Source organism: Cotesia typhae, unplaced genomic scaffold (assembly GCF_013202065.1).
Source record: "Cotesia typhae breed Kobodo isofemale line unplaced genomic scaffold, CoteBio_Ctyphae contig_59, whole genome shotgun sequence".
NCBI lineage: Eukaryota > Metazoa > Arthropoda > Insecta > Hymenoptera > Braconidae > Cotesia > Cotesia typhae.
In genome coordinates this window covers 1,672,053-1,744,141 of record NW_027423761.1, presented here as the reverse complement: position 1 = coordinate 1,744,141, position 72,089 = coordinate 1,672,053, and the positions used below count along the sequence as shown (strand labels likewise).

Below are 72,089 nucleotides of genomic sequence, written 5' to 3'. Positions count from 1 at the left end.
ACTGGTACTTAGTAATAATTGCAAAAAAATTACTAGTTATGCAATTAACATCACATGGAATATTTTGACAGGAACAAACTTTGATAAATTCGCTGATAACACCAATATAATTTCGATTGTTATGGTTGTACACAACAATCGATGAATTTGTTTTTCTTTTACGTTTGTACAATTCAGAATCGTAAACTAACTTATTTTTAAACAATCGTGCAAATTTATAGATGTTATTAAAAGCTGGCAGGTTGATGTCACTGTTTTAAAAAATAATTTGGAGTGAATCGGTAATATTGTAAGGCGTTATTTTACCTAATATAGAACACTGATCTGAGAAATACACAAGCTTTCGTTTTCTTAAATGAAACAATTCTAACTTTTTACAAAATTCTTTTACATTATTATTTTCTTGCCTTGCTTCTGACTTTAATTCTATAAAATTAGTAAAAAGTGACAGTGATGAACAAATTTGGAGTTGTGCATACCGAGTACCTTACACCAAACGTCCAAATGACCCATTTAAATTTTCATATGCAAAACAAGAAGTTCCAGGTAAAGGACCAAATTTTCTAACAGCATCCGGAAGATAATATAAACAGTGCAAATTGCAAGTCATGTGAGTTAAACCATATAAGTCATTAAATTGCGAAGTATACATTTTGATTGAAGTAAATGCGACCAATATCATTTTTTGGCTGATAGATGTGGAGCTTAAGTAGCTGATAGCAGTCACTAAGAGTTTGTGGTGCTCTAAATATTCATCTGATATTATTGAACTCAAAATAGGAATCGAATAATATAGCAGCCATTGTTTCCACTCGGATGCTTTCCAGTATTTGTAATCATAAACTGATCGCGTTAATCGAGATACAAATGCAGGAGGGGAAATAGATCGAATCTTTTCATCGACCCATCTTAAATGTTTGTGGAGAGAAAAGACATTTTCACTGTAACAACTGTCAAAAAGTAAACTAAATACTTTTTTAACAACACCTAAATACACGCAGTGCATGGAATCAACAACAGTCGTCTTAAAAACATCATGAACGATTATAGTTAAAACTGAAGGACCTTTGATTCCACTTACGGCTTTTTTAGTTTTAACTGCTTTTTTATTGTCAGCAATAAATTGCTTGGTTGTTCTAACGACCAACTTTTTTTTAAATGGATAAATACGTCTTTTATTGAAATACTTACTCTGAATTTTACAATGACAACAACCAAATACTGACATATGTCCTTTCATATTTAAAAAAGCAGATTTTGCTGGTAAATCACAATTCCCACAAATAATCATGCCTCGAACTTTTACTCGAGAATTTATATCAGTTACTTTACACCAAATACCTTGAAAGATTTTTTTTAAATCGTTCCAGACACTTTTTAAAAATAAATTTGGCTGTGGCTTTACTCCAAATCAAATTTCTGCCAACAGTAAATTTTCTTTTTTGGTTCGATCTTTGAATGGAAGTTCATTTATTGTTAAATAAAATGGCCATAAGCTAAATTTTGAAGACTTAAAGAGAGATATACTGTCTGTATTCCAGGTAAACGAGATATTCGAAGGGATCGATAAAAATCCATTATTTTTAAAAAGCGACTGGTAAACACTCCCGTCCCAGATATCTTCTAGATTTTTTTCATTAATTTTTTGCCTGTTAAATCGGCCTTGTAAAGAATTGTAGAAACCAGGTCGCTTAAAAAGATTCAATAACTGTGTCACTAAAGGAATTCTAATAAAACAACTTGCTTCCTCTTTTTTATTACAGTTGGGACATAGACTATTTTGATCATTTAGTTTAGAAAAGCATGCCGAGCAGAAAAAATGACGAGTAATTGGGGTCTGAATATTTTTAAAAAATTGTTGAAAATAATAGACTGATTTTATGCAACAATTAGGCTGTGCACAATGTAACTTTAAGAGCCATAGTAAATCAGCTAATACAGCTTTTGTTATTTTATGGCGAATTATATATGACAAAATGCATAAGACGCTCTCGCCTAAAGTTAAGGGAGACTTTGGATAAAGAGGAGAATTCAGATTCTCATTAAAAAAATTAGAATCATCGGTTGAAAAATCAGATTCGTTGCTATCAGAACCACTAGCATTCGATTGGCTTTCATTTCATCCCTCGAAATTATTTTTATCTGAACTAACGGATTCAGTATCTTCGTTATTATCCGGACCAATAGATTCCGTTTCTCCATTATTATCCGGACTAATAGATTCAGTTTCATCAGTGTAATCGGAACAATCCATGAAGTTATCATCTTGTTCATCATTGTTGTAATCATCACAACAACCATTGATAGTTTCACAGCAATCACTATCATCATCTGTACTCTTAAGATAGTCGAATCCAGGACAGACACTACTTGTATCACTACCGTCTGAAATATGTGATTTTTTATAAATAAAAGAGCATTTACAAATTAGAAAATAAATAAAATTGAATTGATTAATAATTCAATAACTCAAGCATTGAAAAAAAATATTTTCAAATTAAGATTTCCTGCTTCAAAACGTATTAATTTTTTATTCAATGTTTCAAATCGTATTTTAAAAATCTTTGAGAAATTTTAAAGGATCTTAAAGAATTTTAAAAGATTGTAACGAATCATATTTTAAAAAGTTTTGAGTAATTATAAAGAATTTTGAAGAATTTTAAGAGATTTTAAAAAATTATGAAAGATAACTGTGAAAAATTTTGGTGTAAAGTTGGACCGGCGACTTTTACCCCACCGTGTAAGTGTGAAATTTCGATGTAAAATTTCCTTCGTTGGGAGATTTCTGATGATGAAAAAGTTTTTTTGTGACTGTACAAGAGACTGTACTTCTATCCATCAGAACATTTTACACCGAAATTTCACACTTAAATATAAATTAATCTTATTATAAGCCTACGAGAAATCTTACATCTAATCTATCATCGTTTTCGAATCAGAAACTCGCGATATATTTATTTATTAGTGTCAAATAAAATCATCACCTGTTTCTCGAGAAACATTGGATCCCCTGTTGGAACAATCTTCGAATTCGTCATCAGACTTGAATAATATTTTGCGAATTCGATACTGCGTCGATCTTGAAAGTTTTTCATAGGGTTTACCATTGAACATTTTTCTAAATAATTGATTATTATTTTATTTTATTATATTTAGTTCCTGAAAAGTTGAACAATTTCAAATCTTCTTTTTGTAAAATAATTTATATTTTTTCCTCCAATAAATCGCTTAATTGAAATTTAGCTTGTTTATATTATGCTAATGTCATTTATTTTCATAAATTAGTCATATTTTTATAACTTTTAATCTGCAAACTTCAAATATCGAGATGTCATGAAAAATGTCAGACAAAATATTTTCTCTTGTATTTTGGGATGACTTAAACTCCCACTCTGTAATTAAAACGAGCTCTATTAAACGAGTGATCAGAACGGGAAAACTTACAGCCAAAAAAAAAATGATAAAAATGAAGCGATAAAAATTTTACTCCAAGACGGTAAATCTATTTTATTATTTTATCTATTTTATCTTTTTTTTTCTTATTAAAATATCAAAAATTGTTTTTTTAGATGATAAAGAATATTTGTAAATGGTCGATGTTAATCAAAATGGAAAGATTTTGCTAAATAAAAGAAAGAAAAATTGTAAGAAAGGAGAAAAAATCAAAACATCTTGAGCTGTTGGCCAAAAGGTAAATTATGAAGATATTATGCAGACCAAGTCTATTTTTGATGAAGATCCAGATGAACCATCATCACCATCTTCGAAATTGAGGAGAGTAACTAGGAAAATAATTTCGAGTGATGACAGTGAACTTGAAGAAGAAAGAACCAAAAATTATTCCAAGAAAGTATCTTCGTCTACCATCAATCCAAGAGCTAGCAACCGTATGCTTATTTCAATTAATTCTGAAGATGAAGACAATGAACCTGAGACAAAGAAGAAAGTGATAAGCTTCAAAAGATACGACCAAACTAATTTGAAGCAAAATGGTATATTTATTTAGAAATTTTTACCATGCAGAATAAAATAAAAAATTAATTATAATTTTTTTCAGATGATGAAGAATCTCGAGAATTAATTAATGTCAATAACTATGAAAGAGCTGTAAGCAAAGTAAGAACAAGAAACGAAGAAACAAACAAAGGAACCAAAGCAGGCAGCGTCGAAAATTCACCAATGCGTAACAAAAGGAATCCCCGATCGACATCTCCTGTTGGATTTTATTATGGGAAAATGTCTTCTTCAATGCTCAAACAAAGAACTAGCGATCTCGTATTTACATCAAGCGATGAAGAAAGTGAACCTGTTGTAAAGAAAAATCTTATCAAAGATGGTAAGTGAAATTTTTTTATTTTAATCGTGTAAAACAAAATAATAAATTCATAGTGTGATTTTATCTTATTTTCAGCTCATGGAACTCGTTCAAAAACAGCCAATATCAATGATGTTACATTCAAAGTCAAATCAAAAGCTGGAAATTCATTCCTTACTTGTGATGATTTTGAAGAGGGTAGTGACTCTGTTTTTAATCCAGTGAGAAGTATGAAAAAATCTCTGGTGGATAATTTTGAAGAGATTATCATTATTGACGGACAAAAGGAATTAAACACAGAATTGACCAAGAAAAATTACCTCGAAGAAGATGATAGAGGTAAAAAGCAGAAAAATCGACAGCAAAGCTTCTCGGCTCATTCTTCCGATCCTTTTAAAGGTCAAGAGAGCTCAAGCTTAAAGGCTGTAACTGACTTAAATCTAAAAATCAATCGAAGAGCAAGGGTTTGTGATTCTTACCTAACAATAATTGATTTAACCTAAGAATAATTATAAATTCATAAATATCTCCAAGAGTTTTTATACCGTAGTTTTTCATCTAATTTAGATAATTAATATTATCTATTTTTTTCGAATTATTTAAGTAATTAATTGTGATTTATTCTTACAGACTCCTCTGAAACATCAAAAATTGATGAAGTTGACAATGATCAATTCTCTGCAGAGAGTAAAATTAAATTTTTTTTATTTCTATTTTGTTATCTATTATAATTCATAAATCACAGAATTAATAATTGGTGTTTGTTTTCGACTTACAGATTTAAAACTATTCAAGCAATTTTTAAAACTTCGGAAAGCCAGTGTTCAATCATCGATGCAAGTAGCTTCAAGTACAAATAAACAAGAAAAAGTTACTGATAACAAGGATGAGGTAATAAAAAATATATAAAATTTTGCAGCCGTCTGTCTAATTTTTAACTTATTAATAAACTTGTACTAAAAACTGTTTTGTGGAGTAGAGGGAGTTAATCAAGGGATCAGAGATTATGGTTGACCGATATAAATTGAGATTATTAACAAAAAAAACTATCAGAAAAAAGCAGGGCAAATGGCACGCGAATTAATGAGATTGATCATCGGAGAGGAAAACCTAGCTGAGATGGTTCCCCAAAAAGAGAAAGAAGGCAGAAAGTTGATTCCCCAAAAGATATCAAACGCCATTTTGAGTGATTACATTACTGATTTTTGGAAATTACTACACACATTATTGATCTGTGTTTAATTAATTGTCAAAAATTTCTATTAATAGTTACTAATTTTATTTCAACTTGATTAATATTAATATAGAATAATTAATTTTATCGTAGAAGTAATTTTCCTTCTCTAATGATTTCAGGCTACGTTAATGCACATGTTCTCAGTGGTCATCTCAGTGGTCATCAACTTGAAATTGATGAATTTCAGAGCATTATCAGATCGTTGTGTTGCTCCGTTCATAATAAATACAAAAAAAAAACTCACTGCTAAATAGGCATAACTTAATAGACATTAATACATAACAACATGTTCATATTACTTTAGGTTTAGAATGATTTTTTACAAAATTAGATTAAATTTATTTTCAATCTAGAATTATTAAATTCTATAATAAATTTTTGTATTCTCATAAGTGATGATAAATAAACTGAAGCTTTTACATGAGCGAAGAATTATAATACAGATTTTGTATGTCGTAATTAATACATATTAACCAATACTTGATTACAGATTGAGATTACTTTAAGTTTCAAATGATTTTCTCCGAATTTAGATTAAATTTATATTTAATTTTGAATTATTATTATACTCTAAAATGAAGTTTTTGATATAAAAGCTGATAGTAAATAAACTGTAACTTTAAATAAATAGATGTACTTACTTTATTTACAGAAGTGAATACAAGAGTAAATACGCGAGTAATTTAACTTAATCATCAAATTATTGGTATTAAATAATTAATTAAAAATACATCAATTATTTACAAGGAAATTTAATATTAATTTATTCGTAATTTTGTTATAATTTATAAACTGATGCGATTTTGTGTAAATTGCATTTAAATTTCAGCTAAAAACGGTGATTTTAAGTTTTTTATCATATAATTATAATGTACAGCAACACTTGACACATGTTAAAATTATGTTAAGCTAGAATAATTTTATGTTGAGTTGTTATTAAATTTATAATTGATGTTTAATTCTAAAATTAATTTTCGTATAATAAAAAAAGAATTTCAACTTAAATAAATTTGTATACTTACTTTATTTTTCGGAGTAAATACAGAAGTAAGCATGTAAGTATTCAATAAATTCAATATTATTAAACATTAAGCTTAAAATATATTAACCATCCAAGAGCATATTTGATATAAATCGATTATAAATTGTTTATAATATATAAAAATAGTGATATGATTTTGTATTAAGTTTATTCGAATTTCAAAATAATTGTTTTTCAGAAATTTTTTTAACTACTCATTATTTCCCCATAAAGATTGACTCAATTAAAATTTTATTTATTTTGAAATTCACAAGTGTTAATTCACAATCAATTTAAAAAACATTGATACTTAACTTAAATTATATACACATATAGAAAATGATTTTAAAAAATGATTTTTCTGCAAACTATCTCATAAGTAATTACAAAGTCGAATTGACTAAAAAATAAATTCATAATTGTGTCAAATAATGAATTTACTTATCAAAGTCAAAATTAAATTCATTGTAAATTATAATTTTTTTGCACTAGAATAGTCTAGAACTCGTCTAGAAGTATCGTACTTCGGAAGAGTAGGGATATTACCATTTTGATTTTTCATCGTAGAGTGGGGAGATAAGGGGTCTTGTCGGGTCTCATTCATTTGTATGGTCACTTGTATCTGACGATACTCGAGAAGTGTGCTCACAAGTTTTTGTGATTGTTAATTTTTAGTGCATTTTTACGCTAAGCCAACAATAATGGTCGCATGTAATTGCAATTCAGAAGATCTTTTCTGTTTAATAAAGTCCGGAAAGTTACCGATTCTTCATTATGCCATCGAAGCTGCTGATGAGAAATTCATCGACGTTTTGCTGGAAAACAAGGTGGACCTGGACCTCAACATACCATCTCTGGGAACAGCACTTCATTTGGCTGTTGTCAAGCAAGACTTGGACCTGATGAAGAAGTTGATTAACTCCGGAGCTGATGTCAACGCTGTGAAAAAGGACATCATGTCAAGTTATTACAAGTGGTCAACTTTGCATTTAGCAATTTTTTCGGGGAACGCTCGCATCGTGGAATTTTTATTAAAAAATAATGCCACCATCGAGCAAGGAAGTGAGGAAATTTATTCTTCATTGCGATTGGCCATAAGGGCCAACAACATCGAAATCCTCCAGCTCCTAGAGACTTTCGGAGCGGAGGTAAGTGTTATTAAAGATGGGAGATATACGACGGAATTTAATCTGGCCGTAGAAGAAGACAATCTCCAAGTTATCAAGTTTTTTTTAAGAAAGTGTACGAATATTAACGGCCTCGTCGATTTTCTCAGAAAAAATTTACTTCATAAAGCTGTCAAAAATTATAGTGATAAAGTTTTAAAATATCTTTTAAATAGTGGCATGGATTTTAATTTAGTCGATAAAGAAAATTGTACCCCATTAAATTTAGCGATAAAGTTAATCGAAGAAAATCCATATTTAAGTGGTCATTATCGTAAAATAGTTAATTTAATTGAAAACCATGTAATTAAGATGCGTGCTGCAAATTTTTATGTGAGTGAAGCTATTTTAAAATTAATTAGTGTTAAGGATTTAGTTGCACTCCATGAACAGTCTATTAAGGAAGTTCATTTATTGAAAGAGACTAAAATTGCTGACACTAATTTAAGTTATTTTAATATTTTAAATAAAAGTATTCATAAGTTAGCTATAGGTTTAAAATATTTTAAGAATTCTTTCAGCGAAAAAGAATTAATAATAAAATTTCCTATCTATGGTGAAATGATTTTCGAACGTTTAATGAAAGGATTGGAACGCCGAACTTTGTTGAGTGATTCGCAGGAAGAAATATATGAAATTTTTGGTAGTTCTTTACCGTGTCTTATTATTAGAGAAATTTTACATTTTTTAAGTAATGACGACCTCAAATTGTTAATAAAATAACTATGATATGTAATCTATAATATTTAACTGTGTGATATTTGCTATTTGTAAAATTTTAATTTCAAGTCTTGTAAAATAAAATAAAATTTTTTCATTTTCTTAAATCTAAATACTTTTATTTTAATACTAATATCGAACGAAGTCATAACCAATATCCTTTTACCTTATCCTGTAAAAAACCTTTCATAGATTTATTTCAAATTTTTTTTTTTATGCCAAGGCTATAATAGCCGAATGACAAATACAAAATTATATTATATTTAATAATATACAGTACAAATAACGATAAACAATATATACTTAATAACTAATTTTAATATTGATTGATTTATTTTTAATTTATTATTTGTAAATTTAGATTTTGATTTAACTGAGAAGATAATTTAAAATAACATCCTAGATCACTTACAAAATTCAAATAACAATTTGTTGTTATGTTCTACTTTGTTGTTAACAATTAATATTTTTTGGTTGATCTATCTATCTATCTATATAAATAAAAATAAAATGCCGCATGTATTTTCCACGCATCACTTGAGAACGGCTGGACCGATTGAGCTACATTTTTTTTGTTGTTTTCAGAATTTTTTGGAGAAGGTTTGTATGTAAAAAAATTTTTTAAAAATCCTCCCTCAAAGGGGATTGCGGGGGCGTTAACAATGAATAATTCCCGTTTGTGAACTATAGCTCCTATAGCTCCCAAATTGGGGAAAAAATCTTCCGTAAGAGATATATAAATAATCTATGAATGAATTTTACGATAGCTCGCTCCACAGGGGCGTTGCGGGGGTGGATATTAACAATGAAAATTTTTAACTTTCAAATTGTTGATCCTACAGACGGCAAATTTAGGTGGAGTCTTCTATATGTGATGCGGAAATGATCTAAGAGCGGATTTTACAACAATCCACCCCCTATAAGGATTGCGGGGGGTGGGTGTTAGAATATTAAATTTCCATTTCCACACTGTAACTTCTACTACAGACTTGAAATTTGGTAGGAATCTTTTATTTGACGATGAATAATGCAAAATTTATTACTTATGATTTTATTAATTTTAGTTATTGCTCTAGATTAATTATTATTGTATTGAACTTATTGTTCGAATTTAAAAATTAATTGATCATTATAATAAAATAAAAAATTATAACAAAAACTTTAATCATTTTGACTGAAGCTCAGCGAAGCGGACCGAGTCGCTAGTTTCATATAATTTTCAAATAATATTAAATCTTAAATGACGAACAACTATCATATATCTTACAATGACTTATTTGATATTAGCATACAATAACTGAAATGTCTAAATTAAACAAGTAATCAAATAATCTATTCTTAAATGCTTCAAGACTAATTGCATTTATTATTTCACTTGGTAATTCTTCCCAGAGACGAATTGCAGTAACAACAAATGATGTTTCATAGTAAATCGTACAGAAATTTGGCATTGTAAAGTTAATGTTGTTTTTCATTATTACTAGTCTTTCTGATCGTCTTACATCCATATCTTCAATGAACAATTCATGCAGATAACTGGGCTTACCAACAAGTAATAATTTATAAAAATAACAGCTTAGAAAATAGATACGACGACTCTTGATGCTAAGCCAACCTAGTCCACATTATAACTGTCTTGTATCAATTTTTGGGATTTTTTCTTTGATAATAGTATTCCGAAAAAGAGAAAGTAAAAAAAAATAGTCATTAGGACTTTTCTTGGGCCCATCATAAAATTTTTGCAATAAATGTTTAAAGCTGTTAATCCCAAAGGAGCCATATCTCAACTTTTATAACTTATTGTATTTGTCAAAAATAGTCCCAAGATAATATTAACTGTTGTTAATGAGATTCTAGAACCAGGCGAGAGTCTATACAGAGTTTATCAGTAAGATAGGGGGTAGTCTCTGCCATTAAGCCTGACTAGGGTCTATTAGATGTCCATCTGGCTCTTGTCTCTCACTTACAATAGTTAATTACAAAAGGTTTCTTACAAATTTAAACTTAAAAGTAAATACATTACTTAAATTTAATTTATGACTTATATTTTCCTAGTCCTTTGATCCTTAGAATTTAGTAAAGTTCTTTTGTCATCCTTTTACCAAAATACTTTATTTAACATTCATGAAGCATAGCAAATTATATTCATAAAAACTTATCTCCGGTTACTTACGATGGTCAATTAGAATTCCCTTTAAGTCCCCAGTTCTACTGTTAATAATGCTTACAAATTTTAATTGTTAGATTTGAATAATTACTTTGTAAACTTTTTCAAAAAGATCATTTAAAAATAAAAGTTTTAAAAAAATTAATGTCCGAATAAATTGAAATTAAAAAAAAAAAAGCCAGGTTTTTTAAAAATTCATAACTTTCAGTCAAATCAAAAGGGGTCAGGGTCATAAGTGGTCGATTAGTCGTAGAATACTCCATATGTATATAATTTTAAGTAATTTTTTTGTTCACTTGTTTTACTTGTTTTTAGTTAGGCGCATGTCAAATGCAAGAAAAATTTAGTTACATATAGAGATGGTAGCACCTGCCTTAGCAACGAAACTAACAACACAAAAGTTATTGCATTATGTCTACATAGTGTAGTAATCCTTCGTAAGTATCAAGGTGCTGAAGTTGTGTTTTTACATTTCATAAAAATGGTAAGAAAATTCAGTGATAAAATTTATTTTTAACGTTTTGTAAGATATCATTATGATTATCAAATATTATGAGAAAAAAATATGTAAACTGTTTATAAAAAGTGATTGATCCTCGAAAAATTTGCCCTTGACCAATTGATACTAAACTGATATTAAAATATTAAAATATTCTTTATTTGATAAGCTGGAGTTTTAAATAATTTAAACAAAATTAATGTATTGTTAATATTGTTTAATTTTAAATTGGTTAAGGAATAACTCGTTAAGAAATTTTAAGCAACTAATTTTATTAATTAAAAATTGAACTGATTTCAGGGACTGTTATCAATTTTACGAAAATTGCGTTCAACCCACGATAAAGAACTAAGACTTTTATTGCTTGGTCTCGACAACGCTGGAAAAACAACCATTTTAAAATCATTGGCTAGCGAAGATATCACTCAAGTATCTAATTTTCTGTTACGTATTTAAACGGAAATAGAGCATGTATGTAAACATTACTTTATTATTCATTAAAGGTTACGCCGACGCAAGGTTTCAATATAAAAAGTGTCCAAAGTGAAGGTTTCAAACTTAATGTATGGGACATTGGCGGCGCGCGAAAAATAAGACCTTATTGGCGAAATTATTTCGAAAACACCGATATTCTTGTAAGTACAACTGTAAATTAAGCACTACATTGAGAGAAAAAATTTATTTTGAAAAAAATGGACATCGTTGTGACAAGAAATTAATTTCAAACAATTTTATTTCTTAGCTCGAGAATTAAAAATTTTTTTTACAGTGACTTTTTTGATGAAAAAAATTTTTTTGACTTGTAAAAAAAAACATTCCTATACAGACAACTCGATATTTGATCCAAATTTTTTTATTCCAATTTAATTTATTATTTAAATTATTTTAAATTCAATTAAATTATTTACAATTTTCGAAAAATTAATTTCTTATTACAACATTGCTCATTTTTTTTAAAATAAATTTTCTCTCTCATTGTATATACTAGCTGTTACCCGCCCGCTTCGCTGGGCATTTTATAGAATTGTATTTTTAGATCTAAACTTGGAATTTAATTAGAGTATTGTTTTGACTTTTACAAATTCCAAATTTCATCGAGTTAGCATATACATTTTATCCATGTAATTATTCCAGCTAATATTCATTGTAACATTCAATGTGCAATCATTATAATGTTTGCGTGGCTTTTTTTCAAAAATTAATAATAATTGACACGAAGAAAAAAATTTGAAATGAGAATTTGGAGTCTATAGAAGCTATAGCTTGGAAATTAAAAATTTGTAATGTTAACACCCACCTTCGCAAACCCCTGTGAGATAAGTTATCATAAAATTTGCCCATAGACTTTTTCTACATCTCTTACAGAAGATTCCTACCAAATTTGGAGTCAATAGGAGTTATAGTTTAAAAATTGGAATTTTTCATTATTAACGCCCCCGCAATCCTCTTTAGGGTAGAATATCGTAAAATTCGTTCATAAATTATTTTTTCATCACTTACAGAAAATTCCTACAAAATTTGGAGTCTGTAGGAGTTATAGCTTGAAAATTAAAAATTTTGATTGTTAATACCCACCCCCGCAACCCTCTGTAAGGTGAGATATCGTAAAATTCGTTTATAGATTATTTCTACATCTCTTACAGAAGATTCCTACCAAATTTGGAGTCGATAGGAGCTATAGTTTAAAAACGGGAATTTTTCATTGTTAACGCCTCCGCAACCCCCCTTGTAAGTGGAATTTTGTAAAATCCGTTCTTAGCTGACCTCTACTTGGCGAAAGGAATATTCCTGCCAAATTTCAAATCTCTAGGTCTTATAGTTCCAGAGATATCGTGATGAGTGACTATATCTATAGAAAGTCTCCTATATACATATAGATAGTACAATATAAATAAAAAATTCAATTATTAATTTTTTTTTCTCTAGATTTACGTAGTAGACAGTGCAGATATTAAAAGACTTGACGAAACAGGCCAAGAACTTTCGGAGCTTTTGATGGAAGAAAAATTACGCGGAGTTCCATTATTAGTTTATGCAAACAAACAAGATTTGGGACAGGCAGTCACTGCTGCCGAGATTGCTGAAGGATTAGGGCTTCATAATATCAAAGACCGTGATTGGCAAATACAATCTTGTATTGCAACAGAAAGCAAGGGTGTAAAGGTATGAAATTATTTTTTATAGTTTATTCATTTTGTCAGAAGATTTTAGTCTCAATAATATATACAAACTTGATGATGACTTTATTTGAATTAATATTTTTAAACAGAATCAATACTCGTGTGGAAAAAAAAATTAATTACAGCTCGTTCTTTTAGGAATGTATCGATTTACAAAAAATGTATCGATTCTTTTTAATAATAAATATTGTTGTAGAGACGGTCTCTACATTAATTAATACGTATTGTGCAGTACAATCTAGTATAAGCGAATTTTTTTTTTTTTTTTACGTCCAAAAATACTTTATACTTAGATACAGTTTAAGTATTGCTGATTGTAACTTCGACTGTGTTCTAAACTAACATAATTTGTACACAGTAAAAAATTTTGTATCATTGCGTCAAAACATTTTTGTTAAGTATTTAACACTTTTTTAGAACTTTTTAAAAATATTTTTAAGACAATTTTAAACGTTTTTCAAATGATTTTAAGACAGACAATTTATTTTTGCACGGTTAAAGATTTATCGTAAAATTAATGGATGAAAATTTTTAGGACAATTTTGGGACATTTTTGGAACAAATTTAGGACATTTTTGGAACAATTTTGGGACATTTCATCCATTAATCTTACGATAAATCTATAACCGTGCAAAAATAAATTGTCTTTCTTAAAATCATTTGAAAAACGTTTAAAATTGTCTTAAAAATATTTTTAAAAAGTTCTAAAATTATTTTTGAAATGTCCCAAAAATGTCCCAAATTGTGTCACGTTTGGATGTCCTAAGCTTGGGACAATTTTTTTTTACACGGGTGATAGGTAAAATATTTAATTTTGTATATTTTAACAGACTATTTTCTTCTAACAACTAAAATTTAAATTTTTCTTCGAAAAATTATAGGAAATTTTTTTTGTTTTCTATAATTTCTCTCAGCACTAATTTAAAAAGTATTACAAATTAACATGAACAATACTCTATTTATCTATTTTCATTATCGAATGTAATAATTTTTTGTATAATGTTATAAAAGATTATTTTAATAACAGATAATAAAAAGTGCTATCTAGAGTATATTTATTTAAAAATAATAATCCTTCTAAGATTAATTATTTAAATAAATTTATTGCATGTTACATAAAAATTATTACAGGAAGGACTTGAATGGGCATGCAAAAGTATCAAAAAGAAGTAATATTTAAAATGATACTCTAATCAAACTATTATCGAAATGAATATGCAGCGCCGACAAAATTTTTGTACATTTGTTATATTCATTTTGACATTTACCTAATATTTACAAATAATTAATTAATGGTAAATAGGTTTGATAAAAATAATTATTTTTAAAAACAAGACAAAAGTTCACATTTCTTATTACTTGACTTATAATTACATATCTATATATGTGATAGTATTGCACTTAATGGTATGGAGCTAATTTAATGTTTCAATCATTGATAAACATTTATGAATGTAGACCTTCCAACAAATTTGTCATTATTATCAATACAATTGAAATCTTTGTGATTAATATTTTTGAAACGATGTAAAATAATTATATTTTCAACTTAAAATAACATTAAGTCAAAAACTTGTGAGATAAAATAAAAACGTTAAGTAAAATAATAAAATAATATCTTTATGTTATCACACTAATATTAAACATATCCAATATTTTATTTCTTCTCGACTATAACGGATTTATGAAAATATTAAAAGCCGTTGGTGTCTTAACAATGTATAAATCACTTGAAAATTCATCAACTTGTATTGAATAAGTCTTTAAGTTTTATGCTACGTGCTCATAATGCCACATGTTTATAATTCGCTATGGATCGCTTCTGTAGTAACTCGGATTTCTTCTTCATGGAAATCATTACAGTCAACTGGATACTTATCCTGCAACAGCCATTAAATAATTTAGTATTTTATTACTGTAATAAACTGCTAAACTTTTTACCAAGATACGTACGAAACATTGATCATTTTCTCTAATAGCGCCATAAAGTGTCCAGAAGCTAACGTTTGTTTTCGTGCTAATTGCCCACGCAGCTGGAAAACTGCTAAGTTTTATAATAGTCTCTCGGAGGACAGATTTATTATTGTCATCTGACTGCTTTTGATTGATAACGCATAAAATGTGAGTTGCGCATTTTGGTGATTTTAGTGCCCATTTGTACGCTCGGTAAGTCTGTAAAAATTTGTTTTATTGATAAGTTATTTTATGCTGTAAAAGACGTGATATTTTTATTAAATTATACACAGAAAAAAAAATTTACTTGAATCAAGTAAATCATTTTAAAGAATTTCATCTTCTTGATTTGAGTAGAAAAATTTTTATTGGTTTAAATAAATTTTACTTGATTCAAGAATTTTTCGTCTTGGTCCAAGACAATGAAACTCTTCAAAATTATTTTCTTGGTTTAAGAATTTTTCCCTTGATTCAAATTAATTTTTTTTTCTGTGTATAAATAAAAAAAAGAATGGAACAAAATTTTCAAATTGTAAAAATCTACACTGATAGAAAAACAATCTTGATTCAAGAAACTTTTTTTTTTTTTCAAATTTTAAACTCTTGAAACTAGATATAGATATATCTTTCAAGAATTTCTGTATTATCTTTCAATATTTCTTTCAAGAATTTTTGTCTGTTGGTTCAAGGTAAGCGATAACATTGATTCAAGATGTTACCGACTTGTGTTAAGAATGGCTTTTTTTTGAGTCATTAATTTACTTATTTCCAAGAAATAATTTTTTTTCGGTATAACAATTAAAGACTATTTAGTTTTTGAAACATACTTTGATGAATTATTTTAAGTTTTTTAAACGATAATGTTATTTTGGTTGAAAAACTAAGTGTATCGATTGAAGATAATATAGCTCTTAAGCCAAGAAAATCTAAATTAAGACAAGAAATTCTTAAAGCAAAATAATCATTTGTCTTCCAAAGTAAATTCTTAGATCAAGAAAATATCTCTATTTTAAGCAAAAAGTAAATTTTGCCATTGATGTTTAAAAGAAAGATAAATAATTAAGTAATTTCTTATCGAGTATTTTCTATTTTTTTTTTTTTTTATTGTTGACGTCAATTTTTCTTATGAAATGCGCGCGCAATTTGAGAAAAACTAGCTTGATTAAGTGGTGCCATAGTTTTCACGTGAGAAAAATAAGAAAAGTTCTTTTATTTTTGTACATATGTATTAGGGTGTGCCAAAATTCAATTTTCATGAAGAACCTTTTAAAATTAGAATTTTGAGTTCCGCTTTTGGCAGGAGCTGTGTTTGGGCATTTCCTAAGATATTTTGGGGTGAGACGATTTATTTGATTTTCATAGAATTTTTAACAGGAGTTTAGTTTGGGTACTTCCGCTGAAAATTCAAAATTTGGCCGGAAGTGCCCAACTAAAGCTCCTGTTAAAAATTCTATGAAAATCAAATAAATCGTCTCACCCCAAAATATCTTAAGAAATTCCTAAACACAGCTCCTGCTAAAAGCGGAACTCAGAATTCCAATTTTAAAAGGTTCTTCACGGAAATTGAATTTTGGCACAGCCTAGTGGACAATAACCGAAAAAAGAAATCAGAATTTTCGTCCTATTACAAACTCGGAGTCTAGTGGTGTGCACGACTAGTCATCACACTAATTGAGAAACATTCCAATTCAACTATTGTAAAATTTGTTATACGTCTATTGGAAAGATACAGAGCCAGCATTGGAAATTTTAATTTCTTCCTTTTTACAATAGTAACTAGAATTCAAATTTGCGCGCGCAAGCCCGCGCATGAATATAGGGTTTGCATATATTTTTATGCTTTGATATATTTGACCAGTTAAGTTACGAATAGTTTGCTTACATGATATATTTTCATATTTTTCATCTAAATTATAAAAGTGGATATCCTATTTTTTCATGAATAAATAATAAATTTTCTTTTAAAATATTTGACAATTAATAGTAATAAAAGTATAGTCCAGCTTTACAATAGTTAAATCGTAAATTTTTCCAGAAATTTTTTTCTGTGTACGCTACATTTTTATCAACAAAATTTATTAAAAACCCCTCGAATCATTTTATAACTGGCTGTTCATCATTTAGCTATTACTTACCTTAAGAATTGGAGCTACAATATCATTGTTAATAGTGTCACTGAGACGATTGCTAAGTTCATGAGCATTTACCCTGGACATGATAAATCCTTTTTCAGAAGCTAGCTTTATCAGATCTTGAACATACGCCACTGCAGGTCTTATATACTTAGCACTATCTATATTCATGTTTACGTATCTCTTCGCTCCAGCATTTATCATCCTAGTAAGGCTCTCAGCAGGCCTTGTTTGATCGAATACTGCTGACTTGGGAAATCCTTGGGATTTCAGGAAACTATTGACTACAAATTGAGCAGTTGTCATGTAACGAGTTTGAATATCAGGATCAGATATGTGTGAAAACCATTCAGCCACAAAGTTTGTTAGAGATCTTATCCACCGACGACGAGCGCTTGGATTTTCAAAACTTTCCAGAATCCGTTCATACATTATGTGCCCTTCCGAATCGCTCATAGAACCAACGATGTGAGCTAACCCACTATTTTTCCACAGTGTTTGTCCAAGTTCAGAATTTCTGAAAAAAAATTTGTTCTTAATTTTTCCGAATTAATTTATAGACGGAACAAATTTATAGAACCACACACAAAAAACAAATTTCTTGCGCCAAGAAAATTTTAAGGAAAATAAAAGTTATTTTGGGGCAAGAAAAAATTTTCTTTGGTCAAGAAATTTATCTTGTCTCAAGAGACTTTGACATTCAAGAAATTTTCAATCTTCCTTGATATTTTCTTGAGCCAAGAAAATTTACACTCCAGTCAAGAATTTCTTTTTCAGTGCAACAAATTAATCAAAACTAATGAAGATAATAAATGAACCCCTGCTGAAAAGCATGTAAAACATTGAAATCGCACAGATTCAAGTCAAGACTTTTTTAAGGTAGAACCCTCGCGACTTCCATAGTCAAAAGTTTATGTTAGAGTGTACGGTACATATATTTGAGAGTCATTATTGACAAGCCTAAAACTTTTTGCTGTTTATGTACTTATTTTAGCCAATCACGAACGAGAAACTGATCGTTTGAAAAGTCTAGCAACACTGCATGAGCGTTAAGATATTTTATAGTGGTTACACTGTAGTTTTTTGGACCAGCTGTAGACTAACCTCTGTTTTGATACATGCGTTTATTTATTTATTTACATACATTTATTTGGAAATATAATTACAATGTCTGAAAAATTTTTATCTGAAAAAAAATAATTGACAGTATTGTTTTGTTTTTTCAGAAAAATCAGTAATTAAATTTTTTGTGTTGATGTATTGACTGATTTTAAATTTTACTATTTTTTATTATTTCATCTGACTATTATTTTTATAACTTATCAAAGATTAATATATATTATTATATTAAAATTGTTAACTTTTTTGAATTTTTAATAAATATAGAAAAATACTTATTTTCATAAAATAATCATTGTAATTTTTTTTTTAAATAAATAAAATTAATAACTATAATATTACACCTGACGTACAATAAACTTTTCAAATTTTTCAGCGCATGCGCGTCTCATACTTTTTTCGCGGCTCACAAAACTTGCGTTGTTGCCATAGCTTTATTAACGTATCCCTTCCTCGGCTAAAGTCTGGTAAATTTTTCATTACTTATTAATAAATATCTGTGAAACTGTGTGGTAATAATTATCAATGAAATTATTTTAAAAAAATTGTTTAGTTGTTAGTTAACGTTACTGTAGTTTTTTAAAAAGATCCTAAGAAAAGTTTCTGAGATATAAAAATGTTTGTAGGTAAACTTTTGGATATCCCGTATACCGTAATGTATAAGAGCGTTCAAAACTCAAACTTTGAAATTAAATATCTCTGAAACTAGATGGTCAAAAATTTTCAAATTGCGCCAATCAATGCAGAATTATATGAACATTAATCTGCCAAAATTTTTAAAAAATTTTAATAAAATGACTCTGGCGAGGGTACCACCTTTAATGATTCTAAATTGAATTCAAAAAACTCATTTTATATTATAAATACTTCTGAGCTTAAATTTTTCTTGTTCTTTTAATTACATAGATGATTTTTTACCTGAAATGATCCCATAGAATATGTGCATTTTCGAGAATTGGTGGCATGTACCATGAATGAGCTGAGTGATCATATTTTTTCTGATGATCGTTAGATGATTCACCAGAGTTTAAGTTTTCCAATATCATCGGAAGTAATCCCATGATACCTTCAGCATTTCCGTTTTCACGTGAACCCATAAACATACTGGCCATGTTCAGCATCCCTTCGAAATCAAACCCATTTCCTTCTTCATTATCAGACCCCATTTTTTTCGCCTGTTGATTATTATTGCTAATACCGGCCGAAGAAGCAACCATCTGTAAAACTGGACCGAGCATTGATAAATCAAAACCTCCTTGATTTTTGCTGTTTTGGTTTCCTGATGAACCTGCCATCAAGTTCCCCAGACCGGTTAAAATTTGACCGAATCCAGCTAAGCCCTGCTACAATTAAGAAATAAATTAAAAATTATAATTTTGTATTTGTGATGAGTAAAAAAAATTTTTTTTTAGTCCGTACATTATTATTCTCATTCATAAATCTATTTGGCCCCGGTGATTCATTAGAAAAAAACGAATTGGCAACTTCGACGAATGCACTGGAAATGTCAACATCATCATTCTTCTCACCAACAACAATGCCCAGGAAAGCTATGATTATTATACTCTTTGGAAGATACATTTTTTTAACCTGAAACATAAATTATTAATTGTTTGATAATTTTTATAATAAAGTGGAACTAACAATTTAGTTTTTCAAATGATTTATCTCTATAAATATTTAAAATTTTGATTTCTAAGAATCGCAGTTTTCGAAAAAATTTCTCTTTTATAAATTAATGTTATTTCATTCGGCACTTATTGTTCATTTATTGCAATTAAAATATTTAGACGTTGTAAAAATACGTATGTTAAAGGCTCCAAATATTGACCAGTTTAGATAAAATGAACATGAATACATTATTTGTAAATTTATAGGAAGAGTTTATGAGCTGAAACGAGAATTATCCTAATTTTATAGTTTTAACTTAAAAAATGTAATACTTTTATTTACAAAATTTATATATATATATATATATATATATATATATATATATATATATATATATATATATATATATATATATATATATATATATATATATATATATAAGAGATTCGTATCTATATAGTCACTCATCACGATATCTCGGGAACCATCAGACCTAGAAACTTGAAATTTGGTAGGAATATTCCTTTCGCCAAGTAGAGGTCAGCTAAGAACGGATTTTACGGAATTCCACCCACAAGGGGGGTTGCGGGGGCGTTAATAATGAAAAATTCCCGTTTTTAAACTATAGCTCCTATCGACACCAAATTTGGTAGGAATCTTCTGTAGGAGATGTAGAAATAATCTATGAATGAATTTCACGATATTTCACCCCCCCATGGGGGCTGCGGGGGTGACTTTGAACAATGAAAATTTTTAATTTTCAAGCTAAAGGTCCTATCGACTCTAAATATGGTAGAAATCTTCTGTAAATGATGTAAAAATAATTTATGAACGAATTTTACGATATCTCACTCCCACAGGGGGTTGCGGGGGTGGCTTTTAACAATGAAAATTTTTAATTTTTAAGCTAAAGGTCCTATCGACTCCAAATTTGGTAGAAATCTCCTGTAAGAGATGTAGAAATAATCTATAAACGAATTTTACGATATCTCACCTCACAGAGGGTTGCGGGGGTGGATATTAACAATCAAAATTTTTAATTTTCAAGCTATAACCCCTACAGACTCCAAATTTTGTAGGAATTTTCTGTAAATGATGAAAAAATAATTTATGAATGAATTTTACGATATTCTACCCCAAAGAGGATTGCGGGGGCGTTAATAATGAAAAATTCCCGTTTTTAAAACTATAGCTCCTGTCGACTCCAAATTTGGTAGGAATCTTCTGTAAGAGATGTAGAAAAAGTCGATGGGCAAATTTTATGATAGCTCACCTCACAGGGGTTTGCGAAGGCGGGTGTTAACATTTAAATTTTTTAATTTCCAAGCTATAGCTCCTATAGGCTCCAAATTCTCATTTCAAATTTTTTTCTTCGTGTCAATTATTATTCATCTTTGAAAAAAGCCACGCAAACATTATAATGATTGCACATTGAAAGTTACAATGAATATTAGCTGGAATAATTACATGGATAAAAGGTATATGCTAATTCGATGAAATTTGGAATTTGTGAAAGTCAAAACAATACTCTAATTAAATTTCAAGTTTAAATCTAAAAATACAATTCTATAAAATGCCCAGTGAAGCGGGCAGGTAATAGCTAGTCTGTATATAAAATGATAACTTTTCATACAATTTTATAAAATTTTGTACCACTGGAAGTTTACAAAAAAAAAAAAAAAATTAAAATTTTTAGCTTCCTGCTAAGAAAATTAAAAATGTGTAGTTAATTGAGTAGTTTTAATATCACTATTTTCACTCATTATTGGTTCTCTTTACATTTATAATACGTTGGGTACGCTCAACATACGTTTTTAACGTCCATTACGTTCAAATGACGATTTTAACGTTCAATACGTTGAATCTACGATTTAAATTTCAACTCTGGCTGTCAGGTCAATATTTGGTTTCTTTACCTTACATTCTTTGCATTGCACATGTCATTTTGAAAATTATATTTGTATTTTTTGGGCTTAAAGATTCCACGTGCTACCTGTGTAAATATTCGGTGGACTATGGTTAAAACTGTCACATATATACCTATAGTCACAATTAAGGCCCTTGAAGCTCCAAATATTACAAACTGTATAGTATTTAAATGACCAATATTATTCCTTTTAATATTTAAAAAATTTTATAGAAAAAAAAGTTTTCTCAAATTTCTGGCCGACATTTTTTATTTATCAAAAATTGCGAATGAAAAAAGATCAAATATTTACTTTATTGAAATTAACAGACTTCTGATCATTTTTAAAATTTTTTTTAAATAAAATAAAAATATATTTATGTAATATTACAGTAAAAATTAAAAAATTATTAACGGATAGAAATTGCAAGAAATTATAAAAATAAATTTTTTTATTTTTTCTTTTATACTAATTTATTCGCTTAAAAAAAATTATCCGGTACTAAAAATATTGATCTGCAAAAATTTTTAAAAATTGTCTTTAAACATTGAAAAAATATTTTACAATATATTTCCGAAAAAATTTATTATTTTAACTTCAAAAATGTTTGGCTGTTGAAAATACGGGTCAATATTGCCATCATTTTAAGCAACAAGCCGGAAACGTTTCGGATTATGATTATTAGAATACCGTTGCTTCTTCAACGGGCCTCGTACTAAACTATATATTCCTTGAAATAAAAATGATGTATACTTCTTCATTTATTTAAGCATTTATATTTGCGTTCTGTTGAATAAAACTTTATCTTTAAAAACTGAAAAAAAAAATATTCGCGATGAACTAATAATTATTTTTCAGTAATAAATAATAAACATTCAAATTCAAACTATTAGACCAGATAAAAAACATTAAAATGACTCAATAAATATACTTGGTACATATAATTGTAGTTATATTACAGTATAATGTAGTGTCAAGATCAATGACATGTTTATATTCGCTTCTTGAAAGAAAATGCAAATATTAAATATTTAAATAAACAGTTTGATTTAAGATCAATAAAATATTTAAATACAATGCTGTTGACCCTAAAAATATGTGATTCTGAATACCGTAGCCCACATTAAATTGACATTCTTCGCCTTCAAGGTTTGATACAGAATAACGGTACACAATGGTCAATATCAATACATAAAAAAACGATCAGAATAACTTCAGATATTAAGAGAAGATTAGGTTTTTTTATTTAATAATTAACAAAGTTTTATTCTGAAAATATAAAAATTCCTTCTGTTACACAATTTAAAAAATAATTTCGTTCGATCTATTGCCATCGATAGCTTTAACTGTACAATTTTAATTTACTACTTATCAGCTATCAGTTTATTTTTGATAAGAAGTAGAAAATTATTTTGAAGGAATTTTTTGCTATTTCTAACACAAATAACACCGCGATTAAATATTTAAAGGAATAACAAAATTTTTCGGTTTAAAAACGTGCTAAGGTAAGTAAAAAATTTAATGAAATAAGAAGTTTAAATATTAGATTGTAAAAATAAAAATTCACTACGTACCTTTAATAAAATCACATTTATGCAAACAATTAATATAAAATTACTCTAGAGTTTCTAAAGTATCTAAAATTTAAAGCTTATAACACGCCAGAGTGGCCAGAGTTCATACACCTGACGTTGCTGTGGCTTGACTGGCGTTAAGTGTAGTCTGACAAACGGTACTTCCTTACCTGAACGGTTCGAAGGAATTATGTATTGTAGCAAACAATGCAGGAAAATTTTCTTAGTTATTATATAAGTTGACCTACTAATTATTATATGAGATAGTAAATAATTCTTTTTTAAATAAATAACTTAACTACAAACATATTCTATATTTTTCAAGCAGACTTAGTTGAAAAAATAATAATTTAAAAATCAGCAACAATTTATTGAAAAATCACAAAATAAATTACAAAAATTTTTATTTTTTATATAAACATAATTAAAAAAAATTAATTATTTATTAAATTTTTTTAATATAAACTTCTAATAAAAGAATCTATAAAGATAAATATATATTTAACTCGTTCCAAGAAAATTAAAAGGGACGAAGGTAAGGGAGGGAGAAGATATTTTTACAGGACTTCGGAAGTTTGCAGGTAAGTCGGAGAAATTATTCGAATAGCCCAAACTGTGAGTCGAACCAGTGCTGAATCATAAATTTCAACAATAAAAATTCAGTATTTATCTTGGGCATTTTATTAGTAATTAAAAGAAACGTTGAGAATTTTTTTGTCCAGTTGTCATTTTGATTATCAAGTTTTGATTATCAACATTTTTTGAAATAACTGAAGAGGGAGAAATCTACACTAAAAAAAAAAATTAGCTTGATTTGAAAGAAAAATTCTTGAATCAAGTAAAATTTTATTAAATCAAGAAAAATTTATTCGTTCAAGAATTTTTCTACTCAAATCAAGAAGATTAAGATCTTCAAAACTATATACTTGATTCAAGAACATTTTTTTTTCTGTGTAATAAATAATTGTAAGAAAATGTTACAAGTTAGCTTTTTTGTGAAATTTTTAAATTATTATCTGTTAAAATTATTACACTAAGAAAAAAAACTTATTATTGGGGAAAAATAGCACTTATGTTATGGGAATTTTTCTTCAACATTTTTCTTCAATTGAAAAAATCACATTTTTTGTTAAATATTTTTTTTTAATTTAAATTGAAATTTTTTCATGTGGAAAAAAACTATTTTAAAAAAACATTAACAAGTTTTTCATTTCAGACTTGAAGTTTTTGATGCCAAAAATTGTTTTTGTTGCAAGTTGTTTTTTTTTGTGTGTAAAAAACTTGATTTTCTGAAGAAAAAAAAACATTTTAATTTCTTTAGCTCTAAAATAAAAGTGTTGAAAATTTCTAAAAAATTTTAAATTTTTATTACATGAATGCTTTTTTTTAAAAATCATATTTTCTTTTAATGTATATTAAAATGATTAAAAAAAAATTTAGAAGACGGTCTTGGCAAAATATTCCCTGTTGGGCAAGGACATCATTAATCCTAAAAATATTTTTAATTAAAATTATTTTTATTATTCGGGAAAATAATAAACCATTCAATTATACTATAGTTAATTTATTTAAATTAAATAAAATTCAAAGCGAAAAAAAATATATAAACAACATGAACTAAATGATTTTAATAGACATAAAATTTATTTTAGCTGGCAAAATAAACACTCAAAATAATTTTTTTTAATGTCTGTAATATTTTATATTTTTTGAAGTTGAGGTGACATTTCATTGGACCCCCCCTCCCCCATTCTAAGCTCACGTAATTAATGGATGTCCTCATTTGAGATTTTCCACTTACTAAATTTTTGAACTCGAAAATCTACGCAGAAAGAAAATTTACTTGAATTAAATAAGTAATTTTAAAGAACTTTTATCGTCTTAATTTGAGTAAAAAAATTTTTAAACTAAAAAATTTTTCTTGGTTTAAGTAAATTTTATTTAATTCAAGAATTTATCATTTTGATCCAAGTCAATGTGAAAGTTTGCAAAATTATTTTCTTGGTTACAAGAAATTATGTTTTGTGAAAAAAACACTTTTTTCGAAATTTTTCGGCAACGATAAAAAAATCTTTTGCATAAAAAATTGATTCGACTTGAAATTAAAAAGTTATTTTGAAACAACACTTATCTTGATAAAATCGGAATGAAAATCTTAATATCGTAGAAGAAATGGGAGTTTTTTTTTATTATGTAAGAAATTCACTAAACTGATTAATTTTAAAACAACCAGAATTTTCTAATGAATTTCTTCGTATGATTTGATTTCAAATATGAAAAGACACAGTTTCATTTTCAAGGTCACATATACACGCATTCGGACAGGCAACTACATTTTGAGTGATTTTCTACGACCTTACAATGCAAAAATCTGAAGAAAAAATGAAACAATTCGATAAAATACTTAGATTAACGACTAAATGTTTAATGTAAATAATTTTAAGGTAATTTATCACTTTATTCATCCTCGATTTAAACCTCTAAGTCTTCTAGTCTATCGATATATATGTAATACATATTATGTATAAATAATTGTAATATAATGCTTGTCATACAACGGGAGATTCTATTTCTGTATGCTATTGTTTTCCATGTAGATTTCTGAATATCCAAATATTGACCGATAGAACCGAACGTATAATTACGTATGATTTCATTTCACAAATGTATATAAGATATGAATATTTTTTAAAGATACAAATTATAGTCTTCGGAACTAAACGTCTAATTTTGCAAATAATATACTTTATCATATTCTCGAATGCGTTGAGAATATATAATCTATTTCCTACCACAAAAATAAACCAATATCTAATTGGAGAACATAAATGTTCTCATTCGAAAATCGAATAAAATTAAATTAAAAAGCACAATATGTCTCGGGATACCTGGAACTCAGGAACAAGTTATGGACTGATGATATACAAATTAATTATGTGGCCTTTAGGTCTTTGGCCATTAAATCGGGGTAGTGTTTTTTCCGAAATTCGTCTTTTTTTAGCAGCGATAACGCAAGTAAGATTAAAAATTTTGTACATAAAATACCTTGGAAATTCTTTTTAAAAATTTTTCACAGGCTTCAACGTGTATTTGTCTTCATATAGAAATGTGGTTGAATTGTCAAGGTCTAGAAGACATTTTGGACATTTTTGTTCTCAGTGTTTTCTCTCTTCTAGCTTGCATAAAAGGATTAATCGTGCGTTTTCATCAAGAAAAGATGTACTGCAATGTATCATCAGCTATTGAAGACTGGTTCGCATTGCCACTGAGCAATAATCTAGAAAATCGTAAGATTATGATGAAGCACGCACGCATTAGTCGAATCGTATGTATTTCTTTGATGGCTCCTGCGTCCGGCGGCACACTCTCATGGATAATATTTGCATTGCCACTTCCGATGTTTATTCCTGAAAATTACACTGATGTTCTCAGGAATTATCCTTTACAAACAGCATGTACTTTTCAGTCCATAACGTTCACAGGATTTTACCATATTATTTTTGTTATTCAAATCTACCAATTGATCACTACGTGCTTGGGGAATTGTGGAAATGATGTCTTCTTTTTCGGACTAGCAATACACGTTTGTGGACAATTAGAGATACTTAAAAACGAATTCCGTCGATTGAAAACAACGCATAATAAAATAGAAGATCAGAAAATATTCCAAAATTTGGTTCAGAGACATTCTCATCTTATGAGCTTAATTTATAAGTTGGAAAGTTCATTTAACTTAGTTATTCTAGCTCAACTCATTATGAGTGGTATCTTGATCTGCATTATGGGTGAGTAATACAGAACATTTTTTTTTTCACCAAAAAATAAAATTATTTTCGATTAATCATATTTTTTGGTTCACGGAAAAAAGTAAACTGTAATATTCACTCGGATTCCGGTTAGTTTTTATAGTTTCAAACAGTAAAGCGGACATTGGAGTGGCAAAAATGTAAATATTACAGAACTTAATGGAGAAAGTATAAAAGCCACAATTTATAATTTAATATCCAAAATAAGTAATTAGTAGTTGTCACTATAGTAAATAAAGACTCTTTTATCTTTAAAAATTACAGTTTCAAACCGTAAAAATTGCCATTTCAATATATAGTCCATATTATGGGGTCTGTCTAGTAGCTCACGCCGAAAAAAACGCGATTTTCGTGATTATTTCTTGGGATACTGGATAAAGGTAATAATATAAAAGTTATTAGGCTTAGTAAATACACTCTTGAAATACATAAAAAAAATTTTTCCTTTTATTTTATACATGTATTATGACCAAAAACGTCAGCCAAACGCAACACCTCGAAAAGTAGGTAGGTCCGCCTTGTTGATAAAATCTCGGAGCTGTGTTGTCTGAAACAAAAAAATCAAAGTGCTTTAGGTTTGGTATGACAATGGCTATGTCCCCTATGAATTTTATTCAATTATTTTAAAAAATAAAAAAATGGTGAAGAAAAAACAAAAAATTTTCAAAAAACCGTTTTTTTTTCGCCGATTTTTGAAAAAAAAAATACATTAAAATTCAAAATTTTTGAAAAAAATTTATAGGGGACATAGCGATAGGTTTAAAGAATATGTGGTTCAAATTTCATAAGGATCGGTCGAGTAGTTTCGAATATTTCATCAACAAGGCGAGTAAAAACGTTGTTTCGAGAAAAACGCGTTTAAAGTTTTTTTTACATGAAATTCTTAAAAAAAAATTACTTACACCTAGTCAGCGATGCCTGGACCGTACAAAATTCCTTCAGATTGTTCGAAGAGTTGACTTTCTTCCAATCTTTTCTGTCTCAGCATTGTTCTGCCCTCTTTGGAATCTTCCGATGAACGGCGGTTGCCTACTTGGATACGCTGACGGTCGCGCGTCGCGGCATATGCGACTGCAGTTTCGCCGATTCCAACGTGCATCGTTTCCATAATTTTCAATACTGTGCTGAAGCCTTCATTGAAAATACATGCTGTTGTAAGGCACGCAATTTTAACGATTTTTTTGCCAGAGAAAGTGTGTTTCGGTGCCATACTCCACACAGGAGCGTTGAAACTCTCATTGTTGTTTTGCGTGTTGCCTCCTAAGCACCTCTTGAGCAATTCGTCTTTGGTCAGATCCAGTGATCTCATGAACATTTTTACAATTCCACTGACCTCCATTTTACCGGAGCTACCTTCATGATTAGCGTCACAATTTTCCTTGTGTTTTTCATACCAAGCAGCAAAACCAATATCATCTTTCCTCTTTTTCCAGAATTCGCACGCTTTACAGTAGCTAGACAACACAACTGCATCAAGGACTTTTTTACTATACTTGCCGATTAAAGTTACGAGGCCAATAAGAGAACTGAAGCCTCTTTTTGCCCAGGAACCATCTCCCGAAACTGTTAAATCTTCGCCATTTCCTGCTTCAGCATTCAACTTTTTTTCTTCATCGATAGCTTTCCGTCTGACTACCTCGAATACGGCTTTTACAGCAGTTTTAATGGTTTCGACAATTGAATAATAAGCGGCTTTATTTAATCCTGGGCCCATTTCCAAAAGTCCACAAAATAAATTTAAACCTTGCAGACCTACACCAAGTAATCGAAACACAAACACAAGCCGACGATTTATTTCAAAACCATTATTTATCATCGAGCATGATTCGATAAATTTTTCTCCGCACTTACATTCAAGATGTATCTTAAAACCAAAACCTTTCTGTCCAAATTTCGAAAAAGACACATCACCTTTACACACTTTACACGATAAATATTGTTCTAGAAGGCTAAACACGAAAAAAAACTGTATAATACTGTAGCCTGTATCTTTTTTTACACGTACATCAAAACTGTCGTCCTTCGACTCTTTTAGTTTTTTTGCTGATGCACTTGTATTACTCCTGCTACGATCTCCACGTAAACTACGCTTTTTTGTCTTACTTCCTGCACGTCGCCAGGATTTAGTTTGATGTTTGCCTTTTTTATCCATTGCGAAAATATGACAATTTCACGTAGAGAGTATTTTATTTTATTAATTTATAAATAAAAATTTACTAAAGAGCTGTTGTTCTAACGAATTTACAAACAACCCGGGAAAAAATGATCAGACCTGATCAGACATGAACAGGCATGAGTCTTCAGCCCTGATCAGACATGAAAAATGACCATGCCTGATCAGGCATGAATTGACCTGATCAGGCCTGATCAGACATGGTCAGGTCTGAAAACCCATTACTATTTTTAATTAATTATTTTGCTTAATTTTATGGTTGTAGTACTTGATAGAGTCGTACGCAATTCTCTATAATAAAATAAAATAAAAAAAAAAATAATTACATATTATTGTAAGGATGTAACACCAGCGGTCAACCATCCAACTACCAACCATGCTCAATGCTGTTTAACTCTGGTGTTATCCGTTTGCCTTGAATTTCCCGCCTGCTGTGCTGCTATATTAGATGTAACAATTCTATGAAGTACATAGAGTATCGAATAAGTTTATGATAAATATAATGTTAAAATTGGTTTTATAATATATTTTGATAGTCCTAATTTATTTATGTAACCGAATCTCATTATAATATCACATTTATTTAAATAATATAATAAGTAATGATTTTCATATTAGGCAGGAGCAGAGCAGACCATAACATCCCATAGAAAATGTAATAAATTTTTTATTTCAAAATTATTTAAATAAACGTAATGTTAAAAATAATTTTGCACTTTTTGATGACCAAAAATTTTTTTCGTCAAAGAAAAAATTTTTATCATATCTCTGACTATAGTCAGAGAGGAACAGTCATAAACAGGCATGGTCAGACATGAATAGACATGAACAGGTATGAACAGGCCTGAGCGTATTTAACACTTCAGACATGAACAGGCATGGACAGGTCTGATCAGGCATGGAGAGGTCTGATCAGGCATGGACAGGCCTGAACGTATTTAACACTTTAGACATGAACAGACATGAGCAGGCATGGATAGGTCTGGTCAGGCATGGACAGGCCTGATCAGGCCTGAGCGTATTTAGTACTCCAGATATGAGCAGGCATGAACAGAACTGATCAGGCATGATCATGTATAACTTCAGGCCTGGTCATACATGAACAGGCATGATCAGGTCTAATTTCAGGCCTGATCATACATGAACAGGCATGGTCAGGTCTGATCATTTTTTCCCGGGAAAACTGTCTCTTTTCGCTCCAAAAGCAGGTATATACATTTAGTAAAACAACGAAATATATACGACCTTTAGGATACCGACATATAATATATATACATATATACAAGAGGATTCTGAAAGAGAGCAGCTGCAAGAAAAAACAATAGCAGGTAGTCGGCTGGGACGGCGCGCTAGAGGTACCTACCTTTGAAGCGTTCAAAAATAATGTTAGAGTTCTTGGATCGTTATAAAATTTTCACACAATATTTCTTAATATATTTACTTTCGAAAAAAGTAAAAAAAAAAAAAACGATTTTTCAAAAGTGAGTTACTAGACAGACCCCTTATGAAGAGAAGGAGAACTCAGATGAAAGAGAAGGGGGTCTCACTCTGGGAGAATTTAATATTTCAAACAGTAAAAATTATACTTTTAAAATATACATTTTACCAGTCTAAGCAAGTCAATAATTACAGTTTGATTTTTAGCGTTGCGTTTAAAATTTACCATTTTACTTTGTAAATATTGACGTTGCTTGTATTAGAAATTGACTAACTTTATTCTATACTTTTTACATATCATAACATCATTTTTTAGGTACGAAATGATAAATATTAAAGTCTGAATTGTTAATTATTATACTTAAACATTTTAGACATTTACATGGCGAATATTACTGTTTGAAATAGTATTTTCTTCCATGTAAAGAGTAAATTGTAAATATTACAATTTTACAATGTGAATAGTAAAATCATGATTTTACTGTTTGAAGTGGTAATTTTTAGCAGTTGATCATTACTTATTATAAATCGACTGTTATTTATTACAGTTTACTTTTTTCCGTATTTGAAAAATCAACTGTTGAATCAATAAATTGAAATTTTTGAATGCAGAGCTCAAATAAGTTTTCTTTGCTTTTATTCTTTCCAAAAAAAGAACACATAGTTCGTCCAAGAATTTCTGTAGGATGAATTGGAACATGTAAAATTGGTTCAAAATATTACTGGTTTATTTAAAAAATGCTGTTCTATTTCATAAAATAATCTGAATAAGGGTAAAGGAACCAAATATTGACACAACAACATAACAACTTGATTCATAAAAATCTAGTAATTTAATTGAATATTGAATTCGTAATTATTATTTTTTAATGATAGCTCAAATCAAAAATGACACATGTCTATACATTAGGGTGTGCCAAAATTCAATTTTCATGAAGAACATTTTAAAATAGGAATTTTGAGTTCCGCTTTTAACAGGAGCTGTGTTTATAAACATTTCCCTTATTTAAAAAAAGAATTAAAAATAATCTCATATGTTAAATGCCTATAAGAGATAGTATTAAAAAGAATTTGAAGGATTAGAAAATATTCAGAAAGATTAAAAATCAAATCATTTTGAATTCTTTCTAATTCCTTTTTTTAATAAGGGTTCCAAAGATATTTCGGGGTGAGACGATTTATTTAACTTTCATAGAATTTTTAACAGGAGATTTAGTTGGGCACTTCCGGCCAAAATTTGAAATTTCAGCGGGAATACCCAAACTAAACCCCTGTTAAAAAATTCTATGAAAATAGAATTGACCCTAAAGGCCATCCCTTCACCTTCCCGCTAATTCCATACTTAAGCGTTCAAAATTGCACTTATTACGTTTTGAAGCTTTTTGAGATCAAAAATACAATTTTCGTGTCATTTGGAGTTCTCCAAGCTCAAAAATCTTATAGAAATTTAATAAAACACTATATTTTAAATTTTCGAACCGCAGTAACTTTTAAATAAATGGAATTTTTGAGTTTCAATCGATCGAACTATGAATTTTGAAGTAATTCCGAAAAAACACTTTTTTTGGTTTTTTTTTCAACAACGATAACTCACGAACGAATCAACCAATTTTGATCCGGTTGGCAGCGATCGACGTGGTTTTTTGATGTTAAAAGCTGATTAGTTTTTGAAATTGATCGGTAAAGCCGTTTAAAAGTTATTCCAAAAAAACCACATTTGGAAAACTTTTTTTTTGTAGTTTTTTTGAAAATTCTCAAAATCTACCGGTCTAAATCAATTCAATCTGTATTCAAAATCTAAGTTTGGTAAAGCCCTTTTGAATGGCACCAACCACGATGAAATCGGTCAGCCGTTCAAAAGTTATAAGAGGGTTATATATATATATATATATATATATATATATATATATATATATATATATATATATACATGGTATCAAAATTCCGAACAACTAACAATTATTCTTCAATTATTAACACATCAGTGAGTAAATTACTTAATATTGAAACCATTATAAATAAAAAATAATAGTTATTTATAAATCTATAGTAAGCATATGGCAATAAATAAATATTGTAAATAAATATTACAATATTTATTCCTACATATGTTGTAGATAAAAGTATTGTAGTTTGTAAGTTAAAACTATAAAATTAGCATAATACTCGTTTCAGCTCATAAACTCGTCCAATAAATTTACAAGTAATGTATTTCTGTTCATTTTATCTAAATTGGTCAATAGTTGGAGTCTTTACCTTATGTCTAGAATATGTTGAAAGAAAACTTTAGTCATGCCTGAAACCGTCGTGTACCTCTCTTCCCTGTATGATTCAATTTTTTAGTTCAATTAAAATTTTTCTAATTCATTTTATCACAAATTTATCACAATTTGAAAAAAAAAGAATTTTTTTTTCGTTACAATTTTTTTCTCGAGTGGTCCATTATGCCCCGCATATCACATATTGGCCCAAAATATCATAAAAACATTATAGAGATCATAACTTGAGGGAAATTGAAAAAAAAAAATTTTACCTAATTTTTTAGGGGGGCCGTCGTGCCCCAGGTTCCCCTATTTAATAGTTACAATAGTTATTGGAGTATATTGGTTTTTCAAGCCAAAATTACAAGATTTAAGGCAAAAAGTTCTTAAATCACGATATTTGGTTGTCTTTAGTATAAATTTCATGAATATTTTGCGTGGAATAAATTAATTTCCTTACTAATTTAAAAACCGATAAACTTCTATAATTTGAAATCAATTAACGAGTTTTATTTAATTTTTTTTTTTTTTCAGGGTTACAAGTTATTATTGCTCTGAAAACGAAAAACTTATTTGCTGGAATTAAAGCTCTTGTAGTATTGTCATCATTAATGTCTCAGTTATTTTTATATAGTTATGGAGGAGACTATTTGACATCTCAATGTGAAGATATAGCTTTGGCAGTGTATGAAAGTCCATGGCACAAGAGTTCTACAAAAAAAATTAAAGATATTCAATTCATAATTCTTCGTGCAGAAAAATTAATTTATGTTACCGCTGGAAAATTCTTTTGTATGACTTTAGGAACTTTTATGGATATTATAAAACTATCAGTATCTTACATGTCCGTTTTAAGAGTTGCAGTAGATGTGTGATTGATGTTTTTTCAATATTTAAATAATAAAATATCTTTCAACTATTAATTACATTCGTATTTACAACGAATGATACACTTTAAAAATTTTCTATTAAATTTTACTATGGTGGGTTACATTCCTGGACGATAACGGGACTGATAACAAATTTTATCAATTGTAAATATTAAATTTTTAAATATTTCATGGTGAACGTACGCGCATTAGTCATTAGCAATTGTTGTACAATTGATATTAGCATTAAAATCCTTTCGTATACATTACCAAACTACAGCCTTCAGGTGACTGTAATTATTTAGAAATTTCCAAAATTTATTAAATTAGAAAAATCATAAGCGTGAAATCAGCAAATTAATAAAAGAACTGAATATTTATTCCATATTTGTTGATATCAATTTTTTTATTTTTATTTTATACCCAAAAATTATCTGAGAGACGTCAAAAGTGTAAAGTATGACATTGATGCTTTAATCACCTGAAATATAGAAATACATTAAAAAAATAGATATTTATGTCATAAGGTCGTAAAGTGGCGGTTTTCTGACAGCGACGATATGTCGATATGAGCTTAAGGGGTTATATCCACTTGTAAGTTCGAAAAAATGTGTTTTTTTGTTAATTTTTTCTGGAGAGGTTTTTTATTGAATATATACATAAAATATATGAATATTTAACGAATTTAACGTATTCTAAGAATTCATATTTTATTAATAAAAATATTGGGTTCCGTCGTTCCTGTAGAAGATCTTCTGAAGGTCCTCCACAAAAAGGTGTCTGGCGGTGAGGAAGATATCTCTGATCCAAATTATTTGAAATAAAAAAAACCAAAAGGATTACTTTTCGGATAGATAAATACAGGTAATGATCGAAGAAATAGTCAAAATTTTGATTTTAGACAAAATGGCGGCTTCCCAACAAAAAAAATCTGTTTTTGCACGAAAATTTACACTTTAAAGTGACTTAAAAAATCGAAATTTCTATCAGAAACTTTATTCCTTCGATCATTGCCTGACAAAAGTATTTAAGAAGATCCTGTGAAAATTGCAAGTCAATTGGTAAAGCCGTTTCGAAGAAATATTCCTCACCGACTTTGAAAACATCGTTTCGAGAAAAACGCATTTAAAGTTTTGGCTATTATTTAAAGTTACGTTTCCGCCTACTTTCAAACGCTCGGAGACGTCTTTACAAATACGCTCATTACTCCGAAGCTATTTACCGGATTACTTTGAAATTTACAGACAACATTCTCGAATATATATACATTCAAAATATGCAAAAAAATTTCGATTTTTTTAAAATTGCAAGTGGATATAACCCCTTAAGGTTTGTGGCGGGAAGGTTCGAAACGGGCGTAATTTTAATGTCCGAGGCTTAGCCGAGGACGGAAATTTACGTTCGTTTTCGAACATTCGCGTCACAAACATTAAAGCGAATATCGAAAAAAAGTCGTTGTCAAAATCGCCACTAAACGGCCGAATGACATACAATATTTTTTGTTATTATCGCTGCATAAGTTTAACTTTTGAGGGATAGGAGGCAAACAATGACATATTTAAATTTTATGAAGTTTCACAAGGGCAAAAAAACTAAATTTTATATTAATTATCTTTTTATTAATATTTATTTATGGCGTAGTTGTTATTTTATTAACATTAAGTCCGCTTCATAATAAACTGCCAGCAGAGAAATAATTAGCGCCACTCAATAGTAACTGTTTACAATTTATTCACAATCATTGGTCGATACACTAGAATGTGACTTTTTTTTTACAATTTCTCTCAATTTCGTCTGGGTGTACTCGAAAAGTTCGTAAAAAAAGGAGGGGGTAAAACTTCACGACCTAGGCCGTGAAAAAAAGACGGTATGGTAGAGTCTCTAGAAAAGAGTCGCTTTACGGACGCTACCCAGTGCTCAAAAGTTGAACTTTTGGAGCGAATATAACAAAAAAATAATATTTCTTGTTAAAATTAATAAAAATTGCTTGTACCCTACTAAAACTCTCGCATGACATGGTATACATTTTTCCAGCAGAGAGGATGCATGGTTTTCGGCTGCGCATCATAATAAAAATGCTCAATTTTTTTGTTCTTGTAGAAATATTATACCACTCTCCTAAGTACCTTCAAATGAAAAACATATGAAAACATTTTATCATATTGAAATTAATTTTTTTATTAGTCATGCGGGATAAATCCTACCAGCGCTTGTAACGATGTAAGTAGCTCTTTACTCATTTTATAATTACAACGTGAATCAAATAGCTTGTAACCGTGGGGTTTTCCCAGGTCCAGTTAGCTACCCCTTTCCTCTTTAGAAAGGGCGCCACTGGGATTTTAGACACGGTGTCCCAGAAACCGGAGGAGCATGAGAAGGAAAGGACAGGGTCGTGAGAAGTCCGAGAAAGGCTGAAAATAAGACTGAGAAAATTATTAGAAAATATAAATGATTTATTCAATCAATCTACAAACTTAACAATTTCCTTAAAACTAACTTAATTGTGAGAACCTCTCACCTACGTTGACCCTTGCCAATTTATTCTTACAACTTAAACTAACTTAATCGTGAGAACCTCTCACCTACGTTGGCCCTTGCCAATTCTTCTTACAAATAAATAACCAATTTTCTTAACCTCGTCACTCCGACGGAATATCCCAATATCTTAATTTCCTCGTCAACCTGACGGAATATCATACAATACCAACTAATTACCTCGTCAACCTGACGGAATACCAGTTAAAACCTATTCCCGACTGCGCCCCCGACTCGGGCGTCTACGCAGCGGTTTCCTAACTTAATCCGTTGTACCCCCGACTCGGGCGTCTATACAACGTTTCTAAATACTCACTAAATTCCATACAAAATCGTCCACCGGACGTTAACTCAATTTCTCTAACTCTCATTCAATATGCCAATTCTCTCAATCTCAATTTCAATTAACAATTAAATTTTCCTAACAATTCTCAATATACAATTTATCAATCTCACAAAATTTAACATTTGTCGGTTTTCTAAATTATTCAATTCTTAATTCCAAAATTCTATCAAAATTTTTCAATTAAATTTCACTAAATATCTTTTGACAATTTTCCCTTAATAATTTACTTATTCTCAATTTTCATCAAACTACATAATTAAAATTGTTTCATTAAATTTAGCCAACCGGCCTTAATTTATATTCTCACAATTTCCAAGAATTTAACACACAACTATAAATGACCTTTATTCTGAACTACGCACTTTTCCGAAATTTCCAAATTTTCTAAACTAATTGTCAACTAATTTTGAATATTTATAACAAAAGACCGAATTTATTTTAATTAATTTCTTGATGACAGTTAATTGATAATTATTCTTAATTCTATTTTCTTAATTTCTAAATGACCTTGGCAAACTTAACCCGATTGGAATTTGAAAATTATGTATAGACTATTCGAGACGCTTAATTTTAATTTCAGTAAAACTTATATTGGTCAATTCAGCCTGATTGAAATACAAGGGCCTAAATAACCAATTTACCTGAAGTTCCAATTATTTCAGCCAACGATGGAATTATCCCAGAGCAAGTGAAATTTAGCCAACAGCACTTCCTTCAGCTTCTCGAGTCCGTAAATTTCTTTTCCTCGTCTATTCGATCACAGTTATTTCTCGTACAAATTTTCTGTAAAAGCCGATAAATAAATAATGGATCAATTATAAATTCGTCAGCCTAAAGGCCTGACTGGATGAAATTTTTTTTTCAAGGAATTAAAATATAACAGCTCGCTTCGTTCCTCTTTCGTGAAGCCTCGAGCAAATTTCTACTTACGTTATTTTGATGGTAAATCACTGAGCACTGTACAACCACAAGTCTCGTCCGCCAAAAGGTGCTGTTTTGGTGCTCACCGGCTCTTTTATAACCTCTCTATCAGGTTCTCGAATTTTCCCATTATCTCGTTCCCGCTTAGATTTTCTGGGGAACCGCGGTGGGGACTTAGCGACCCGTACGACCCGGTGACGAGTCTTACAACTAGCTACTCACCCTCAGAAGGTACGGAGTAGTCCCTACTCACCGCGACAAGATAACAGTGACACTAGCCACGCGCGGAAATTCAAATTCCCTGTCACAAGCTATTTGGATGCAACAAGCTTACTTATTGCGCACAAATTGTACTTGATTCACACAAATGACGATCAGAGCTCGTAAAATTAATTCGAGTGAAAGATTTTAACAAATAATACTTCAATTATTTATTATTAATAAGGCTCTTAAAATTGCACTTATCACGTTTTTGAGCTCTTCAAGCTCAATAATACAATTCATGTATTGTTTTGAGCGCTCCAAGCTCAAAGAGATAGCTTTTGTATGCTTTTGAGCTCTTCAAGCTCAAAAGTCTGATAGAAGTTTGACAAAATACTATTTTTTGAATTTTCAAACCGCAATAACTTTTGAATGAATGAACCGATTTTCACGCGGTTGGCGGCATTCCACGCAGTTTTTCAAATTCTATGATACATTTTTAAACCCAAATTGATAAGACCAGAAGTTTTGGTCTAATTCGAAAAAATCTAGAAATTTCGGAGTATTTCCAAAAAAACACTTTTTTCGGTTTTCTTTCATTCACGATATCTCTCGAAAGAATCAACCGATTTTGACTGAACCGATTGCGATCAACGTGGTTTCTTGAGGTTAAAAGCTGATTAGTTTTTGAAATTGATCGATAAAGCCGTTCAAAAGTTATAGCAAAAAAACCGCATTCAAAAAAGATCTTTTTCTTAGTTTTTTTGAGATTTCTCCAAATTTGTCAAAATCTATCAATCCAAATCGGTTCAAATTCACAGAAAATCTAAGTTTGGCCAATCCTTTTCAAATGGCGCCAACCGCGATGAAATCGGTCAAACCGTTCGAAAGCTATAGAAGGTTTACATAGTTCGACAGTATACTATTTCAATAACGAGCTCAAATAATTACACTAATTGATGAATAGAAAGACTATGATCCAATAACTTTTGGGCCGGCCAACTGAGGAAGAAAAGATGAACAACTTGTCCGATGCAAAATGTACCGAACCTTATCATCTCACTGGTTTCATCCATTTTTATTATAGTCTAGAAGAAAAATTATAATTTTTAACAAACACACTTTTAACTAACACTTACGAATAATATCGACGTACTTGGAATCCTGTAATACTTAAAGCCAACATGTTTATAATTACTATAGCAAATAAGCAACTATTGTAGCTAGATTTAAGAACTCGGCGAAACCTTAAACAGATAAAACAAGTTTAGTTATATTAAAGTAAGGATTAACTAACCAATTAATCCATTACAGCCACCAACTCTAATATGCTGTTATGGTCTTTAATACAGTTGATTATTGATTGATGCGCTTTGTTATCCTGAATTATTTTTCTTTGTTTGCTCCATACATATTTATCGTTCTCTGCATTTTTCAACCGATATCTGCAATTTATAATTCTTAGTAAGGATAGCCACTGTGATGAATTAAAAAAAAAAAATTTTTTTTTTACATCAAAAAATAACTCACCCAACAACCGCAAACATGCTGCAGGCATGACTAACGAAGTTAACGTACAAAGAATCGAATGCAACGATAATAGTTGAAGGAAATGGACTAACTACATATGCGTGAACCAAAATTGGTACTTCGTACTGCACTGAATCCACAAAATATTCTGTTTGATACAAAGATAACTGCGGCCTTGATTCATTTAGTGGTACATAATAATCAGGTATTTTTGGAACCATGGGTGTAGCCAAAAACATCGCCGCAACAACATAAATTAAATCTTTATTTGTAAATAATGTTATTTATCACTTTGAATGTATCTGATGCTCAACGACTGAACGTCACTTACATACGTAGGAATGAGTGATTTTACGGTTTTGATTTGCATATTCACGTAGGATTTTTAACTCTTCTTCTGTCATCAGAGATTCCCAATCCGTTTGAATTGTTGTTAACAGCATTTTTATCTTAAATTAAAATTTTCATTTGATTGGAGAACAAATCTCTGATTTCTAAAAAACTTTTGCAGAAAATTTTGATTCTCTGCAAACATTTTTAGAGAAATTATACTTAGATTTAATTTGCCGAATCAACCTTGTCTATATTGTAAAGACAATTGCACATCTTTACGATGGTTAAAGAGTGTAATGCGAAGATTGGTGCGCATTCAACAACTCGGTTTATATCTCCCCATGATGTTATCAGCCGTATGATCTTTGAATATGAAACAAAAAATGCAAATTATTATTTGAAACTGGAGGGAACTGGAAAGAAATTAATGAAATTGAAGCATTACAACTATTTTATCTTATGCTAGGATCAAAAAAAAAAATTAGGAAAACGGTTGACCCTGAAGGCCATCCCTGCAACTTCCCGCTACTTTCGTAATTAAGCGCTCAAAATTGCTCTTATTACGTTTTTGAGCTCTTCGAGCTCAAAAATATAATTTTGATGTAGTTTTGAACTCTCCGAGCTCAAAAATCTGATAGAAGTTTAATAAAACACTATTTTTTGAATTTTCAAACCGCAATAACTTTTGAATGAATGAACCGATTTTCACGCGGTTGGCGGCATTCGACGCAATTTTTCAAATTTTATGATACGTCTTTAAACACAAATTGATAAGACCGGAAGTTTCGGTGTAATTCGAAAAAAACGCTTTTATTCGATTTCTTTCGTCAACGATAACTCACGAACAAATCAACCGATTTTGACCGGCTTGATGGCGATCGACGTGGTTTTTCGATGTTAAGAGTTGATTAGTTTTTGGAATTGATTGATCGAGCCGTTTAAAAGTTATTAAAAAAAAACTTGATTTGAAAAAATTTTTTTTCGTAGTTTTTTTAAGATTCCTCAAAATCTACCGGTCGGAATCGGTCCAAATTGTATTCAAAATTTAAGTTTGGTCAAGCCCTTTCAAATGACATCAACCGCAATCAAATCAACCAAGCCGTTCAAAAGTTATGAGAGGTTTACATACATACATACATACATACATACATACATACATACATACAGACACCATCGTGGGAATAGTCAGGGAAGATTTCTAGAACCTCAAAACGTCAAGATCTGATGAAAACTTGATTTTCGGAAAACGGGGTAAAAATAACTTCCTGATTTTTCAAAATTTTCAATTTTCTTAGCGGGAAATTAAAAATCTTAATTTTGCCTTAAAATTTAAGTAATTGGATATCTCAATATGTTTAAATTTTTTTTAAGAAATTATCCTGTTGAAAGAAGAAAAGCATAAAAAATGAGCACAAAATAAAACGAAAATAAATCAATACCGACAAAAATATAAAATAAACTGAAATAAATCAATAAAATGGTTTACAACAGTCGGCCCATCGTCCGTGTAATTTACGAAGAAAAAAAGAAAGAGGAAATATTGTTAAGAAATTGAAAATTCAAGAGTAAAATAATTTATAATATTAGCAAATATTTCCGGAAATTAAGCTTACCTCGGGTATAAATATACTTGTAATTAAAAGAAATACGGAAATCCTGATTATTTTTCGGATTTTAGGTGATTGCGAAGGCCATCCACCAAAACATGATAACAAAAATTTAGTTAGTTTCCAATTCGAGTTATCGAAGAAAGTCATACTTGTTTCGATTTCACTCTGTAGACTGAATATTGAAACTTTTACTAAGTTGCGCAGACCCTTAGTTTCAAATAATTTAAAATTCTATTTGTAGTAGTTAATGGCTACATCAAAAAGCATCTACTTTTTAATACAAAATCTTTAGAGACCGTTTGTGCTATAGACTTGCGTGTCTTGTTTTACTTATTCTGCGTACTATTGTGCTGCATATTTTATTTCTACGAATTGAAATACAACAAAAAGAATTTAAAATCAAACTAAATTTTATATCAACTTTCACAGAGAAGTCTAACTTTATTGCGATACTTGTTCGCAAGGAATGTTTTTGTGGTAATAACGAGACTGCAGTTTACTACAATTTTTTTTTAACTATTCGTGGATAACAATTTTATATTTTTTTTTAGTGACAATTTCGTGATTTTAAAAATGCATTACACTAAAAAAACTTTGCTCAAACCAAAAAAATTGACAAAGAATATCAAAGTCGCATTAGCCTAAATAACATTCTTTTCTTCACTCAAAAAAATTTTATTTCATCCAAGTCATAATAATTATTGTTTTTTAATCATAAATATGTTCTTCAGTTTTGAAAATTTTATTAACTATCCAATAATTGATTTTTTTTATATACAAGAATTTTGTATAAATCTAACGGATAACATTCACGGTGAAAAAATATAGGGATTATTCCTATTTTTCCAATGTTAACATAGAAATTTTTCCAACGTTAACATAGGAATTTTTCCAATGGTATCATAGGAATTTTTTCTTTATTAACATGATAGAAATATCCATGTGACATAGGAAAAATTCATTTATCACTAAAATTTATGTAACTTAATTTAATAATTACAAATTTACATAACAATTTTCTCATTCGAGCAATTTCAGATAATTTAAAAGTAAAATAGTGATATACAGTCGGTTTGTGATGAAAAAATTAGGGAAACGGTTGACTCTAAAGGCCATCCTTGCAACTTTCCGCTTATTCCATAATTAAGTTTTCAAAATTTCACTTCTCACGTTTTTGAGCACTTTGAGCTCTAAAATAGAATTTTTGAGTCATTTTAAACTCTCCAAGATCAAAAATCTAATAAAAGCTTGATAAAACACTATATTTTTAATTTTCAAACCGTAATAACTTTTGAATAAATGAACCGATAGTTCTATCATGTTAATAAAGAAAAAATACCCTTGTTACCATTGGAAAAATCCCTATATTTTTTTCGTCGTGTGGGTAAGTAATATACTATTATTTTATCTTACAGTAAACAAATATTTAAATAATAGATCGATAATTTACATTTTTTTAGTTTGTGAAACGACAATTCTATTTTCAAAATTTACACATGCTTGAAGACTCAATAACTATAGTGAAGGTAACCAATATAATAAACAACTTAATTAATAGATAGTGATATCTTCTAAACGCATGAATGAACTATAACAAGTAAGTAGATAATCTACAAAATTAGAGATAGGATTATTTCTCAAATTTTCCAAAATTGTAATAAAAATCAAGTATTTTAAAATTTTCAACAAATTAAATTTTATAGGCACACCGCAAACAATTTATTCACACGAATTTTTGTTTTAAATTAATTTTCATTCAAAGTCGGTTTGAACTACTGTGGTCACATCGCCGACTTTTACTGTTGAGAGTGGTATGTTAGGATCTTTTTTGGTAGTAAGAATCAAGCTAATGGATTCATTCACATAGTTATTGAAACTGATGTGAATGCTCGTTAATAATATTATTTTCATTATCATCCATAATTCTTAATTATAATATGTATATCAGGAATGTGGACTAGATAGGATCATAATAACAAATTACATTATTATTTCTGCGACGTTTCGGTCATTTATTAGACCTTCATCAGGTACCTCCATGTACTTTATTTCTGAGTTAATAGTAAGAATAATTAATAAATCTATCAATTTTGTTAATTTTGTGATGATTTATATGACTAAGGCAACTGTGCAATGTAAGATTGTGATTGTTAGAATTCGTATTATGGTAAATATTAGAATTGTATCAATTGTTATGTTATTTTGTTAGTTATTAATTTGTGTGATTTTCAGATGCCTGATGAAGGTATAATAAATGACCGAAACTTCGCAGAAATAATAATGTAATTTGTTATTATGATCCTATCTAGTCCACATTCCTGATATACATATTATAAGCTCGTTAATAAGTTAATCAAGACGCATTATTCAACTATCAAAATCAACGATGGATTACAAAAGTGTCACAATTGTCAACAGAGAAAATTTTACTTCAAAACATTCCCTCGGCGATCCATTGCAAATACGATTTCCTACTGTCAATGAGCTGACAATTGATTTGATATCTGTCAAAAATAAATTAATTATGATCAAGTAATTTTTTTAATCCATAAATTATGCCATTTATTTATTTATTGCTTTATTATGATATATTTATTAAAATTTTAGGAGGATAAAAAGGTAACGTGATGATTGTCTCATAGCATCAAGCAAACAAGAAATAGAAAACATGGAAAAACTTGATGGAAAAAATGTATTCAAGTTTACTGATATCTGTTTTGATTGTTCTGGAGTTCATTTGATTGCGATTATTAAATATTTAGCTACTGAATGCTTGAAGTGTCTGATGTTCCCATCGTCGAAGATTGCGTCTTCTTAAACATCTACTGGATTTCAAGCTGCTTCAATACTTAGGAAGACTGAAAAAAACCACAGGTAAATCCAACCCTACCTTACTAAATAAATTTTGAAGAGTAAGTTATATTTAAAACATAGTAAAAAGAATACGAAATCTCAATTAATAGCTTAAAATAGTCGACAAACCCTTGTAGGAGAAAAATTACGTACAACGAGGCCTGTCTTGGCACAATACTGGGTTGCCCAGACTTGGCCGAACAATACTGGCCCCTGACTGGACCACTACTCAACTGACAAGTCTTGGTTGATCAGTCTTGAGCCAAGATCCACCCAATATCTATCTAACAAGTCTTGGTTTGCCAGTCTTGAACTTGAACCAAGACCCAGCCAATATTCAATTGACAAGTCTTGGTTCGCTACTCTTGGACCAAGATCTAGCCAATGTCTATGTAAGAAGTCTTAGTTTGCCAGTTTTGAATCAAGACCTAGTCAATATCTTTGTAACAAGTCTTGCTTGCCAGACTTGGGACAAGAGCCAGCTACAATTGACGTTTTTAAAGCTGTAAATTTGACAGCTTTTCTGTCATTTTATTGTTGTTTTTTTTCTATGTAGTATATGCCTACAAAAATTTCAAATCCATTTCTGCTTTAACTATAGAGTCTATGTATAAATTATATTTTATAGCATTATGAAAAGAACTATTTTATCGGCCAAGTCGTAATTAACCACAAGTTATCCATTGGCTTTAACTTATACATTTATACATACGTTTAAAGTTTATAAATTCATAATATTTTTATTCATATATGTAGATTGAAAAATTCTCCCAATAATGTGGCCGGCCCAATGATTACCCAAGCTTGAGACAAAACTTATTCGCCATAGAATGGCCGAGGCAAAAGAACCCAGCCTTGGGCCAAGAATGGGCAACTTAGCTTTGGCCAACTCAATAATTACCCGAGCGTTAGCCAAGACTGCGAAGTCTGAACATAGCTGTTGAATGGCAATCCAGATTTGAACCAGAATTGGGTAACCTAGTCTTGACCATTCAATGAAAAATTCAAACTTAATTATTCATTAAATAATACAATTTTAAACGGTAGATATTTATTGTTTGATGAATATTTGTTAGCAAATGCTTGAATTGAAAATTTATAATTTAACAAAAACAATCACATATTGTCAAGATTGGTCTGTAAAGAAATTTTCTGGAATCTTTTGATGTCAATTAATAGGTATATCAAAAAATTTTTGCATGGTTTACGCATAATAAATTTATACTTCAAGTCAATAATACTCCAAATGCTGTCATTTAATTGTATTGTTTAAATTTAGATCTTTAAACTTGGACAGATTCAAAACAAACGTAGATCTAGAAAAAGTTGCAAAACAGTAGTATCAGTTAATTAATTGAATTTTTATAGAGGAGAATGTACACAAATAAAGATTCGTATGACAACTAAGGTACGATTTTCGTGATATTTTTTAGACTGTTCCCAAAAAATTAAATAATAAACGTAAGCGTCGAATGTTAATACTTATTTCGTGATTGTCACATCAGTTATAATGTTAACTTTCCATTTTAAAGTTTGTATTGTTTATCTAGATTCTTTTTGGAACTGAATGGTAAATTCAGAAAAAAATGACAGATCAATGCAATTAAAATCACTTTGCATTGTTACTTACAGCGATAAAATTTACAATATAAATTTTGTGTTGAAATCTTAAATTCCAAATATCGTTTCTAAAAACAATTCACTAATTACAGAATTTATTAATTCAAAAATAGTTAATTTCTGAAATAATGAATAGATTTTAACTGAGTATGTCTCACTTATTCAAAAAGCTTAATATGATACTACGGTACCGCATATCTCAAACTGATTGCAAGCAATCCTGAATAATCTTCTAAGTTTGAGCCAGCACTTTTTTCGATGCAACTCTTCCGTTGGTTGCATGTAGACTGACCTGGAAATCAATAACACCGATACCGAATCCTTTCTTCTTTTTTTTATACAAGTTTATCTTTGCATGCGTCTACATCATTAAATAATCATGAAAAAGTTTAACAAAAAAGTTTATGAATTCAATATGATCCTTTTTTCCAGAAATTTTCTTTATATATGTATACGCGGAGAAACTTTATTCTAAATTTAGTCGCAGTAAAACTTCAGGATATAAACTTTATGAAGTAAGAATAAAAATAGTCGGCGTTCGAGAAAGGCTATTGAAGTATATTTGTAGTTACGATGGCAACGACAAAAAATATAAACTGGAATAGCAATACTCAATATGCTTTTGGTCTCTATAAACTTATTAAAAAAAGTCTTGGGATTTGGCCATTCGATTGTCAATCAATCCTGTCAAAAATACAGACACTGATTGTTATTATTCTTGAGGTTATTATTCTGATGTAATATTTAAGAAAAAACTGTTTGACAGAAAGACAAGATAATTTAAAAGAAAATTATTTTTTGGTAACCTATGATATTATAATTTATAATTAATATGATTGCACATTTTTTATTGTTTATGAATTTTTTCAAGCTCAATGGAAACAAACATCATTCTATTTTTTTACAGTGCTCATTTCCCCTATTCAAACATCCACCGATATGTAATCAATAGGAACTTTGAAAGTGAAAACATTTTGAAGATTTATAATAAATATTACTTAATAATTATAAAAATTTCATCAAAAATATATGCGCGTGTGTAACTGCACAGAAAAAAATGTTCTTGAATCAAGTATATATTTTTGAAGAGCTCAATATTCTTGATTTGAGTGGAAAAATTCTTGATTTAAGAAAATTTTTCTTGATTTGAGGAAATTTTACTTAATTTAAGAATTTTTCGTCTTGATTCAAGACAATTACCTTCTTCAAAATTATATTCTTAGTTCAAGAATTTTTCTTTTAAATTAAGTTAATTTTTTTTTCTGTGTGTATTACTGTATATAGTAACAATGTTAAAAATTATATTTCATGTTAAAAAAAATTTTTATTGAAATGAATACTCACATTGAGAGCTTATAAGCTCAATGAAATACCACCAACTAATAGATCAAAAAATGATCTTGATTCAAAAAGATGATTTCCAAGAGTTTAATCTTCTTAAATCAAGCAGAAAAATGTTTTTCTTACTACGCCAGTCAAAAGTAAGCCAGTACTTACTACGCCAGTTGGCCGAGGGGAAGCCGAGGTCAACAATTACATGTGATCTGAAACATTTCTTACTTTACTTCCTTACTAATATACTACAAGGGCAGAAAGTTGAGATTCCTGCCCTTGTAGTATAATCTACTATTAACTAAGAAATTGTTTTTGGTTTAAGTAAATTTGACTTGACATAAAAATTTTTCTGCTTAATTTAAGATGATTAAACACTGAAAATAATCTTTTTGAATCAAGATTTTTTCACTAGGATCAATGGTTGTGTTTGGCCGAAAGTAAGTTCTTACTAAACTTAGTAAGCCAGTAAGCATAAAAAAATTAAAATCTTACAAGCTGACTATAGCGCTTTTCGGCCAGGACAGACTTACTGGCTTAATATAACACAAAACACCGGTTTGCGATATATCCCGTACATAACCTCATATACTGAATATAATTGACAGTACTAAATTTAACAATATAATTTAATTCAAGTAAATATTTGCAAATGGATAATTTTATGAGAAATATTTTATTGGAAGAAATATTAAACGACCCAGTGGATAATATCGATAATTTAGTGAATCAAGGTCTGTTCTTGTCCGTTTTGTTTACATCAACAATAAGCAATATGGCATCGCATATTAAGCTATGCTTACTGCGTTAGCACTTATTTTGTATCCCAGTCGAAAATTTTGTAAGTATAGTGAGTGACTTACTACATTTAGTAAGTACTTACTTCGGCCAAACACGCCCAATTTCTTCTTAACTTTCCGCGATGAAAATCGATAATTTTCAAAAATGAAAGATATTGTAGAAATAGTCAGGATAAACTAAAAAAAAAAATTTCTCTTGAAAGAAATGGATAGTATTTTACTTTGTTAAAAACACAATTATATTTCTCAGCTCAAAAAATCAAAATTTTTCTTACAGTAACTTTCTTGTTGAAAAAAACTTTTTTTGATAAACAACTAGAAAATTTTTATTCAAAATCGTTTTTCCTAAATCTCGAAAACTTTCTTTCAGCAAGGAAGTGCCTGTGACAAAATTTTGATTTTCTCAGCTAAGAAATTAAATTGTCTAAAATTTTCGATGGTCATAGCGATAAATTAAAAATGTTCAAGTTTTAGGAAAGTCTGAAAAATTTATTTTTGCATTTTTAAATTTCAAAGTTTTTGAAAACTAATTTCTTTCAATAATCTGTTTAATCGTTATCTTTAACAGCTTTATGGTTTTTCTTAACAGATAACAATGGCAACCAGCATGCTAATTGAAACTAGTCTCAACTGTGGTGCAGTGCATGATACTACTCAAATGTACTCCCTATCAACTTGTTGTTTTATTGTAATAGTAAAGCTAACAGCGCTAGCGCTCAGAATTAATAACGAAAAATTTCTCACAATTATTTCATCGAGTATAAATGACTGGACGACGGTACTAGATCCAAAAGCTTCTGAAATTATGAGAAAGAATGCAAAATTGGCTCGCTTTGTTTGCCTTTTTCAAATGATTTCTGCTTACATGACAGCTGTCATGTTTATTATGGGGCCATTAGCATTCCTCGCTATATATGACATGCCTATTGATGCTAATATGACGAGCAATTCCTCTGTTCCTAAATTTCAACCTCTGCCTTTGGGATCTGTATGTTTATTTAATGAAATGTCAACACATACATACGCTGCAATTTATATCCTACAATCGATCCAAATTTTATCGACGTGCACTGGTAACGTAGGATGTGACTGTTACATTTTTGGGATTGCTTTACATGTCGCTGGACAACTCGATTGGCTAGGAGAACAATTTCAAACTTTAAATATTGAATCAACTGAACAAGAATGCACGAAAACATTGGGAGCTCTTGTAAGAAGGCACAATCAATTGATACAGTTTGCAAACGATTTGGAGGACTCATTCAATCTTTGTATTATCCTCATACTCGCGGTTAATACAGTACAAATCTGTTTAAGTGGTAAGAATCACAAAATTTAATTCTTTATACTCCATGTTAATACTCCGAATTCAAAATAATGCATACAAAACTTTATAAAATCCCGAACCAAAAAAAAATTAATGAAATTACATCAATTTCTTGTGAATGTGTTCTTGTGTTCTTGAGTTAAATAAAAATATTCAGAAACGTAGATAGAGATAAAGAAAATTAGACAAGAATTAAAGAAAATAGTAGAATTACGAAGGACAGCTACTGCAAAGAATAAAAAAAATTTTTCTTCTTTAAATTTAAAGTTGATACTTTGGAAAATATATGCATTAAAATTTTATATAAAAATTGTAAGTGTTAAACAACTAGGCCAATGTCAATAACTGGATCTTTTACCTTGTATTAAATACTAGCTGTTACCCGCCTGCTTCGCTGGGCATTTTATAGAATTGTATTTTTAGATCTAAACTTGAAATTTAATTAGAGTATTGTTTTGACTTTTACAAATTCCAAATTTCATCGAATTAGCATATACCTTTTATCCATGTTATTATTCCAGCTAATATTCATTGCAACTTTCAATGTGCAATCACTATATTGTTTGCGTGGTTTTTTTTTTCAAAAATGAATAATAATTGACACGAAGAAAAAAATTTGAAATGAGAATTTGGAGTCTATAGGAGTTATAGCTTGGAAATTAAAAAATTTTAATGTTAACACCCACCTTCGCAAACCCCTGTAAGATGAGCTATCGTAAAATTTGCCCATAGACTTTTTCTACATCTCTTACAGAAGATTCCTACCAAATTTGAAGTCGATAGGAGCTATAGTTTAAAAACGGGAATTTTTCATTATTAACGCCCCCGCAATCCTCTTTGGGGTAGAATATCGTAAAATTCGTTCATAAATTATTTTTTCATCACTTACAGAAAATTTCTACAAAATTTGGAGTCTGTAGGAGTTATAGCTTGAAAATAAAAAATTTTGATTGTTAATACCCACACGGAAAAAAGTAAACTGTAATAAATAACAGTCGATTTATAATAAGTAATGATCAACTGCTAAAAATTACCACTTCAAACAGTAAAATCATGATTTTACTATTCACATTGTAATATTTACAATTTAAACCTTACAATTTACTCTTTACATGGAAGAAAATACTATTTCAAACAGTAATATTCGCCATGTAAATGTCTAAAATGTTTAAGTATAATAATTAACAATTCAGACTTTAATATTTATCATTTCGTACCTAAAAAATGATGTTATGATATGTAAAAAGTATAGAATAAAGTTAGTCAATTTCTAATACAAGCAACGTCAATATTTACAAAGTAAAATGGTAAATTTTAAACGCAACGCTAAAAATCAAACTGTAATTATTGACTTGCTTAGACTGGTAAAATGTATATTTTAAAAGTATAATTTTTACTGTTTGAAATATTAAATTCTCCCAGAGTGAGACCCCCTTCTCTTTCATCTGAGTTCCCCTTCTCTTCATAATATGGACTATATATTGAAATGGCAATTTTTACTGTTTGAAACTGTAATTTTTAAAGATAAAAGAGTCGTTATTAACTATAGTGACAACTACTAATTACTTATTTTGGATATTACATTATAAATTGTGGCTTTTATACTTTCTACATTAAGTTCTGTAATATTTACATTTTTGCCACCCCGATGTCCGCTTTACTGTTTGAAACTATAAAAACTAACCGGAATCCGAGTGAATATTACAGTTTACTTTTTTCCGTGCACCCCCACAACTCTCTGTGAAGTGAGATATCGTAAAATTCGTTTATAGATTATTTCTACATCTCTTACAGAAGATTCCTACCAAATTTGGAGTCGATAGGAGCTATAGTTTAAAAACGGGAATTTTTCATTGTTAACGCCCTCGCAACTCCCCTTGTGGGTAGAATTTTGTAAAATCCGTTCTTAGCTGACCTCTACTCGGCGAAAGGAATATTCCTGCCCAATTTCAAGTCTCTAGGTCTTATAGTTCCAGAGATATCGTGATGAGTGACTATATCTATAGAAAGTCTCCTATACATATATAAATAAAAAATTTTGTATTCTGAGTGGAAAAAAACCTTTTTTCTCAGTGTATACATTTTTACCATTACTTTTTTTTTGTCAAATATTCACTAGTTTACGATTTAACTGCATAATCTATTTTTCCAATAATTGTTATTTTCTAGGATTGCAGATGATCATAAGCTTGCGAAATGGAGATACTGCCACAGTCGTTAAGGAAGTCACCATTTTTTACATACTGAATCTTCAAATCTTTCTTTATAGTTTTGCAGGTGACCGATTAAGTTCTGGAATAGCAAATTTACATACCGCGATATACTGCAGTACATGGTACAACTTACCGCAAAGAGCAATTAAAGACCTGGTGTTCATTATGCTTAGAACTCATAAAACGTTCAATTTAACAGCCGGAAGAATTTATGCCATGAATATTGGTAGTTTTAAAAATATTTTAAAGGCTACTTTATCTTATTTTCGGTGATGCAAGCTATGTTTGAAGAATAAATGTACATTCAAATTTATAACAATAAAAAGTTTAACTTTATCTAACAGTTTAAAGAAGTATAGCTTAAAGAAGATACGCCAACTCATGAACAAATACTTGAGAGAAAAATCTCTCATCATTTTTCTATCGATTTTGTTTTTTAGTGTGGATAAATAATGAGTTTTTCAAATCCTATGTTTTAATTTTGAACACAAATTAATTAAACCAAAAATTTCGAAGCGATTCGAAAATATCATTTTTTTTTTATTTTTTTTTGTCCTTTCTGGTGGTGGAGGTTTATTTTGATGGACTTTAGGGTCAACCGTCATCCTAATTTTGATCTTTGATGCATACCTAACATTAGTTTTTGATAATCTTACCGCTATTAGCAGAACATATCCAATAATACCACTGACAAATAGCACATTCTTAATATTTTTTATCATATAGACAATTACAGCGGAGAATACAAACATGACAATCCCCCGATGAATCACTCGCGAAAAAGCATTTATGAATTTGAAATACCATTCGACTATTCCTAATCTTGCAAACCGCACAATTGAGAATGAAAAAATTCGTAATTTTCTGTAAATGATAATTATTATTCAACACTAGAAAAAAATAATAATACTTAAATTAAAGCAAACTAGAAAAAAAATCTATCAATAAATCTATCAAAAATTTCCCTTTAAGCTGCATTCAGCAATTTTTTTGCTTTACTCTTACATCGCATAATTTTTTCTTTAATATCTCTCACATTTTATCAGTAAGCCCTTGAATATTTTTTTCTGAATGATACTTTACCATTTATTAGCGTACGTACATCGAGTAAAATAAAAGAGTGAATTATTTATGGTCTATTTTGGTTTTCTCATAAGTCTGAAATCTGAAACCTATCGTTAGTCAAATTGCGGAAAAAAAATTATCCAGGTTTCTCACCAATTTCTTTGTTACTTTTCTGCACGAAGGATATAACTTTAATTGTTAATCGATAAAAGTCAACTGTCGTATATTTTCTACGCTACCATTTTATTGTAGAGAGACTTCGCTAGTTTTATTGAACTTTAAGTGGAAAAGAATAAAAAAAGATACCCGAGCCGATAAATCTTGAAAAATATAAAACCTTGGTATATTTTTTTCTCCATAACGACAATGAAAAGAACTCCGATTGTGACTCACACTCAGACTTTGGCTATCAGTCTCTGGCTCGGACGGTAATTCAAAAAATAAACTAATCACTGAATATTATTATATATCTGTAGTTATTTTAATGCAAATCTTGGGCAAAGGCTTCTTGGGTTGATAGAGATTCCACGGCAGCCGCTGTTAGAATACTTAAATGGAATCATGATGAGGATAATAAACTGGATCATCACCGCGTTGATAATAGTACTGAGTACTGCAGACATTTTCTACAACATTGACAAACTTCAAGAAGTTTCCTACAATTTGGGGTACATATTTCCTATGATAGCTACCATTTTAAAGAGTCTGGTAGTCTACAGGAATCAGAAGGTTTTTTTTGAGCTTATCAATAAGGTCCATGATCCCATTAACAAACTTAAACACTCATCTGGCAAGTACAATAATCTGTTTATTAACTTTTAATGAATACACAGAAAAAAAGGAATATTTGTCTCAAATAAATTAATTTATTATATGAAAAAGATGTATGTTTGGTGGTACTAAATATAATAACAGTTGGGCCAAAGCATTTGATTATTTGTCAGAAAAATATTATATATTTGTATAGAACAAGCAGAATTATTTCTCACAAATATGTTACGGTACTGTGAAATAAATAAAAATTATTAATGTCAAATAAATGATTTATTTGCGGTAAAGATGCGAAGTTTATGGAAAACAACAGTATCTTTGAGGGTACCAGTCAAATGTTGAATTCTAAACTACTGCGCGCGCATATTCTTCGAACTGACTCTCAAGTGACCGCCATTTACATGAATTGTATTTTTTAAAATTAAAAACTGTTTAACTGTCGGTTTAAATGATCATTTAAAAAGATACATAGTAGTATTACCTGATAAAAATACAACTGAACAAATTTTAATTTTCAATATTAATAATTGTCTTTGTCCAATAAAAGTGCATGTTACAAGTGAAGGAAACCATATTAAGCGTGTTTGGCCGAAGTAAGTACTTACTAAATGTAGTTGGTCACTCACTATACTTACAAAATTTTCGGTCGGGACACAAAATAAGTGCTAACGCAGTAAGCATAACTTAATATGTGACGCCATATTGCTTATTGTTGATATAAACAAAACGGACAAGAACAGACCTTGATTCACTAAATTATCGATATTATCCACTGGGTCGTTTAATATTTATTCCAATAAAATATTTCTCATAAAATTATCCATTTGCAAATATTTACTTGAATTAAATTATATTGTTAAATTTAGTACTGTCAATTATATTCAGTATATGAGGTTATGTACGGGATATAACGCAAACCGGTGTTTTGTGTTATGTTATATAAGCCAGTAAGTCTGTCCTGGCCGAAAAGCGCTATAGTCAGCTTGTAAGATTTTAATTTTTTTATGCTTACTGGCTTACTAAGTTTAGTAAGAACTTACTTTCGGCCAAACACACCCATTATATCTAAAGGTAATTTGAATTTTTCATTGTGTTTCTGTTCTAATAAAATAAATTAAAAATTATAAATTTTTTATTCTATAGTAGCGCTATAATAACCTAAAAATATGTACAATTAATTTTTAATATTTTAAAATATGCATTATTTGCGTCAACTTTCATTTATTTACCACAAATAAATCATATTTTGACAACAAATAAATCACTTATTTGACGCAATTAAATAGCTCAAATATATCGTATATTTATCACAAATAAATATTTATTTGGCCATATCCAAGTATACGATATCATTGACTCAAATAAATCTTATTCAGTTCAAATAATTTTTTTTTTCTGTGTATACTAAAAAAATTCATCTGTAAATGTAAATAATGAAAGATAACTAATAACACCCACAGATTTAGGAGTAATAACCGAGATCCAGATAGCGACAACCTACCAAAACTTTGACTTCTGGGTGTTTATATTCACAAGTATAGCTGTCTGTTTGTCCTGCTTGTTCCCGGGCGATTCATTCCTGAAAACGCGAATCCTGCCAATCCGGGCTGTTTTTCCCTTCGACGAGACATTATCCCCGATGTTTGAAATAATTTACGCGATTGAATTCTACGGTGTGGTTATTAATATCATGTGGGTCCTGTTTCATGACCCAACAGTCTTGGGACTGATCAGGTGGACAAACACCCAGCTCGTGGTGCTCCAGTCAAACTTCCGTCACTGTAATAATTCTAACACACCTCGCGCTACTTTTTCGATGTCTAATAAAAATTACAACATCGCCTTGAAATACCAGTACTTTAAGACACCCGAAGAGCTACGAGAAATCCAAACCTTCATTCCTTTCGCTGAAGATGAGGTACGCGTCGATCAAGACTCCTTCATCAAAAGGTTCAAGCTGTGCGTGTTTCACCATCGTAGAATCATAAACATAATCGATGAATACAACAAACTTTTCAGTCTGGTCTTCTTCGCCCAAATAACCTCTGATTGGATGCTAACTTGCATTGCTCTTTTCCAATTGGCGCTGGTTAGTCAGGTACATATAGTACGAACCCAGCTTATTTGATTTTTAATGTGTCATAGGGTCTCAAGGATGGTAGAAATGTCTTTAGAGATATAATCATGCTTATGACTGGGCTTATTCACTTGCTTTTCTGGTCTGTCTACGGAAATTTTCTTATTAGAGAGGTTTATACTCTCATTACTAACTGCACGAAAAAAAAACTGGAGGTTGCCACATGGTACATTCCTGTGATAGCAAGATGAAAAAATCATGACAAATACATGATTATCAATTTTCTCAGCAGGAAATTAAAAAAAGAGCCTTTATATTATTCTTTGGACCTATCTGTAGAAAAGGAATCAGCGAATAGCTAAAAAATTAGCTGGTTAGCCATTCGCTAATTAGCTGAGCTGATGAAATCAACCGGTTAAATTAGCTAAGCCTATCGATTTTAATGCCACATTAAAATCATATTGCTGTTATATGAAAATCATGTAGACCCTATTTTTTTTTTTTTTCGTGTAAAAGGTTCATTTCGGTGGCCGTGATATAAGTGATTCAACTGTTGCAGCATGACGATTTGATGAGAAGTATTTACGATTGTGGATGGGAAAATAATCTCAAAACGAATGACAAACAAATAATCCTCAATGAACTATCACAGGGGTTTCAGCCGATGGTTATAACTGCGGGTTACTTTTTTATTTTTTCCATGGAAACTTACTTGTCGGTAACTATAATTTCAAATTGATCAATTGATTACCCGTAAAACATGGTCTATTTATGGCTTGATATGCTCTAATCTAAATAGTTTTCACATCAAGACATATGACGCCATAAAAAGTAATATATCTGCATGTTAAACTGTATATTGTCTTAGCAAGTTCTATACATGCATACAAATTTTGATACGGACGTATGTGAGCATATCAGGCCATATCGGCAAATTTTTCCGCGAAAAGTAACTTATCCAACATTGATTTTTAGTTGAATCAACAATTATACTAATTATTAGTTAATACAAATGGATACAGTAGTACGAACTTTCTAACATATGTATAAGTCTCTGGTAAATTAACATAATTTTTTTTCAGATATTACAAAAGTCTTATTCATACTTTGCTATCCTCAATACTATGATGAGTGATAAATAAAATATGTGACATCAATATCAATCAACATTGTTTTTTTTTTCATTGAATTAGTGTACTGCATAGCACCGAATGATAGTGTAATTATTTATCACAGATTTTTTCACACTGTAAATGTAAAAATATCGAACTAATAGCAATAAATATTATAAATTTCATTTATTTCAAAGTCTTTAACTCTAACAAAAAATTTTCTTTCTTACGAATGACTAAAAATACTTAATTCTAAACTGTTAATGACTAAAATTAATTAGCTTCAACTATACTATCATCCATATTTTGTTTCGTTGTCATCAGTTATTAACAGAAGCGCATGTATATATTCTACATTGATTGCTTAATGTCGCGCAATCAGTTGTCCTCAGATCCAGCCGTCAGCGATGAAAATACCGAGTAGGAGGTTTTAAGAATCTTTGAGAAATTGAACTGGCAATTTTAAGCAATTACACAAAAAAAAGGAACTTTTTGCCCTGACAAAAAGCAGACGCTCAAGATGGCTTATGTCATATTTCTGGCTCTGAGGCTTGTAAGCCATTCCGCACCGTACTTGCCGAAGCTACGAGGGCAGAAATGACGCGCATATCACAAGGAAACCTGAATAGGTGTGCGTTGGCGCAGAACTTACTTCGTCAACGAGTCTTTGAAGAGAAGATTGACGTTTGCTCCATCTGCGAACAATATCTAAACTTCCAAGATAGAGCATGGTTTGCCGACGAAACTGGTGCGGTAGTGATTTGGATTGTGAATACAAAGAACATTACCACCAACAACAGCGGAAGTGGATCAGGTTTTGTCTGGATTCAATTTATCTGATTTTATAAGCGTCTATCTCTCACTTGATGAAGGGATTAATGTGTTCCGATAGAAACTGGCAAATATAGAAGATGTGATGTCTAAGTTCGGCGGCGAAGTCATCGTAACAGGTGATTTCAATGCAAAATCGGCTGAATGGGGAGCTGCGTTCTCCGATACCAGAGGTAACAAAGTCGCTGACGTCGCAGTTAGACTCGACCTCATAGTGCTGAATACCAGGAGCACCACCACCTTTAAAAGACCGGGGTATCAAGAATCCATCCTTGACATATCGTTTGCGACCAAGGATTGCCAACATGATCGAAGACTGGACTGTATCTGAAGAATCCAGTGACAGTGATCACCAGTTTGGGACATTCCTAAAGCCAAGAAGCTTGACCTAAAGGCACTGCGAACGTCACTTACACGAAGCTGGTCTACTTTCCAAACACCCGCAGCAAGATGGAAAAAACGGTGCTAAATACCATGAAAGAAATTGCTGCCTCATGTGACACCCATATGCCACGGCTCAAACATCGGGATTTTCACAGGCCGGCGTACTGGTGGTCACCAGATATAGCAGAACTTCGAAAAAAATGTCACGAGCAAAAATATCTACATTTCAGCGAGCATAAGAAAGCCAAAAAGAACCTAATCCGGGCTATCAAAGCAAGCAAAGCGAAAAAGAGATCTGTAACGACCTTGATAAAGACATCTGGGGTAAAGCCTACCAAATTATCACTAAACGACTCGGAAAAGCCTTACCAGAAGCGCCAAAGTCTCCTGCCTTCATGAACAGCATTGTAGCGTAACTGTTAGCTAAACATCCACCGCGGGAGAAGAAGCACTATCCAAAAAACGGCGAAGAAACATCCTTTACAGTCAAAGAACTATAAGACCCTCGAAACAGGAAAAGCACTTGGACCAATTGTAGCTGTTAGTTATAATCTCAATTTTCCATTTTGAAATATCTGCTGTTTATAAAGATTTACTTTGGAACTGAATGTTAAATTCAGAAAAAAATGGAAGGTCAGTGCGCAATCGTATACTTTTCGCGTTATTACATGTTACAATAAAATCTACAAGATAAATTTTGTATTGAAATCTGAAAATCTAAATGTCGCTTCTAAAAACAATTAACTAATTACAGAATTTATTCATTTAAAAACAGTTAGTTTCTGAAATACTGATTACATTCTAGCTGAATATTATTCAATTATCCAAGTATCAATATGATACTATGTTTCCAAATATCTTAAACTCATTGCAGTCAATCCTGAGTACTCTCATAAGTTTCAAACACCACTTTTGTCGATGTATCTCTTTCGTTGGTTGCATGAAGACTGACTTAAAAATCAATAGCACCGATAACTGAATTCTTTCTTTTTTTTTACACGTGCTTATTTTATGCATGAGACTACTTTATTGAATTATCATGAGAAAGTTTAATGAAAAAGTTTATGAATTCAACATGACCCTTTTTAATAGAAATTTTCATAATGTATGTGTACGCAACGAAACTTTATTCTAAAATTGGTCGCTGTAAAACTTCAGGATATAAACTTTTTGAAGTAAGAATAAAAATAGTCTGTGTTTAAGAGAGGCTATTGAACTAAATTTGCAGTTACGATGGCAACGACAAAAAATATAAACTGGAATAGCAATACTCAATATGCTTTTGGTCTTTATAAGCTTATTACAAAATGTCTCGGAACTTGGCCATTTGACTGTCAATCTATCTTATCAAAAATACAAACACTGATTGTTGTTATTCTCGAGGTGATGTAATAATTAAAAAGAAAATATTTTTTTGGAATCATGTGAGATAATTATCTGTTATAAGGCATTTTATGTTTGCATTTTCTTTCTAATATTTATGAATTTTTCATCGTTTCATTTTGAATACAGTCAACTCTTTTAAAAACCTCTTTATGCGTCTCTTTCATTAGGTTATTAAGTTGTTCTTTCAACAACAGACAATAGGAGATCAAAGATTGGAGTTTTTAAAAGAGTAGATTAACTGTGTTCCGAAAATCAATAAAGATTTTCCAATAGTTGTGACAATTATATAATAATAAGTGTAGATGTGAGTAAAAAAAAAAACCCGTGTAAAAAAAAATTGTCATAAAAGAATCATAAGCTTATGATCTTAAACGTGACACAATTTAGGACACTTTTATGACAACTTGATGACACCAAGCCGAAATAAAATTTGAATTTTCGAAAAATATTGTCGCACTTACTCAAAAAAAAAAAAAATGTTGTAAAAAGTACGTTTATGACAATTTTAGGAAACTTTAATGAGAATTTTAGGACGTCTTTATGAATTTTATAATACTTTTATGACAACTTTAGGACTACTTTATGACACTTTTATGACAACTATAGGACAATTTGATGACAATTTTAGAAAACTTTTATGAATATTAAGATAATTTTATGACTGCATAATTTATAGTGTCATAGCATAATGACAGCTGTCATAATATCTTGTTGAGAATTTTTATGATACATCTAAACTTTTTTGTTCATATTGAATGAAATTCTACCTCAAAAATTTCGGAAAAATTTTGAACCAACATTACCACTTTAAGATTTTGGCCAAATATATTTTACTTTGTACAAAAAATTTTTTGTTCAATATAAAATGATCAAACTTTTCAAATTGTTTTTTTGGTTCAAGATTTTTCATTTGAATCAAGAGAATTTTTTAATCAGAACAACGAAAAGATAAAAAAATGTTTAATATTCAAGAGAGTCCAATAAATTTATTTTTACTAACTTGAATCGTAAACTTTTTGAGAATTAATTGTATTCGATAATCTGTTCGATGACTATCTCTAAAAATTAAATAATTTTTTAATAGATTACAATGGCAACCAGCATTTTATTGGAATCTAGTCTCAACTGCGGAGTATTGCATGATATAAGCCAAATGTACGCGCTAATAGCTTGTTGTTTTATTGTAATAGTAAAATTAGCAACGCTCAGAATTAATAACGAAAACATTTTTGGGATTGCTTTACATGTCGCTGGACAACTCGATTGACTAGGAGAACAATTTCAAACTTTGAATATTGAATCAACTGAACAAGAATGCACGAAAACATTAGGAGCTCTTGTAAGAAGGCACAATCAATTGATACAGTTTGCAAACGATTTGGAGGACTCATTCAATCTTTGTATTATCCTCATACTCGCGGTTAATATGGTACAAATCTGTTTAAGTGGTAAGAACAATCAAATTCAATCTAATAATAATCAAACTCCTAAAAATTTTTCTTTGTAATTCCTATCGCGGAAATATGACTTAATAAAGCTGTCTTTTAGGTCTAAAATACTCATTTTTAGAAAAAAAATCACTTCAAGGACTTTTCACGCACCAGTATCTAAAAATCTCTTGTCTATATGTTTTTTCTCCCCTCTGGGCGGAAAGCGTCAATTTTCTTTCCGCTGCGCTAAACGAAAATGCCGCTTTCCGCCTCCGTCGATAAGAAAAATAGTATACAGCTCTTGGAAAGTAATAAATAATAGTTTAAAAAATTAAAAAACACGCTTTTTTTAGAAAACCGAACTAAAAAAATAGAAAATAAGTTTTAATGAATTTAAATTAAGAATAGTGTTAAAAATTACAATAAATATAAATTAACAATAGTGTGAATAAAAAAAAGTTTATTTTATTTTAAAAAATATCTGTCAATAAAATATTTATAACTATTGACACCATGCACCCCACGCTTTTTTTTAAAATAAAATAAATTTTTTTTTCCTCATCGTTATTTTCTAGGATTGCAGATGATCATCGACTTGCGAAATGGAGACATTGCCTCAGTCATTAATGGAGCCATAATTTTTTACGTATTTAATCTTCAAATTTTTCTTTCCAATTATGCGGGTGACCGATTGAGTTCTGGAATAGCAAACTTGCACACCGCGATATACTATAGTACATGGTACAACTTACCACAAAGAACTATCAAAGACCTGGTGTTCATTACGCTCAGAACTCATAAAACGTTCAATTTAACTGGCGGAAAAATTTATGCCATGAATATTGATAGTTTTAAAAATATTTTAAAGGCTACTTTATCTTATTTTTCAGTGATGCAAGCTATATTAGAAGAGTATATGTATATTAAACCTTATAACAATAAACAATGTGGTACATAGTCAAAAATATCCATGACATAATAAATTTTTTCTTTACTAAATAAATTCTTGACACTATTAAAATTTTTACCCTAAACTACAAAGAAAGGAATTCCGCTCCCGACTAAAAATTTGACAGTAAAACCAATTGGGTCCTTATTGGATTCCCCTCTTGGGTCCGCACATTGGGACGTTACGCGAAACCCTGTTGGGTCCTCATTGGGCAATCCATCTTAGGCCCCAACGAGGAAATCCCCATCAGAACTCAATCTAAATTTTGAAAAAAAAAATTTTATGAATTTTGGAAAAATTAAAAATGGTTTAGGAATTCATATTGGAATTCACAAGCGACTTTAATTTGAATTGATATGGAATTGATCTCAAATTAATCTGGCTGGAATCAGGCCGTTAAAAAAACTCCGGATTCACTCGGTACGCGACTAAGATTTCCAAATTGGGCTCTTCTTGGGTCCTAATTAGGATTTCCCGATTCAAATTTTCGGTTCCATGAAAAATTGATCCCCGAAATTTGATACCACGATAATTGATCCTCATAATTTTATCCCACCGTCTACTGATACCAGCGTCAAATGATCCCAACCGTGTTGTGCTCTTTTATCATGGATTTTGTGTGTGTTTATTCGATATTAGACCATATTTTTGCAAAGATCAGTTGACGGTATCAAATTTTGGGGATCAATTATCGTGTAACCAAAATTTTCAAATCGAATTCTCCTATTTTAGAAAAAAATTTTTTAAAATGCCAAATTTGTCAATTTTTGAATTTTTGAAAATCGTTAAAAATAAAGTTCACAGTTAAAATTTTGGCTCAATTTTTTTTGTTAAATACCTTGTACTGATCTTAAAAGATCCTGAAATTTTTAGAAGGGTGTTTTTCGTTTCTTCAAAAATATGAATTTTTGAATTTCAAAAAAAAATTTTTTTAATTTAGAATTTATTTCTTCACAGATTTTGTAACTTTCATGACTAAAATTTTTTTGTGCCATCATTTAGTTAATAGTTTAATGAATATTTTTATTAAAAAAATTTTTTTCAACAACACCGAGAAGTTAGTTAAATTACCATTTGTTTATTATGAAACTAATTAATTATAAACAATTTTTTTTTTTTTTTTACGTAAATTATTTTTGTTCTATTCATCTGCTATTCCTTAGCATACAAACTGAGTTTTATTAAAATCCAGCAATTATTCACTGATATATTTTAATTTAAAAAAAAAGTACTCGAAATTTTTACTCGATCATAAATTTTTGAAAAATTGAAATTTTCAAAAATCATTTTAGGGTATTATTTTCAACCTATAAAGCTACCAAAATATGCTCATAGATATATCAAAATCGAATAGTCGATTTTTAGTAGCCCGCTTAAGAAATTCTGACTTCGTGTAAAATTTTTAAAATATTAAAAAAATTGTTTACTTATTTTGAAAATGTTTATTATTAATTGTTTTACAACAATTCTTCACTGTTATAATCCATTAACAGTCACAATAAAAACATTTATTTTGTTGTAAAATCTTTACAAAGCAACGTATTAAAAGTAGGGCAGACTCATATGTCATTTTCTTCTCCGATACACAATAATTCAAAAACTACTGTCGATTAATTTTTCGCTTTAGCTTTGTACAGCATTTAAATAAAAAAAAATGAAATCTGCTACTATATGCTTAATAACAAAAAATTATAAGTTATATTTACAAATCTCTTATAATCTATTCCTTTTATACACGATTTATTAAACTGTTACTTATCAGCACAGAAAAAGATAAAATTCAAAAAATAAATCAAATTGTTCAATTAATTTATATTTTCTGAACTTTTAAGAAGACGAAAAATCAAATAAAGGCATTTCTAACGGAGCCAAAGGAGGCAATGGAGCCAGCCTTAGAGAATGTCCTTCATTTAAAGACATTTCATCAGTCACAGCAGCTGAAACAGTTTGCAATCTTTGTGTCAATTGTTTAACCTCTTGTTCTTTAGCTTCAAGTTGACTAAGTAAGCTTTCAACAAGAGATCTTAATTGTGAATTAACAGTCCGCAATTCTTCAATGACAGTGACGGTATCTTTAGGATGTTTAAACGCTTGGTCATCGTCAGGCAATGGCATAAGACTCAGCAAGGTGTCCTGCTCTTCTATAGTTTTATAAATAGCTTGTCTCAACGATCCATCAAACTTATCTGTTTCTGCAGAAGCTGCCGATCCTTTGTCATTGTATTTGATTGCATCCTTCTTCAAATGATTTTTTTGCTGAATTTCTAGAGTATTTTTGTACTCGTCGTATTGCGCTTGTTTCATTCTAAAATACAAGCAAATTAGCTTTATTGAAAATAATGAAATGTTAACATTGTTACTTTACCTCACGACGACAGCTTGTCTTTTATAGTAGTCACTTTGCAACGCCAATGATTCTAGTGCAACTACGGAATGAATTGATGACTTTGAATTTCTAGGTGATGACTCCAAACTTTGGATAATTCCTAAATTTGCACTCAGTTGGCTGTGAGCTTTCCCAAACAAGTCAGCTACCTCTTCATAGCAATCAGCCGCTTCTTCAAATTGTCTTTTCTGCACAAGGGAATCTCCTCTTCTGAGCTTCTCATGAGCCTAAACAAAGATTACTATTTAAGTATAATTACATTAAATATTTTTCATGAAAGTTAATTTAGCCGATATTTTATAATTTTTTAGAATTTTTGTGAGGAATAAATTGTGACAAAAAAAAAATTAGAAAAAAAATTGAGATGTAAAAATTAAAAAAAATTAAAAACGCAATTTTTGAAAGAAATTTGTTTGTTGAAGAAAATTAAAAAATATTTTAGCAACTGCTAATTTTAAATTCTTACAAAAAAATTTTTTTTTTTACAAATTGTAATATAATAAATTATTACGTAATTTTCAAAAAACGAGACAGAAAAAAGAGAGAAGAAAAATTTATATTATAAACAATCATAAGTTAATAAGTGCAATTTCATTTCTTGTAATAATCACTCTTAGAGATATTTATTTTTTTTATATAATACTAACAATTTAAAATTATAAAGTAAACGAAAATTGATTGAATTTAATTTAATTAAAATTTAATTCTCTTGAAATGTTATTACTTTTTTTACTTTATTTTTATTTTCTTTTTTTACATATAACCAAATTTAATTATTGAAAATCTAATGTATGAAGCCGATTGGCGCTTGAATAAATACATAAGTTTCGCTTCAAATTTAAAACTACACAGTCAAAAATTTTGCGTCAATGCGTCAAAAAATTTTGTGATAAAAATTTCTACGTCCAATATTTAACACTTTTTTGTATTCATTTAAAACAATGAATTTTAAATTTACACATAAAAGTGTTAAATATTTTTTATTATTTCATCTGACTATTATTTTTATAACTTATCAAAGATTAATATATATTATTATATTAAAATTGTTAACTTTTTTGAATTTTTAATAAATATAGAAAAATACTTATTTTCATAAAATAATCATTGTTATTTTTTTTTTAAATAAGTAAAATTAATAACTATAATATTACACCTGACGTACATTAAACTTTTCAAATTTTTCAGCGCATGCGCGTCTCATACTTTTTTCGCGGCTCACAAAACTTGCGTTGTTGCCATAGCTTTATTAACGTATCCCTTCCTCGGCTAAAGTCTGGTAAATTTTTCATTACTTATTAATAAATATCTGTGAAACTGTGTGGTAATTATCAATGAAATTATTTTTAAAAAATTATTTAGTTGTTAGTTAACGTTACTCTAGTTTTTTAAAAAGATCCTAAGAAAAGTTTCTGAGATATAAAAATGTTTGTAGGTAAACTTTTGGATATCCCGTATACCGTAATGTATAAGAGCGTTCAAAACTCAAACTTTGAAATTAAATATCTCTGAAACTAGATGGTCAAAAATTTTCAAATTGCGCCAATCGATGCAGAATTACATGAACATTATTCTGCCAAAATTTTTAAAAAATCCTAAGAAAACGATTCTGGCGAGGGTACTACCTCAAGTATTAAAAAATTGAAATTGTCAATTTTTTATTTCTTAATGTAATTTTGACGGAAATTGTTTATAAACTATTAAAAAATTATCAGATGCTTGCTAAATCCACTCATAAAAAAAAAAAACAGTTTAAAAGTCGGGTTAAATTTTATCTAAAAAAATTTTTTTTATGATAAACATTTTAAATTTAGCGTAAAATGCTTCATAAATTTTTTCTTCTGATTTGATTGAATTGTTAATTCAACATATGACTAATCAAAATGACGTAAAATTTAATGTAAATAATTTTTTCTAACAAGAATAAAATTTATATGAATTTTTTGTAAAATATTGAAAAAATATTTTTTTATAGTATTGAAATAATTATAATTCTAAAAAAAGCAAGTAAGATAAGTCGACAATCACTCACACGAATTAATGATTTATTTTATACAAAAATAAAAACAATAATGATGCAATCTTTTCTGTCAATACTTGGTTCTTATATCTATGATTTATTTATAAATATACACATTAAAAAATAAATGTAAAAAAAATTTCAGTATTTTATCAAATTACGGATTATTTCCCAAATTTGAAAATTTTTTTCAAACAAACAAACTACAATATTGACTATAATTAAAACTAACTACAATAACACTTACTTCGTTTAAGATAGCACTCTCCATGACTGATCAGCTGATTGCAGAAACAAAATATACAATTTATTCAGAAGAGATTTATGAAGCAAGTTTTCTTCATCATTGTATGACAAGAAAGATTTTTACTTGCGCAATTACAGGTATTTAAACAAATTACTGTTGTATAATTCACTGAAACTCTGTCAGATGGCATCGCTTATAGTTATTGGATGCTTCAATAGCGAAGACCCTTAATGAAAAGCTAGGCAGAAGTCTGATGTTTTCAAAAACTTTATTAATTATGATTACGTCTGAGCATACATATTATTGCGAAAATTTTATATTACCCAATTTAAATTTTATTTAAAAAGTAATTAGAAAAAATTAAATTTCTTAAAATATAATTATATATAAATATAAATATAAATATATTTCTTAAAATACAATCTGTATTATCCACACTTAAAGCGAAATTTTTTATTTAAGAAATAATTATGAGAAGTTGAATTATGAAGAAAGTGTGAGTAAAAAAAAAAGGTAATTATTTTGATGAAAATTAAGTTAGCCGATACTTAAAAATTAAACAAATTTTTTTTATTGAAAAATTGTTATTAAAAAATTAGGAAAACGGTTGACCCTGAAAGCCATCCCTGCAACTTCCCACTACTTTCGTAATTAAGCGCTCAAAATTTCGTTTATTACGTTTTTGAGCTCTTCGAGCTCAAAAATATAATTTTGATGAAGTTTTGAGCTCTCCGAGCTCAAAAGTCTGATAGAAGTTTAATAAAACACTATTTTTTGAATTTTTAAACCGCAATAACTTTTGAATGAATGAACCGATTTTCACGCAGTTGGCGGAATTCGACGCATTTTTTCAAATTCTATGATACATTTTTAAACACAAATTGATAAGACCGGAAGTTCCGGTGTAATTCGAAAAAAACGCTTTTATTCGATTACTTTCGTCAACGATAACTCACGAACGAATCAACCGATTTTAACCGATTTGGTGGCGATCGACGTGGTTTTTCGATGTTAGGAGCTGATTAGTTTTTGGAATTGATCGATTAAGCCGTTTAAAAGTTATTCAAAAAAAAACTTGATTTGAAAAAATTTTTTTTCGTAGTTTTTTTATGATTCCTCAAAATCTACCGGTCGGAATCGGTCCAAATTATATTCAAAATCTAAGTTTGGTCAAGCCCTTTTAAATGACACCAACCGCGATCAAACCGTTGGCCAAACCAAACCAAATCGGCCAAACCGTTCAAAAGTTATGAGAGTTTTATATACATAACATACATACATACATACACACAGATACCATCGCGGGAATAGTCAGGGAAGCTTCCTAGCTCCTCAAAACGTCAAGATCTTATGAAATTTCAATTTTTGGAAAACGGGGTAAAAATAACAACTTCCCAATTTTTGAAAATTTTCAATTTTCTTATCGGGAAGTTAAAAGTCAAAAATTGCAACTGTTATGTGCACATATGTTATTCACAAATGTCAATAACAATTTTTTAGATAATATTAAATTCTTACAACACTGAAAGACTAAAAATTTGATTTGATAAATTTGTTTGGTTTTCATATCAATTACATCGTGAAAACGATTATTTGAAACAGAAAACATCATGCCTCAAAGCTGGATATTTCTTATTTCCAAACTTTTGACAGAACTTCTCTTTAACTTGACAATCGTAATTAGAAGTTTACGAGTTTTAGGAATTTATGTACCACTGATATTGATTTGGAACTTTATGAGCTTATAAACAGCAGGAAGTTTAAGGGTCGGCCAGTAAAGTAAGCTATTTATCAAATTCTCAAATAAATTTCTAATGAAATTATGTAATTATTTATCTATTTACAGACAAAATTCAATAAAAAGTTTACGCCTCTGAATATTCTAAAAGAAAACATTGATTATTACTTAATATTTTCTTTAAAACTAAGTTCTTATATGCCCCAAGAATAAAAATACTATAAATTCATCCCAATCGGATTAGTCAAATTTGAAGAAAAAACATGTTTTTTTTTGTTCACTCTTTATTTTATCACTCGGACCCCACAGGTCGTAGGGGCGTGATACTCTCGAGATCTCAGTAAGCATTTCTTTTTACTATTCTTACACAGGTGTGTACTTCATCATTAAAAACAGGTAAATTATTCGTCCATAAATCTTACACTCAATAAGATCTAAACTTTGATAAATTCTTTAGATTGTGACATATAACTAATTTCTTTCAGATATATTTTAAACCAGACGTTTTTCAAACTAAATTAACTCATAGACACTCATGCTAGAAACTTCGAATTGATATCGTAAAAATACTTCGAAAATTTATTAAATCACTGATTATGAAAAAGAAAATTTTGGTTTAATGATTTTTTTTATATTTACCATCTATATTTACGTTACATTACTTTATTTTTTTATGAAAATTTTCATTAAAAAAAAAAAAAAACGGCGACTGATTGAAAATTTTCTCACTATTTTTACTGTTTTTTTTTTTTTTTGTTCTAAGGTAGTACCCTCGCCAGAGTCGTTTTCTTAGGATTTTTTTGTAATTTTGGCAGATTAATCTTCATATAATTCTGCATCGATTGGTGCAATTTGAAAATTTTTGACCATCTAGTTTCAGAGATATTTAATTTCAAAGTTTGAGTTTTGAACGCTCTTATACATTACGGTATATGGGATATCCAAAAGTTTACCTACAAACATTTTTATATCTCAGAAACTTTTCTTAGGATCTTTTTAAAAAACTAGAGTAACGTTGACTAACAACTAAACAATTTTTTAAAAATAATTTCATTGATAATTACCACACAGTTTCACAGATATTTATTAATAAGTAATGAAAAATTTACCAGACTTTAGCCAAGGAAGGGATACGTTAATAAAGCTATGGCAACAACGCAAGTTTTGTGAGCCGTGAAAAAAGTATGAGACGCGCATGCGCTGAAAAATTTGAAAAGTTTAATGTACGTCAGGTGTAATATTATAGTTATTAATTTTATTTATTTAAAAAAAAAATAACAATGATTATTTTATGAAAATAAGTATTTTTCTATATTTATTAAAAATTCAAAAAAGTTAACAATTTTAATATAATAATAATATATATTAATCTTTGATAAGATATAAAAATAATAGTCAGATGAAATAATAAAAAACAGTAAAATTTAAAATCAGTTAATACATCAACACAAAAAATTTAATTACTGATTTTTCTGAAAAAATAAAACAATACTGTCAATTATTTTTTTTCAGATAAAAATTTTTCAGACATTGTAATTATATTTTCGAATAAATGTATGTAAATAAATAAATAAATAAACGCATGTATCAAAACAGAAGTTAGTCTATAGCTTGTCCAAAAAACTACAGTGTAACCACTATAAAATATATTAACGCTCATGCAGTGTTGCCAGACTTTTCAAGCGATCAGTTTCTCATTCGTGATTGACTAAAATAAGTACATAAACAGCAAAAAGTTTTAGGCTTGTCAATAATGACTCTCAAGTGTATGTACCGTACACTTTAATATAAACTTTTGACATCGAACCCACCGTGGAGGGGGAAATTTTTTCTAGTGCTCTACGAGATTGATAATGACTTTGTAATAATTAAATATTTTTTGATAAAAATTTAGAGTAATAATCTTTAATGTACCCTTAATGAAATAAAAAAAATTTGATCCCCAAATTCCTTTATGTTGCCTGCCAAAAAAATTCCCGAAAATCACCTCTTTTTTTCGATTGTCACAGTGGTGTTCCCCCTTAAATTTATTTTTAATTTCCCGCTAAAAAAATTGAAAATTTTCAAAAATCGGGAAGTTATTGTTTTTACCCCGTTTTCCGAAAATCGAATTTTCATCAGATCTTGACGTTTTGAGGTCCTAGGAAACTTCCCTGACTATTCCCGCGATGGTGTCTGAAAATTTCAACAAATTGATTTCTTGCTAAAACATTATTCATTTTTTTCAAAAGAAATTTTTTCTCTGAATGCAAGCTATTAATACTATTTTTTGATTTTTTATTTTTACTGCCACCGTAATTATATTAATTAACATATCTATTTATTATTTCATCAACAACCAGAAATCGAAAGGCTTTGTCTCATCTCACAAGATCTTTACCACGCTAATTGATAAATTAGAGAATTCGCTTACGCCGAGATTTCAAGATTGATAATTAAAATGGAATTGAGGGTGTGAAGGACATCAACTTTTTGATAGGTGAAGAAACGAGATGATTCATTATATAATTAATATGAAGAATAATGGATACATATAATGTAAGAGATAAAAAAAAAGTATCGTAAAAGCATTAACCATCGTTGATGTTGTGTAATTATTGAAATGAAAAATATTATGCAATATTTTCTTCATTTCTATAATTTTAATATGAAAATTTCAGTTAGAAAACTTGTAATAACTTTCATTTTGAAATTAGAATACGATAGCTAAAAAAGTATACGTCAAAAAGCTCTTAATTAAAGTTATGAATCAAAGTAGTTTTTTTTTTTTTTCATAGCTTCCCGTGTAAAAAAAAATTTTTCCAAGCGTAAACATTCAAACGTGACACTATAAAGGACAATTTTGGGACGTCAAATGAATGATCGGAAATTTTCAAACAGTGCATTTTAAAAACTTTTTTGCGAATTTTAAGTATTTTTTTTTTTTTTAAGATTTTCGGAATATTTCTAAGAAATTTAGGAATCAACGCGGTTCATTTCAAACAGTTTAGTTAAAACTTTCTCCTTAAAATCTTATGTGGAACATTTTTCCATCATTAATTTGAGAAAAAATTTTGGATGATTTTAGAAAAATAATGTAACATTTTTAGGACAATTTTAGAATATTTTTAGGACAATTTTGGAACTTTCATAGGACATTTTTGAAAAGACTTTTAAATAATTTAAAAAGTGCTAATTTATTCTTGCACAGCTGTAGATTAGTCTCAAAATTAATGGATGGAACATTTTTTGGACAACTTTGGAACATTTTTTGGATAATTTTGGAACATTTTTAGGACAATTTTGAAACGTTTTTTTAATAATTTAAAATTGTTAATTTATTTTTGTACAGCTATAGATAAATTCCAAAATTAATGGATGGAACATTTTTTCCATTAATTCACATTTTTTTCCTAATACACAGATTTTATATGTAAAATGTTTAAAAAATTAAAAATTCATTATCGATCATTTCAAAAAGTTATTAACCATTTTAAATTAAATTTTCAACCTACAACCTTATGGCAGATCAGCATTTTTAAAATTTAAAATTATGATATTTATATTATTAAAGTAGATACCATAATATAAAATGTTTAAACAAATTCTCTGATTCATGTAATTTTTATAAATGCATCAAAAAGGTAATTTTGACAAACGTTTAAATTAATTATTTATTACATGGTTAGAAATGACTGATTTTTCAAATTTAATAAATAATAAAGACGGAAGACAAATCAACGGTTAATTTATAGTTAATGATTTTTTTAAATAGATTCCTAAAAAATATTTCAGGTAAAAAAAAAAAAAATTATTAATCATTATAAAATTATTGATATACTTAAAAATTTTTCTCATTTTTCAAAAAGTTAGTAAATTAATAAGCAACCCGAGTCGAAAAAATGAACTTATATGAGCTTACATCAATTGTTTTAGCATAGCAGTT

The 72,089-nt window shown here is 29.3% G+C and overlaps 7 protein-coding genes and 1 pseudogene across 8 annotated transcripts; 5 read left to right on the top strand and 3 right to left on the bottom strand.

Annotated features, from left to right (window-relative positions):
• Window positions 1–7,274: 7,274 nt before the first annotated feature.
• LOC141532397 (nuclear factor NF-kappa-B p105 subunit-like) lies at window positions 7,275–8,521 on the top strand. The gene has a single exon (XM_074250727.1). It carries the CDS (start codon window positions 7,275–7,277, stop codon window positions 8,460–8,462), a length of 1,188 nt encoding a protein of 395 aa, XP_074106828.1. The 3' UTR covers window positions 8,463–8,521.
• Window positions 8,522–11,031: 2,510 nt separating this feature from the next.
• On the top strand, window positions 11,032–14,567 carry LOC141532179 (ADP-ribosylation factor-like protein 3). Its single transcript, XM_074250405.1, has 5 exons — window positions 11,032–11,110; window positions 11,426–11,554; window positions 11,629–11,760; window positions 13,052–13,288; window positions 14,437–14,567. Exons 1-5 carry the CDS (start codon window positions 11,108–11,110, stop codon window positions 14,476–14,478), a joined length of 543 nt encoding a protein of 180 aa, XP_074106506.1. The 5' UTR covers window positions 11,032–11,107; the 3' UTR covers window positions 14,479–14,567.
• On the bottom strand, window positions 14,389–23,748 carry LOC141532178 (uncharacterized). 2 transcript variants are annotated; one of them, XM_074250403.1, is made up of 6 exons: window positions 23,602–23,748; window positions 19,929–20,099; window positions 19,428–19,852; window positions 17,394–17,907; window positions 15,259–15,477; window positions 14,389–15,185 (listed from the first exon to the last, which is right to left on the bottom strand). In XM_074250403.1, exons 2-6 carry the CDS (start codon window positions 20,088–20,090, stop codon window positions 15,105–15,107), a joined length of 1,401 nt encoding a protein of 466 aa, XP_074106504.1. In that variant the 5' UTR covers window positions 20,091–20,099; window positions 23,602–23,748; the 3' UTR covers window positions 14,389–15,104. The 2 variants fall into 2 exon arrangements, with proteins under 2 accessions (XP_074106504.1, XP_074106505.1); XM_074250404.1 differs by having other exon boundaries at window positions 19,428–19,849.
• A 2,727-nt stretch (window positions 23,749–26,475) lies between these two features.
• On the top strand, window positions 26,476–34,153 carry LOC141532224 (odorant receptor 85b-like). Its single transcript, XM_074250469.1, has 3 exons — window positions 26,476–26,616; window positions 26,678–27,386; window positions 33,813–34,153. Exons 1-3 carry the CDS (start codon window positions 26,476–26,478, stop codon window positions 34,151–34,153), a joined length of 1,191 nt encoding a protein of 396 aa, XP_074106570.1.
• A 363-nt stretch (window positions 34,154–34,516) lies between these two features.
• Window positions 34,517–41,772, bottom strand: LOC141532225 (odorant receptor Or2-like). The gene is made up of 9 exons (XM_074250470.1): window positions 41,627–41,772; window positions 40,257–40,376; window positions 40,012–40,129; window positions 39,681–39,942; window positions 39,473–39,595; window positions 39,307–39,397; window positions 39,102–39,238; window positions 36,141–36,273; window positions 34,517–34,628 (listed from the first exon to the last, which is right to left on the bottom strand). The coding sequence occupies exons 1-9, from the start codon at window positions 41,768–41,770 to the stop codon at window positions 34,578–34,580; spliced, it is 1,179 nt and encodes a 392-aa protein (XP_074106571.1). The 5' UTR covers window positions 41,771–41,772; the 3' UTR covers window positions 34,517–34,577.
• A 7,349-nt stretch (window positions 41,773–49,121) lies between these two features.
• Window positions 49,122–57,043, top strand: LOC141532396 (uncharacterized). Its single transcript, XM_074250726.1, has 7 exons — window positions 49,122–49,547; window positions 51,725–52,037; window positions 53,310–53,443; window positions 55,065–55,702; window positions 55,750–55,762; window positions 56,224–56,399; window positions 56,764–57,043. Exons 1-7 carry the CDS (start codon window positions 49,148–49,150, stop codon window positions 56,821–56,823), a joined length of 1,734 nt encoding a protein of 577 aa, XP_074106827.1. The 5' UTR covers window positions 49,122–49,147; the 3' UTR covers window positions 56,824–57,043.
• A 1,441-nt stretch (window positions 57,044–58,484) lies between these two features.
• Window positions 58,485–62,645, top strand: LOC141532226 (odorant receptor Or1-like; annotated as a pseudogene).
• Window positions 62,646–63,192: 547 nt separating this feature from the next.
• LOC141532194 (uncharacterized) lies at window positions 63,193–66,524 on the bottom strand. Its single transcript, XM_074250419.1, has 3 exons — window positions 66,427–66,524; window positions 64,139–64,386; window positions 63,193–64,078 (listed from the first exon to the last, which is right to left on the bottom strand). The coding sequence occupies exons 1-3, from the start codon at window positions 66,448–66,450 to the stop codon at window positions 63,601–63,603; spliced, it is 750 nt and encodes a 249-aa protein (XP_074106520.1). The 5' UTR covers window positions 66,451–66,524; the 3' UTR covers window positions 63,193–63,600.
• Window positions 66,525–72,089: the final 5,565 nt, after the last annotated feature.

Bases quoted from the DNA above. Each gene is read 5' to 3' on its own strand.
- LOC141532397 (XM_074250727.1), top strand. From the start codon at position 7,275: ATGGTCGCATGTAATTGCAATTCAGAAGATCTTTTCTGTTTAATAAAG.
- LOC141532178 (XM_074250403.1), bottom strand. From the start codon at position 20,090: ATGTATCTTCCAAAGAGTATAATAATCATAGCTTTCCTGGGCATTGTT. The intron at 15,478-17,393 runs GTAAGTAATAGC...AAATTTTTACAG, and splicing joins TTGTAGCTCCAATTCTTAAG to ACTTACCGAGCGTACAAATG. The intron at 15,186-15,258 runs GTACGTATCTTG...TGGCTGTTGCAG, and splicing joins GAGAAAATGATCAATGTTTC to GATAAGTATCCAGTTGACTG.
- LOC141532396 (XM_074250726.1), top strand. From the start codon at position 49,148: ATGCCTATTGATGCTAATATGACGAGCAATTCCTCTGTTCCTAAATTT. The intron at 49,548-51,724 runs GTAAGAATCACA...GTTATTTTCTAG, and splicing joins AGTACAAATCTGTTTAAGTG to GATTGCAGATGATCATAAGC. The intron at 52,038-53,309 runs GTGATGCAAGCT...ATATATCTGTAG, and splicing joins GCTACTTTATCTTATTTTCG to TTATTTTAATGCAAATCTTG.
- LOC141532224 (XM_074250469.1), top strand. From the start codon at position 26,476: ATGTCTCGGGATACCTGGAACTCAGGAACAAGTTATGGACTGATGATA. The intron at 26,617-26,677 runs GTAAGATTAAAA...AATTTTTCACAG, and splicing joins TTTTAGCAGCGATAACGCAA to GCTTCAACGTGTATTTGTCT. The intron at 27,387-33,812 runs GTGAGTAATACA...TTTTTTTTTCAG, and splicing joins TATCTTGATCTGCATTATGG to GGTTACAAGTTATTATTGCT.
- LOC141532194 (XM_074250419.1), bottom strand. From the start codon at position 66,450: ATGGAGAGTGCTATCTTAAACGAA. The intron at 64,387-66,426 runs GTAAGTGTTATT...ATCTTTGTTTAG, and splicing joins AGAGTGCTATCTTAAACGAA to GCTCATGAGAAGCTCAGAAG. The intron at 64,079-64,138 runs GTAAAGTAACAA...CTTGTATTTTAG, and splicing joins AGACAAGCTGTCGTCGTGAG to AATGAAACAAGCGCAATACG.
- LOC141532179 (XM_074250405.1), top strand. The intron at 11,555-11,628 runs GTATCTAATTTT...TATTCATTAAAG, and splicing joins CTAGCGAAGATATCACTCAA to GTTACGCCGACGCAAGGTTT. The intron at 11,761-13,051 runs GTAAGTACAACT...TTTTTTCTCTAG, and splicing joins TCGAAAACACCGATATTCTT to ATTTACGTAGTAGACAGTGC.
- LOC141532225 (XM_074250470.1), bottom strand. From the start codon at position 41,770: ATGACTTTCTTCGATAACTCGAATTGGAAACTAACTAAATTTTTGTTA. The intron at 40,377-41,626 runs GTAAGCTTAATT...TCATATTCAAAG, and splicing joins CAAGTATATTTATACCCGAG to ATCATACGGCTGATAACATC. The intron at 39,943-40,011 runs GTAAGTGACGTT...TTACAAATAAAG, and splicing joins AATCACTCATTCCTACGTAT to ATTTAATTTATGTTGTTGCG.